Below are 72,089 nucleotides of genomic sequence, written 5' to 3' on the forward strand. Positions count from 1 at the left end.
GGCTAATCGCAATGTTATAGCGTTTGGATAACATCATCGAGATAGGATTATCCCAGTCATTCAACAAAACTTTTATTTACAGTGAAAAATATTTCTTCCCACGGCACCACTTCTTCCAATATTACCCATGAGTTTTTTGCTTTTTTTTTTTTTTTTAAATTTGCCATTAAAATTATAATGATCAGACAACAATCTCCGTATCATTTTTTATTTAAAAATATTAAAATAATTTTGTTGATTTAATATAATAAATAAAATTTATTATATAATAAATTAATAAATAAAAAGTTTTATTATTGTTATATAATAAATAAATAAATAATATATATTAATATTTTAATTGAAAATAATAATATTAAAATATATAAAAAAATAATTTGTCAATACATTTTTAAAGTAAAGTCCTTAATTGGTATTTTTATTCTAACCTCATTATGTTTGCATCAAAAAATTATATCTTTTTACTGATTTTAATTTCATCAATACAATAATTAATCTTACATTCACTTTTATTTTCAACTTCACCAAAGTTAATCTTATTGCCCATCTAAATGAATTATAAAATAAAATTTCATATGATATGAATAATATGGATTATAATTTATGATATGATACAATTAATATATATGTAAAAAAAAAAAAAAAAACATTTCTCTTTTTTTCTTTCTTTTTATTTTTTATTTTCAACCCCACTTTGATTTTACATCTTCTAAACCTTATTTCACCGAAAGCAACCAAAATACATAGATCAAATCTGGATAAAAAAATTTTCATATACGATTAAAAAAATTTAATCCAATTAAAAATCTCGATAAAAAATTCATATACAATTAAACAATATTAATGACCAGAAATATAGCGATGTTACCCAAATAGCAATTACAGCAAATACAGAAGGCATTCAAAAGAAATATTCGACAGCCACCCAGACGTCCTAACAACAAAATTCACATAAGCACACGCAAGATGATATTCATAAGAGGAATTCAATGACAAAGCAAGTAGAATCCTCTATTGAGTTTTACAAGCTCAGTTTCCAGAAAAGTAACATAAAAACTCAATTTTCATCAAACACACAATGATTTTCACTCATAATAAAAACAGGATTGTAAACAAATTGAATATGAATTGACATATATCTGTAATTTATTTATTTATTTTAAAAAATATTTGGGTTCCATTTGTATTCCATAAGAAAATTATTTTATTTGTTTGAACTTAGTTTATTTAAATAATAAAATATTTACATTTAATTTATATTCAATTTGATTAAATTAAAAGAATTCATTCATAAACTTTATAATTAAGAAGCACATAAGCCACAATTTCGATAACATATAGGTAGCCTTTATTATAATTATCATGATTTACTGGTCTCAACTGTTGTACAAACTTGTATAGAGCTTTCTTCGGTAAGCATATGATTAAGGTGTACATAATTTGATTTTTAATTGAATTAATTGATTGAACCAATTTAATTCTGTAAATCGATCGATCATCAAATTAATTTTAATCGATTAACAAAAATAATTTAAAAAAAATTTTAGTTTTTGATTAATTCAGTTTATAACTGAATTAACTAAAATTTTAATTGAAATATAACATAATCTAATTATAAAATGAAAAATATATGAAATAGATCATTTAATTTTATAATTTGTCAGATTTTTTAATATAATACTTTGATATTGAAATATTTTATTAGATAATTTTATTTAATTTATTTAAAATATGAGAAATTAAAATTTTAAAATATAATTTAATTTAAATATATTTATTATTTGATTAATTAAAAAAATTAATCAAACGGATCAAATTAAATTTAATTAATTAATTTTTAAATTTTATAAATTTAATTTAATTAATAAAAATAAAATAAAATAATTTAATTAATTTAATTTTAAATAATTTAATTCAAAATTAATCAAACTAATCCAATAAACACCCTACGTATGACTATGGCAGGGTAGTCAGCAGCTACTTTGCCATCGCGCATTCACGCTTAAAATTAATTCCCAAATTAATTCCAAAATTAATTCTGTAGAGAGCAAAATCGTTTCAAACCTCACCTGCGACCCCGCTAAAGGTGGCTTTCTCGGGTCGTTGTTGGAAATACGGCTGCAACAGAGATATTTTCTATGGCTGGCCAAAGTAAAAGTTAGCCTAACTATCAGTTTCTCTCTGGAAAAAGATTTGATGTTTTTGAAGCGAAATAACGAATAAACTGAGATAAAAAAAATAAAAAAACAGATACAGTGACGAGCGATCAAGAAGCCAACCGCCGCAATACGGAGGTATATACTTTGTCTGGCTTTCTCAGATTCCCTTTTTCTTTCGTTGCTGCTACTCGACTGTGGGCTGGTGTGATTAAATGCAGTCGGAGCTATTCTACTTATTACGGCTGATATAAGGGACATGCAACCTTGAAAGTTCCTTTACAAAGGTTCCAACGCCGAAGTAAAGAGTACACCGTGTAAAAACGGTTACGTTTTGAGATGGAATCATAATTTTTTTGGGTACTTGAAATTAAATTTTAGATTGCTGTGTGATTGAAATAGGCTTTAAATAAGCCCAAAAAAATGTACTTTTTATATTTGATATATTTTTCTCTGATTTTTTTGAGATTAGATTAGTGGACTTTTTTTTTTGTATCTATAAAATGTTGATATTCACTCAAAAAATATTGATGTTTTACATGACAACTATGTCTTTTTTATGTTAATTTAAAAAAAAATGTTGCGATGATTATGTTTGATATAATTAATAAAGTTCAATGATTTTATTAATATAAATTAAAATTTAATAATTTGAATGAAAATTTAGTTAAAATTTAATAACCAAAAAAAAAATTTGTAGAAAGAAATTAACATTGAGATTTTGGAAACTATTAAAATCAACATTTAGATTTTAATTAGAAGATATTTATGAATATATTTAAATTTAAATATTAAAAGAAAAGAAAGTCCAAGTATAGAGGACATGTTGTGATGTCATGTGACTGGACCACATCCAAAAAAGACATCTAAAATTCCAATGCCTAAATTAAATATAAGATTGAGATGGGGACAAAAAGAATATCTCTGCAAACAACCATCCAAAAAACAATTAAAAAGAAAATTAACGTGCATAAAAAATTGGTTAGTATGTATAAAATCAAATAGCCACGGTAGATTTGATGCGTTGACGGTCGCTATCTATAACTAAAATACTTCAACCGCGCCGCTTTATTAATGTACATTTCAATCATCATCAATCCCCGTTACATCATCAACCGCCTTAACAAATCATTGTAAAAGTTCAAAAGAACTACTAAAAGTTTTAAAGGTGAAAATATTAAAGAATTTACGTTATTTAGATAAATTTTTATATTTTTATTATATTTAAATAAATTTTTATTTTTTGATTTATATCAAAATATATTATTATTTCAAATAAAATATTAATTTATGTTAATAATTTATTTAAGTATAAATTAAATTTTAAATATTTATTTGAATTTGTAAAATCTTTTTAAGGTATATAAAACTTAATTTGGTGATTGGTTCATATTTTTTATTTAAAAAAATATTTTTTTTAAATAAAAAATATTTATAAAAAACATTCGCAGACAAAATCAAACTTTTTTTTTGTCTTATAATAGAAATAAAATTTGTGATGGTACGATTAGAAAAGAAAAAAGAAAGAAATAATTAAGGTGGATAAAAAGGATTTTGGGGGAAACAAATTGGAAGAAATAAAAAGGGGCTGGAGGTATTGAGTGAAGTTAGAAGAAACAAAAGGATAAAGCGTAACACTCATTAATCAAACCAGAGTCGGAGGCGAGTCTTTCTACTAGTAAGCAAATCAACCCCACGCGATGCCCACGCGCTCTTTTCTCTGTCTTCCATTCCAAGAAACAGCTTGTTCTCAACAATCACAGCTGTTGTCTGCTCACCAACTCAGCAAACTCTACCTCATTCCCCCACTCTCTTTTTTAAGCGCCGATAACCAAACACTCTCTTCGTTTCTCCATCCCTTTCCTTTTTTTTTTCCTCTCTTCTGAGTTGAGATCCACTGTTTCCCCCCAAGCTCAGTCCGCGTCAATCCAGTCAAGATTCTTCCTCACTTACATTGTAAATATTCTTCGTATTTCCTTTCGACTTCTCTCTCTCTCTCAAGACTTACTGCTATTTGTCTAAATCTTGTTTTGGGGAGCCAAGATCCGTTAACTCGTGTTTTTGTGACTCGGCTCCGGTTTAAACCGACTTCAAGATTTGGTAAAATTGCGATTTATTTCGAGATCCATGAACTCGTTTTTTAGACTCAGTCCGAGTTCAGAACAAATCGAGGATAGTGCTGGGTTGTGGTGACAATAGAATAGAGGCATCCTGTGAGAATTAGGCTTTTGAAAAAAATTTGAACTTCAGGGTTAACGAATGGCGGCTGTGCGAAGGTGGAGCGAGGGCATGTCCTCAGATAATGTTAAGGGTTTGGTTTTAGCGCTTTCTTCCAGTTTATTTATTGGGGCAAGTTTCATTGTTAAGAAAAAAGGTTTGAAGAAAGCCGGTGCCTCTGGTATCAGGGCAGGTACAACAATTTATCAAATTTATAATTTTTTATTTTCTTTCTTTTTTTTGATAATTGGATTTGGGATTTTTGTTTTATTTTTTCCTGTAGTGGAAAATAGCAACTAGGTTTAAAATAGTTCACAGTGTTTGTAGTGGGATCATGTGAAGAATAATACTTTATGAATCCTTTGCACTTGGTTTGCTTGGCATATTTGATTGATACGTCTTTTAATTTATTGATTATAAACCGTTTAAGAAATATGGCGCTATTATCCTTAATCTGTAAAATTAAGGTACAATATCTCTTTATAGGATGCAACTGGAGAAAATGATATGATTAGATCCTTCAAATTCCATATACTTGTTGGTTTTGCATGTATATTTTGTTGCAATTGAATAAATTTTGTTTCTGTTGATGACATGACTGTGACTATTGCTCAAATTGTTGTGTTGCCTTACAAAGCACATTTCTTTTTGTATCTTCTTAATTGTCTAAAGAACTCTTGGGATGCATTTGCTTTGATTTAGTGCTTGTTCACTTTTCGTTCTTTATGAGGAGTCTTCTATTGCACTTATGCATTACACGGTGCCGGAGACATTGATTTTATTGGATTTTATGCAGGAGTTGGAGGGTATTCTTACTTGCTTGAGCCACTTTGGTGGGCAGGCATGATAACAAGTAAGTTTTATGGATTCCTCATCGATCATTAACTCAATATCTTATGGATTTTTCATTCCTATTGGGAATCTCCTTCTTTATTTGCCTTTTCTCATTTTTCTTCCTACCTAAATATTATCCCTAAAAGACAATGTTCTAAAAGCTATGTTGCATCTTTTAAAAATGGGATGATCTTGTCAATGTTTTATTTTGCATCTATGGAAAGATAATCTTCTTAGTTTCATTCTATACTTACATCTTAGTGTTTAGGGGCTAATCAAACTGGGCAGTCTTTTTAAATGCAGTGAGTTGTTTGAGTTTCGTATGGTTCATGCTTCTACAAGAAAAAGTAGTTAACTCTAATTGGTAATTGGCTTTTCAACAGTGGTTGTGGGGGAAATTGCTAATTTTGCAGCCTATGCATTTGCACCAGCTATACTGGTTACTCCACTTGGTGCCCTCAGCATCATTATCAGGCATGGAAATATTTCACTGAGATTCAGGTTTGGCATTTTATTGTTGATTGCTAATTATCACTTCTCTTGCAGTGCGGCACTTGCCCATATCATTTTACGGGAAAGGTTACATACTTTTGGGATTCTTGGTTGTGTTTTGTGTGTCGTGGGCTCTACAACAATTGTTTTGCATGCTCCCCCAGAACGTCAGATTGAATCTGTAACAGAAGTTTGGGATCTTGCTACAGAGCCAGGTGGCATTTTGTTAATAATGCTTTTATCTCTGAACATTGCTTGAGGCTCCAAATTTTTGAACTGCAAAGAAAGAAAATGATCTTAATTCCTCTTTGATCCTCTTGCAGGGTTCCTCTTTTACACAGCTTTGGTATTAACAGCTGTTTTTATACTTCTATTCCACTTTGTTCCACTATATGGACAGACGCACATTATGGTTTACATTGGAGTATGCTCTCTTGTGGGTTCCATATCGGTATGCATCAGTATCAGCCTGTTGGTAACTTAATTTTGTTTGCATTCCAATTGTATTGCCTTCTTTAAGGATTGTTATTTCTAAGAGTGTTCTTTGACAGGTCATGAGTGTTAAAGCACTTGGTATAGCCTTGAAGTTAACCTTTTCTGGAATGAATCAGCTTGTATATCCACAAACATGGGCATTTACTTTAGTTGTGGTTACTTGTGTGCTTACTCAAATGAATTATTTAAACAAGGTAATGGATACTCCTTGTCCCTTTTTTTTGCTTTGGTTCCTCTCTTTTTCTCATTGTCTTTCAAGTAACTCATCAAAGAAAGGAAATCAGACAGAAATGTGGGGCATGTGAAGAGAAAAAACAATGAAATTTTATCATTTTACTTCAAAGTCTGTTTCATCTAAATTTTGAACAATTTATAGGAAGGGTATCTTGGAATTTTTCATTTTTTGAAGACCGCTAAGTTAACAAACGTGATTTTGAAATTTGACTTGATTACTACCTTTATACATGGTATAAATTCTATGCTTGTGGATATACCTGTTCATTTTGTCTCAATCATTAGGTTAAAATAGTTGAAATTTATCCATTTATGCATTTCTTACTCTGAGAATCAATGTTCCTTTACCTTCATTTTGTGTTGCCCATGTTTGCTGAATTAAGACGTCTGTTTCACCCTCTGCTTCTTGTTTTTGTCTTCATAATTGCAGGCACTTGATACTTTCAACACAGCTGTTGTTTCTCCCATATACTATGTTATGTTCACATCATTGACCATTTTGGCTAGTGTAATCATGTTTAAGGTAATTTCAAGTCATTTATGGTATCAGTTAGTTTAAAAGTTTATCAAAATTATAATGTTCAACAGATCTTACTTTATGCTCTATTCTGTCTTCCATGCAAGCCTCATCCCAATTGATTTGTCTACACAGTGCAATGAGTTGCTTGATCCTATATGTACTGTGTATGCTTTTCAAAGTGAAAGGGAATTCTATGAGTAGAAGTGCAGATTGTTTTTGTCATTCAAGATGTTGTAACTAACATTTCCAAGTTTCGATTCCTTTGTTCAATTTCATATGGTGACCCTGGTTGTGACTGTTGCAATATGAAATTAAACTTGTAGCTTGCTACTGAACCCTTTGTGCTGCTTGCTCATCTTTTTCTCTATTTTAAAATTAAAAATTTGACTTAAATTACTCTATAACGGCTTACTAGTTAGTATTTTATTATTTGGATTGACCTTGAAATTACCATATTGAAATTTAAATTTCTGTTATCAGGATTGGGACAGGCAGAATCCAACACAGATCATAACAGAAATGTGTGGATTTGTGACTATCCTTTCAGGAACTTTTCTTCTTCATAAAACCAAGGATATGGTTGATGGTATGTTCTTATGAACCTTGCATTGTGAATTTACTCTCAATCATTCATAATGACCAATTACCTCCTGTTAGCACAGGAAGCATGTTGCTGCATTACTTTGTTGAAGCTTTTATGTACCTAAGAAAATATATATCATTTTATTTTTGGCATTTGAAACATTTGATGAATTATGTTTAATCAGGTCCAAGTTTGACAACATCTTTGTCTATGCGATCATTAAAGCATGAAGAAGAGGATGGCTTTGGTGAAAGCTTCCCTCTTAAGCGGCAAGATTCATTGAGAATACCTTAATTGAAATTTGAGTTCATAGCTGCCATTCCTACAAAGCTCAATAGCTTCTGGGGAGAATCCTCGTGGATGTCAACTTGTATTTTGTGACCAACTTATTCAATCTTATTCATTTTTTGGAGGCAGTTGGAGGAGGTGAGATTTGATTTGGCTGGCTTCTTTTCCCTTTGGCACAAAGGTGAGACTATAGATTTCAGCTTTTGCCTTGTATACACCATCCCCATTTCATACAGGAAATATGGTCAATGTGATCTTGAGCACGGTGGTTATACATAGTGTTATCTTTTGCTTTGTTCTGCCAACAATTGGGTGGATTCTCACCATGCGAACTGGCGAAACTCAGAAAGGAATCAAATACATCTATGCCTATTGCATTTTTCATTTGTTTGAAATGGCAGCTGACTGCTGAAATCCTCTCTGTCTCTGTCTCTGTCTCTGTCTCTCTCTTGTCTCTCTCTCTCTCAGTTTATTGACCTCTCAAAAAGGAAAAGTATAAGAAGGGGTGGAGCATTGGTTTATCATAACTTAGTTGACAAAGGTATTTTATGTTAGTAACAAAAAAATAAAATAAAATTTTGAGATAGAATCTTACATTTGCCAAGAATGTGAGAAGTAATTATTCTATTAACCTCCATTTGCCAGAAGAAAAAAGTTAGTACAGATCATTTGTATGCGAAAAGCTACCGCTTGAATTTCAGATGCGATCGTAAGATGAAAGCCACAGCTTCAATATAAAGCTCATAGCTAATACAGCGTTGGATGCTGCTCAGCTTGCCGCTCAAACACTCATAATCCATGGTATAGTCGACCCCAATATCCAAAGGAACGAGAAAGGCTGGCCAGGAATTCACAAGCAGGAGCAAAGTCAACTAAAGGTAATGCATATGGTAATACTTCTTGAAACATCAAAATATACTATCAAATGGTGTGTTATACACCAATTTCTGCGTCTAGTGCATTATCTGCTTCCGGAAACAACCTAAAAACATCAAGAACTAAGACAATTGTTTTACGGAAGTTGTAGAAACCAAAGTGAATAAACAGACAAATTGAATGGCATTCAGTCTGAATGAATGAATGAGCATGGAAATCATGGTCCCTCTCACATTCACTTGGCCATTTGCTTTAGCAGAGCAGACACGGAAGCACAATGGGTGGAGTTATAATTGCATTTCTCGCAGCAAGATTGCAGCAGCTCAATGACTTTTCGGCACCTACATGATCATTTCAAAACATTTATCAAAACTGAGAAATCATGGATCGCCACAACATAACACACTCTGATCCATCCAATCACACATCTGATCCAAGTGGAAACACGAGAAAATCATCCTCTGCTCCAGAAACCATTTCAAAAATCTAATACAGACACGATACAGATGTTCATTCCTTATCAGTTCATTGGTAAGCCAGCACTAATGTTGTAGTAGATGACAAGCTAAACAGATGGAAACATATATCAGGACATATCTGTTTTACATAATTTATTTTTGTTCTAATCCGTAGTCTGTGAGAGGATCCACCCCTTTAATTAGAATTAATCAACAAACAAATCAAGGTTCCTTGATCAAGTTCTAAATTAGCAGTAAAAAAGAGTGAGATGGTGCAAACCCAAACATACCCAAAACTAATCATTTTCTAAATCACTCCGGAAAATCAGAGGATGCAAAACAAAAAGTACCCATCTTTACCTTTGAGGAAGGAAATTGTTCTTGGAAAGACAAGCTTGGATATCGCAAGCCTCTTTCTTGCAAGGCTCTTTGCTTGGCTGCGCCATCTCTCTGTTTCTCTTGGTTGATTTCTCCCCTAAAAAAAACACAAAAAATCTCGGCTTTGAAATTTTGAAAAAAAATATGTTGCTCTTACTTCGATTATGCTGAAGAAGAATCTTGTAGAGAAGTGGCAGCTAAACCCGGTTTCATACCTCTTCAAGTTCAACTCTTCAAATTAAACCCAATTCCAAAGCTGCCTGGGTAAGCCCATACATGGCCCAATTGGATTCAAGACTTTGGCCCTTCACTTTACGTTTGCTTATTTATTGATCAAAGCTCTTAAAGCCTAAAAAGGAAAGTCCTGTCTGTCAAAACTCTGAGTGGGAAGCCTTTGAAAGCGCTCTTCTATCTCTCTCCGATTATCAGATGGAAAACATTAAACTCTTAATTGAAATTACCAGAACGAAATTAAAGCAAGCATCGCTTTTATGGGCGGATGGTTTTAGAGAAGCCTGTTGCCTTCATAGAGTTATCGTTCTCTGCCACAGGTTTCTTCTCTCCTCAATTGCGTTGCTTTCACGCTTTGTTTTCAGCCAATTAATCACCTTTATTTTACTTTTGCCGATGACCAAAAACTGGGTTCTTGACAAAAACTTATATTTTTTATTTTATTTAAATGGGTTTTTTTTTGGCAGGTCGAGACAGCTTTTGATTAGAACCGGACAGTGTTTTCTTTTAAATGGCTTCATTTTCTTAGGAAGGTAATTCCTTTATTAGTTTAAAGCTTTCGCCGAGTTGCCTTTTCTTTGTGTGTGATTGCTGGTTGGTGCTTGGTTATTTGTAATTTTGCTTGTTTTTTGGATTATTTTGAACTTTTTTTTCGAATTATTTTAAACTTTTTTTTTCTTTTTCAGTTTGTTTGTCCTAAACTCGGTTGTTATCCCAATACTACAATGGATATTGCCTGACGAGTTCTCGCAGATCGGTTGTGAAGAAATGTCTGAATTCCATGGTGTCTTAAAATTTTACTCCTTCTTACGTGGTTTTCTAATACAACTATTTTATGTAAGTGGTTACCGTCGATATAATCTAAACCATTCCAATTTGATGGCATTCAATTAGTTATTGAATCTATATGTAGTTTTCTTTTTGGGCTGGTCCCTTCCAATGTTAATTTTATTTTTCATTTTGCTATTTGTAAAAGAGAGTTCCTTTATAGTCTTTTAGCATTCAAACGAAGTTAAGATGCTAATGTTTGCTTTAATGGAATTGCGTTGATTTGTGTTAGAGGAAAATCCAACTTAGTCTCCACACTGCTCCTGCAAATCCCCCTACCATTGCAATTTACCGTGTCATTTTAATCATTCAGTCCTTCCTCATTATGATATTCCATTAATCATGATCATACCCTGCAACCAAACTAGTGTCATTGCTACTTTCGCCATGACCACCTTCATGATTGCCATTGCTATATTTTATCCCCACCATTAAACTTGGTTCCGGAACAGCGTGCTCTGTGCTTCATTGCTACAACCAACATAATCAGCACTAGCCAATTCCTACAAATAACAGGACTTTATCACAACCATACCATTGACATTGTTGCCCTTTTTGTATGTGCTATGGCAGCTGCTGTTAATCTTGGGCCTTTTTAGTAGACTTTAGCTTTTGTCCAAGTCATTGCTGAGACAATAGCTTTTCTTGCAGCTTCATGCACAAAACATATTATATGTTGAAAGGGTTTTAGAAATGAAACCATGTTTCTTCTCTCCTGTGGTTTTGGTCTTTCTATGACAAGTTAGCTTTCCTCAAACCAAATATCTTCACCTGTTTAATTATCATCTGCAGGTATTTTGGTTCTATCCCTTGTACGTCTTCAGCTTTATTCTGAGCAATCTCTGGTACTATTCTCATCCCATCCTGCTTTTATTTGTTTCTTCATTGTGTCATATTAACCTGATTACTATAGATATTGGTTAAACGTACTTTGGCTAAACATCCTCTCCTTTAGAAGTTCATCATGCAACTGAAGACCTTTTTCTGTCCCATGATGAACTGTCAGATCCAAGTGGACCTTCTTAACCTGTAATTGTTTATATTATCAGAAGGAATTTAAAGTGAATGTTGAAGTTTCCCATTTGTTATGTGTTTCTGTTATTCATTTGTGTTGTTTGAAATCTTTTCTTTCAAATATTTATTTCTGTTTTGATATATTTCAGTTGAACTAAATAATGTCTTGGTTCAGGTACAATGACATTGCTAAGCATGGTTTTGCTGCAATGGGGAGATCTGGGCCTTCTGTGGTGGAATCCTCAAAACAAAATGATGCATTGACCTCACACAGCAAAGTGCATGCGGCAAGGCCTGCTGGCCTTGGAGGGTACTAATCGACTGTGGGCATTCTTCTTAATCAAACTATTAAACCTCATATAGATGTCTAAGCCCGGTTTCATTCTATGTTTTCCTGCAGGATCATGATTGGAATAGGGGAGCAGGTATATTCAGTGCTTCTTTTGAATTTCTTTTTCTTAGAGGTAAAATTCTTTGTCTATATTGTATTTTTTTTGTTTTTTACTTGTTAAATAGGTAGTGATAATCTTACTTTCTATTTATAGAAGCATTTATTATCAACTATTATGTTTTTAATTTCTTTTACCTTTTTCCCCTTTATGAAGTTGTCTATGCATTTTGGATAACATACGTATATCCTTTACAATTTATGTGTAGGTTTATGCCACAGGATTTATACCCTATGTTGGAAAGGCACTCAATTTCCTACTTCTTTCTTGGATGTATGCGTACTACTGTTTCGAGTATGTGGTAAAACAAGGATTTGCTGTCTAACTTTTTGCACTTGGTATAAGCTAAATAATGGCTAAGTAACTTTTGAACTTCTTAGGTACAAATGGAACTTCTCCGAATTGGGTCTGGACAAAAGGCTGGACTTCTTTGAAACTAATTGGGCTTTCTTTGCTGGTTTTGGTAATTACTTTTCACTTTAGATGATTGTCACTTGTAAAATGTGAATTTTTTTTTTATTTCACCTCTTGGCAGTTAGCTGTTATGGAAGTAAAAAGAACCTAAAAAACATTATACTTTACAAGTTGAAAAAAGCAATTAGGGAACTCTTGTTGAACGGGCAGCTATATCATGTACGAAATCACTGATGTTTTAATTGGCTTTTCAGGAAGCCCTTGTGTTCTGGCAATTTTCTTTTTCTCACCTCTCGTGAGCTATGGTGTGATGGCCATACTCTTTCCTCTGGTATGTCTTGACCCCTTTTTTTGTTCTTTTGGTGATTATAAAAATTCAAAATTTTCTTTCCTGAATACTTGATGGTCTTAACATGCCTGTCTTTCAGTTTGTTCTTACTGCAACAGGCACAGATGCAGAGCAAGTTATTTCAACTCAAAGAAGAAGATGGAGTTGTGCAGGCTTAGGGAAGCTTCCGGTATTTTATGTAGTCGATACTTTACTGTGAGCAACCGGCTTTAATTAGCTTTATTTTTTACTCAAACACTTCATTGTACCATAGAATTCATTTGCGAGTGAAATGCATTTGATTTCCACTTTCTCGTAAACATGTTAGATATAGGATATTACTTGCAATGTAAAGTACCATGACAGTTTAAATAGGAGGACTTTCATTTTGTTTAAAATTTTGATGCAATCCTGGGAGGCTTAATCTCTACTTGTCGTGACCTGTGTTTCTCTAGGATGCGGGTCTTGTCCCTCTTCTCATTGGAATCTCAAGAACAAGTTCAAGACAACAAGACACTATAACAATTTCTGGCTTATGCTCTCCCAACTTGTTGACAGTAAGTCCATTTCTACAAGCTAGACAGAAAAAAGTTCTTGGACCTATTATCTCTTTTTATCATGTTCTTGCATGTACTAAACCTTTCATTGGAGCATATGTTTCTTTCATTTCTATTATTATATTCTAAAAGTTTCATCACCTAATCATGCTTCCAACTTAGTTTCTCTCATAATTTTGTTTGTCATCTGATGAAACAGGTTGTAAAATATTTGAATGGCAGTTGTCCTAAAATTTGCACAACACTGCCATGGCTCTCAGCATTTCTTTTTTTTTTTTTTTTACTTCTGTATAATAGAAGTGTAGAAATGTTTAATATACTGGTTACTGCCCCTTTCTAAGATTATCAGAAATGTGTACAATAATTTGAATCATACTAATAAAATTTATAGTAACTCTTAATTTTATGTCTTTTATAGCAATATTTGAAAATTTTCATGTTGGAGATATATTTTGTTTTTGTTGAGGCTTTATTTTCATAAATCGACTATGAAGAAATTTGTTCTTAAACTAGGCAAATATTTTCGTTTTTTTTTTTTTTTAATCTGATAATTTTAAATAAAATATATGATTAATATGAAAAAAAATGATATGATTTAAATTTTAATAAATATTATATATAAATTTGTTTAAAGATAATAATGTATTTCCTATCGCTTTTGTCTTTTTTGGAACGGAAACCTCACTTACTGAGCTAATGATTGGGACACGTGTAATACTGAAGACCAAAATTTAATGCAAAAAATTGAAAAAAACTCCTGACCGGCCATCCATTTTTCTTTGCCATGTCCTTACTGAAAAAGGTAATCTTAACTTAAGCTTACAACATTAAAATTTGAAAATATTAGGCAAAATATGTTGCGAAATTTACGGCATAGTGGAACACTGACCAATGCCCAAATTTTCTTTTCTGTTTTTTTTTTTTTTTTTAAGTAAAGTAAAAAGAGTGGGGAATATTCTTAGTATATTGTTAGTGGTACTCTTTTTTTTTTTTTTTAATAAAAGTTTATAAAAGTCGAAGTTTGTCCGCTGTACAGCGAGATTAGCGCATTAATGGACTGGATTGACTTGAAATCTTATATATGTGACTTTTAGTTAATTTTGACCTTAAATTCTATGACTTATTTATGGGATTATTAGATTTAAAAAGGTTTTTTTTTTAAATAAAAGATGCATTTGGAGATAAAAAAATTTTAATGTTAAGATTTAAAATTTAAAATTATTACATATCAATTATTAAAAATAATTACATGTTAAACTCTGAATTAAAAAAAAAAATTTATAAACACAAAAAAAAAAATGTATGGAAAAATTTAAGTGCCAATAATAATAATAATAATAGGTCATTTTTATTTAGATATGATAATTTAATTTTTGTGTTGTGTAAAATATTAATAATTTATATATTTATATTATATTTTACACAAAAAATATATCATAATTGGTATTGATATGAAAATATAAACTTTTTTTTATTTTATTAAATTCATATATATATATTTTAAATTTTAAATCGTATTATTTTTATTTTTTTACTATTTTCCTATAATATTAACTTATTATATTTTAGATTTTCATGTCTATTTTTATTGGTACTAAGTTCACATGTGAAAGTTTCAATGAACATTTGAAATTGAAGAGTCATAAAAATTCCTAATTATTTTTAGACTTTAATGATGATTAGCAGGGACACTCACATGGTTGTCTGTCATGGGGCACATTAACTTGGCTGCACCTTTAACTTGAATGTAGTGAGATTTTCATTAATAAAGCTAAAAAATCAGAATATTTATCATATAACTTCCAATCTCAACCTTTGTTTTTAAGATTAAAATTAGAGCTTCTTTGACTGTGATGAATTCTTTCTTTTGTGTTTGATTAGAAAACAAAATTAAATCAATGTTAATTAGCGTTTAATGCGGAAACGAGCAGCCAAACTTGATGGGGTCAGAACATAAATAGCAACAAATCCTGACGAGTGGTAATGCAAAAAAAAATGATCAAAATGGTGTGGAGAAAATGATTAAGCAATGAAAACAAGAACGTCATATGAAAGAAATTGTACAAGTCAAAACAAAAGTGATTCTGGGTTTTGCAAGAAAACTGAAAAAAAAAAAAAAAAAAAAAGGAAAGTACATGGGAGAGTGGGTTTGCACTTTGCAATTTAATAGAACTCAATGGATCAAAGTCATCTTCAAAATACACAAAGGTTATTGCATCTCCTAAATCTTTCTTCAGTACAAAGCCTTAAATGTAAAAAGGTTCTCAAAATCCAAGAAAATAAATTTAATTCTTTCCTCATTTAGAAAAAAAATATAGCATCGACATTGATTAATGTTATAAAACATTCTCATTTCATTTATTTCCAGTTTTTTTGAATGTGTATTGATGTTTTAAGCAGTTTGGTGCGTTGGCAAGCAAAATCCCAAGTAAAATAAGCTTTTTTTTTCCTGGAAATCAGGGAAACCAGACAGGAGAAGTGGGGCTGCTTAGTTTAAAAAACATGAAGCATGCCTAATTTCACAGGCAGAAAATACTGATGAGGAAAGCAAGGCATGGATATGCTTTCAGTATGTAATAATAATAACACTAAATAAAAAGTAATTTTTATTATAGGCAAGTTGAAAGACAGCTTAAAAAATGGCAATGTCTCGGAAGGTAAAAGAAAAAAAAAACCAAATTGACATGCTTTCTGGATCTCTTTGAAACTTGAGAAGGAAAGGGGTAAATAGACTCTTTATGGAATTGTTTAATCTCTCTTCACAAATAAAGCTTTTCTTCAATTCTTCTCTGTCCATTTCTTTTAGATTACTTTCTGAAGAAGTTCAGGCTTATAGTTCATAGTTCATAGTTCATACTTCACACCAACAAGCTGGTTTTCCACCAATTCAATGAAAATGATAAGCTAATGCCCTTCTGTTCATTTCTATATTTTGCCGATTTGAAAGAGATAGATTCATTGAAGGAGGTAGAGAAGGAACAAGAAAACAAATCATGCAAAAACTAATAATTTATAACAAAACAATTGAGTTTTTTTTTTTTTTGTTTACCTCAATTCATTTTGTTTTCGTTATTTTGTTTTTTGTTTTTTTTTTCAAATTCCTCATACAAACAAAGCAAATGATAGCAATAATATTGTAATCAACACAAACAAATATCCTCCTATACAAACAACTCTCTCTCATTCCTGTTCCCTATGATCAGGTCCCATTCGGACAACAACTGAAATTACAAAGCCAAACTTCACCACATCAAAACCTAGCTACAAAAATTCAAAAATCAAAATCAAATGAACAAACAAAACCTAACAATGGCACCTAATAGAACCTTAATTTCTCTCCAGATGACAATCCACTAAAATGTTTCATGCACTCAGCTCATCACAAACTTCACGTTCCACATCTGCATAAACAAACCCAGAAATCTCTAGTTCCTGCTCCTATATAATCGAATGTATTTTCTTAAAGAAAAAAAAAATCAAAGGCATCAATCTTTCATATATGGGAATTAAAAGCCTACTAACCAACTTGTAAATTTAATTCTCTGGCCATCATTGAGAATTATTTGGGTCTTCATCTCCACTATCTGTACCTTGAAGCTGGTGTTGAGGATGTTCCAGTGGATTATTTTGCTCTGAATTAATATTTGAACCACCTCTAGAATAGGCATTAAGAGCAGCCAACATGCCCAAATTAGACTCAGACATTCCTAACCCAAGATGCTGAGAAGGTTGTTGCTGCATTAACATCGAACCCAATTGCAAAGGACTCGCTCGACCACCTTGGAATTCAACATTACCTGGAAGATTAAATCTTGGTACAAAATGTAATGGTGCTTGCAATGTATTCCCACTTGCTGGACTTGCTGTTCCAAAAGGCCACATCTGGGGTTGATCAGAAGGACCAGCCCCGGATGCACCTGTGGCCACTGACGGGCCACCAGCACCAGCAGTCACGGGCAGCATCCAAAACGTACTTCCCGCTCCACTGCTAGGAGCTGGTGCCACGGCCCACATGGCAGTGCCGGGCAGGATATTTGATGGCCGAAGTAGGCCCGAAGATCCAGTATCTTGTTGTGGTTTAGGCAATTGACTTAAACCACTTTTAAAAGCCTTAATAGGGGATCCGTCTCCGCTCCCACCTCCGCCGCCACTACCACTTGCACCTTGTTGCTGATTATCATCCTTAAACAAGTCCTCTCTAAAACGTTTCCTCATATAATTCTCACTTGAATTTCCACTATCTCCACCACCACCACCACCTCCTCCAGGTAAAGCCTCAGCTATTTGATCTGCTGTTAGAAGATGATGTTGCTGTTGCTGCTGCTGCTGCTGGTGAAAACCCAACAAAGCGCTATGAGAAAACCCTACTTCATAAGGGTGATGATGATGAGAAGCCAAAGCTAAAGCATTATGAAACGAGTGAGGAGCAGATTTTGAAGGTGGTGCTGAAAGCGTGGATCCACTACTTCTTAACGAAACATTAAGAGATGAAAAATTGGCTGGTATAGTACCAGTTCCAGTGGCTGCTATTATCGCTGGTTCAGCTTGTTGTAAAAGCCATTCAATTGTTTCCCCATCAGATTTATGACCTAATTCTCTTGTCAATTGAAAAACCCTAGCCGCACAAGTAGCTGGCATTCTGATACGGCGGCCGCGACCATCGACTTTGGTGTGGCGATCCTTGGTGCAGCGTTTCACTGGTGGGTTAGCTGTGGTCGTCGTTGTTGGTGTCGTAGTCGTCGTAGATGAAAGTGGCAAGTTTGGTTCATTCTTCTTTGTGGAATCGATGTTGAGAGAAGTAGATCTGGTAGCAATAGCAAGAGAAGCGTCAACGAGTTGAGGTGGGTTGGTTGTAGTGGTAGAAATTGAAGAAGAGGAAGAGGAGGAAGAAGAAGAGGAGAGAGGCGACGTTGTTGTTGTCGTAGCTGTGGAAGAAGGAGGATGAAGAAGATGGTGGTGATGGTGGGGGTGAAGGTGAGAGATGGAGCCCATATCAAAAGGGTGGCCAGAAGAAGGAGCTGAAGATCTGGTGCCATCAAAAGGGACCCCAAAGTGAGGAGAAGATGACTGTTTTTGATGCTGGAAGTGGTGGTGGTGGTGCTGCTGATGATGGTGGTGGATAGACTGATGGTGGGGTTCTGTAGAATTGTCGTTAGTGTTGTTGGTTTGCTTATTGCTTTGCAAATCTGTGAGTTCCATTTGGTGGGGTTTCCAGGTTTTGAAAGGGGTGATTTTTATTTTTATACTAAAATGTTTTTTTGATTTTTGATTTCAAAGTTGATCCATCGTCAACCCCATCTTTTCTCTTGTTCTCGGTCTCTCCAAGTCATCTTTGTTTTCGAGAGACAGAGAGAGAGAAAGTGTTAATGTTTTTTGCAGGGTCTGGACCTAAGTAGGACTAAGAGTTTGTGGGGTTCTTTTGCTTTCTGAACAACTGTTGTCTTTGCCTGAGCTAAGAGAGAGAGGAGCGCAGGCTAAGAGGCTGGCTTTAGATAGAAGCAGGTGGGGGACCTAGTGGGGGCGAAAAAATGTAGCAGAAGTCCACTCGTGGGGTCTCGTAAAGGAATGTTAAAAATCGGCCTTTGTTTTTACAAACAAAAATATACCCCCTTCCCCAGCTCAGCTATGTCCACTCCCATGAGTTTCACAATCTAGACTTCCACTTTGAAGTGTTCCATAATGTAAAACTCCCATTCTATCCTTAGTTTCATTCGACAAAGCCTGTCTACTTTGTGGACAACATTGTCTTTGTCCTTTCACCAGTTGTTTCAGACAGAGATTGATGTGCCCAGATCATTTGTCTGAATATACTTCCAAACTTTACCTCTAATCCTCTCTATATATACTCCACGATGGACAAACGAGATCTCATTTTCACCCCGTCTATCTCTGTTATTTTTTTTCACTAACTCCTGCTGATCATGTGCAGAAAAAGCACTCTTTTGCAGATCACCAGGAAAAATACAGGACACAAACTTTTTTTTGGGGGGTTTCAACTCTTTTCTTTGGCTTTTGAAATCCTGGCGTTGTTAAATTTTCTTTGTTTCCAATTAAGGTTTACAAGAGAGTGAATTATGACCAAAAAAAATTTTTTTGTGGCTTTAATAAAAGAGAAAAGGTGTTGTGGTAAATAAGAGAAGAGGCCGAAGAGGGTGTTTGAGAGAGTCCAGGGGCATGCAGATGCAGTCAGTAACTGGGCAGTTCAGGTAAGCATTAGATACAGCATCTAATGCAGTAGGACAGCTCATCCCAAACCAACCCCACAGTCTGTTATCTTTCTATTTTTTTTATTTATTTGTCTTTTTCTTTTGGATTGCTGTCAACATGGGCACCCCCCTCCTTTGATAAGCTGTCAACTTATTTTTTGTTAAAAGACCAAATGGCCTTCTTACACATATCATGGGAAGTGGGAAGAGGCCAAACTCCAACGTGTTTAATGAAAAAAAACTACTAGTTTTCTATACACACATTTCTAATACATATTAAAACATTAAATTATGAAAGGGGTTAATCCAAAAACAATAAATGGAGAAAAAATGAAGATAAGGTAAGATAGAAAACAACAATATTTTAACATGTGCTATTAGAAACTAGACCTTTGTTAAATTTGTTTCTTTCTACAATTAAACATTGTACTTGGGTATTGATAGAAGAATTTTAATTTATACTATTATTTTACAAAAATAATATCTAGTAAATATAATATTTAAATTTTAATATTTATTCTTTTATAAAAAATAACAATAGAAAAAACAAAACTTAAAATGTAAGTAGTAGTACTACTTTTTTTAGTTAAAGTTTGTCAATTTTCATATGTTGTTGCATGCGCGAATAAAATCCATGAAAAAGCTGCAATTTGAAATGCAAAAAACATCTGTCACTGCACATTTCAGATCTCTTTCAGCAAAACTAAAAAAAAATATTAATGCAAAGTGATTAAACCCTAATGTTTGTGCATGAATCATGGTGCTAGCTGGTTTTGACCATGCACCAATTAAAAGTTACACTTATATAAATTTACATGTACGTATCTTCCTTCCCCAGTTCACATATCAAACACAATAAATTATTTCTAAAGGTATACTTACCAGAATTCATAGTACTTAAAAATTAGACAAAAGAATGGAGTTTTGGGTATAATGATATGTCTTTGCCAAAGTACAGTTTTCTCTACTCATCATTAGGTTTAAAAAGCCCCTTGGAAGTGGAGGTGCCCACATCATTCTAACTTTCCTTGTATCTCAAACAAACAAAAAGTAAAACAAATAAGTATTACTACTATTATTATAATCTCACAGCACTAATCAGCCAGCCAGTACCCACATCGCCCCTCTTTTTTCCTTTAAAAAAAAAAAAAAAGTTCCAATTTGAACAGATAATCATCTTATCTATTTATTATTAATTCCTTTAATAACCATACAAATCCGACCCACATCTTTGTTCCTATCATCTTAAACAATATTTAATTCAACAAATAATTTTAAAATAGTGAAGAACCATAGATTTTTGCTTTCTCCCTCTCATTTAGAAGTTGCAAAACTTACCCATGTTATGGTTAAATTCCTCACAATTATTATTTTAATATTTGAAGTTATAGAGATTTAATTTTACTTATTAATTAAAATTTTGATATTTTATCAATAAATTATATAATTATTAATAATATTTGAATATTTAATTTAATGATAAATATATATTCTCAATTAAAATTAGAATCTAAATTTCTCTTCTTTCAAAATTAAAAAAAAATCCTTCTCTTAAGATATAAGATTTGGATTTATATCAAATTATGAATAAGGACATTTAGAACGGGGATATAGATGTGAACAAGAGTAAGGATTGTTTGCAATTAAATTTACTGTAATGCTTGACAGGCAAAGACAGTGGTCACAGTGGGAATTACTATTCATACATCATACTCTCTTTGTTTGGTGCTCCATGGAAAACGGGGTTCTTGATAAAGACCTCTCCGATCCTTTTCTTTTCTTTTTCAATTTATCTATTTTCCTCTTCAATACTATTCCAACTAACAAATTCAATTTTAAATTAATTCACAGTCCAAAATAATGGTGGTGTCACAGCGCTGTCAGAATTATTCAGCCCTTACACATTTGGACTGGTTTCTCATTAAAGGCCTCTTAATTATTCATGCACTCTTTTGTCAAATTAATTTTTACCATAGCCTATTAGCCTAGCTTCCTCAATGACATTTTTCATTTCTTTCTGTTCCCATTAACTTTACCCTTTTGTCCTTTTACTTCTTTTCCTTCTAAAAAACAGTGAAAATACAATCAAGAAACTGCCAGGCTTCACTGACTTCACAGTAAATTTAGATCCGCCTCCCCTTAAATGGACTGTAAAAGTTAAATTGCAGTAAATAAATAAGCTTTAGAGAATGATACTTGCATTTGGGTACATTGGTTTTTCACTCCATAAGTAGAAAAAAAAAAGAAAAAGAAAATTTACATGCATCATTGTCGCCATTGATAGGGCTCTTGATGTACTTTGATCAACACATGTGGATACATTTACGATGATGCAGGCAGGACCAATTTGACCGCCTTCTTGAAAGAGATCAGTCCCATCCTAATCAATAACACAATAATTTCAAAATATTGATTGTAATTTCTGAAACAATAATTCAAAATCTTGCGTTTCAACCATTTTTTTTTTCTTTTCAATTCGTCAAAAAGTTAATGCGTGCTATACAAATAGGAGTACTATATATTCATCAATTTATACATTAAAGATAATTTTTTTTATACTCAAAGTTGTTAAAATTTAAATTTTAATCATTATTTTTGGATATTAGAGTTTTTCCAATGTCACATTCAACTCTAATTAGCCAAAGCCATAGATAAATCGAGTTGAAATTGACGATAACTAAATTCCTTTTTTTCTTTATTCATTAATCATTACCCCACCCCCACCATATATATATTTATATATAAAAAGCAATCCCTTTTTCATCAACAAAAATGGAAAATTGATTTTTTTTTTAAATGAAAATCGAATACAATTACCTCAGCTTATGAACATGTATACTTCAATCGAATCCCCTCAAATTATATTATGTAGTTATAATTTATTTTTATATATAGTGGAGATAATGAGATATGTATATGTAAAAATTGATGGTGATGGAAGTAGTGTGAAATGTTGATTGATGAGAACAACACGTCATACAATTAAAAAAGGAGAAACGATGAAAGAAGGTGCTGGAAAAGCATTCTAATTAATTACCAGACCCTTTTACTTTAACAAACTTAAAGAGTAATGGAAACATGCGTAATATAAAGGCGTCAAGTGAGTTAGCTTAGCCTTTTCTAAAAGTGTTCACTTGCAGCCTCGGAGATGTTGATACAAATTGAAGACTTTAAAATTCATAACTTCAGCGTTGCTCCATCTTTTTCTTCAAAAATTATTGCTGATCACAACTTATCACTTATAATAATTTGAAAAGTTTTTTTCACCAGAGAGAATATGATAGACTTTGCTTATTAGCTAAATTGTCATGTTACAAAGCATTATGGATCGAGTGTTAAATTAAATATCAGTTTTAACAAAAAAAATCAAGATTAAATATTAATATTTTATTTAAAGAATTTGTTTTTTTTATTTTTTTATTTTAGAGAGTGAGAATTGTGTATTTGTAAGAGTAATACCTATTAGATCAAATTAAATTTGGTTTAATTTTTAAATATTATATAATATTATAAAAATTTAAAATTTTATCTGAATTTAAATTGATTTATTATACGATATAATCTGAATTAAATAAAATTTTATCAATTTGATTTGATTTATTAATTTTTAAAATTAATTTTTTTGATTTTATATATTCTCAATATAAAATTTTTATATATTTAAATAAAATTTGATATAAAATTATAATTTTTATTTTATAAAAATTTAAAAAATATATAAAAATTAATAAAAATATATAATTCAATTCGATTTTTTTTTTATCTAAAATTCAATTCGAACTTAATATATATTTAATATTTAAATTTAATTTAAATCAAATAAAAAATACAAATTAAATATTATGATTTTAAATTGATTTTAAATTTTTTTAATTTCTTTTCACTCTTATGTACTTATGTGACAATACGACTCTCAAATATACATAAATAGAGACCAACAAAATTTGTTTTCTTGCACTTTTTATTGGAACAATTTTTTAATAGAGGAAACAAATGCTCCAAATTGCAATTTTGGGGTCAGACTGAAAAAATGAAAATGCACAAACAACTATGGAAAAAATAGCTGAGGTGTGAATGATTATACAGATTTAACAACAAATTGAACGCACATGCAGGTCACGTGCGCTTTAACAGTCCCTAACTGGTTTGATAAAGTTTTGTTTGTTTCTTTTTAGGTGTAATCTTTTTCACCGTTTCTGAAATTCCACGGCGGGAATTGATAAGAAAAAGAAGAAAAAAAAAAAAAAGAGGTGTTTTCCTTATCATTCACGGCGAAAACACTGGGTCAATGACACGACGCTTTAAAGAGAGGCGTGTGAGAGAGAGCAACCAACTACGAGGGGAGCAAGGGCTTGTCCTTGGTCTGCGTCGGGGACCACCCCCCGACATATTCCCTTATCCGGAAATCCATATTTCCACGTTGATTTGAACTTAGCTTAACGAAATGCCTTCCTCAATTTCAAATATTATACAGTGTAGCATTAATTTTGAAATCAACTAATTGGCTCATTCGATTCTCATATTTAAATTCACTTGCAATAATAATATTTGAGTATATTTGAGATTAAATTATAATTATTAAAATTAAAAGTAAAATACGGGTTTATTATGAGTTTGCATTACTAGCTACTCAGCGCTAAACTAAAATAATATATTGCTCATGTTCTTTAGGCCTTGTACTTCCTATTTTAATGGACGTACAATGTAATCAATGATTTTCATTTGGAAAATCATACATTAGAATCACCCGAAAAATGATTTTCATTGATCAATCTTAGATTTAATTGGGCATAATATTGAGTGGGCTAGGAAAGATGGGCCTCAACCTAGTGTTCTTTCGGCAGATTAGGCTTAATGGGATAAGACTTATAGGTGGGCTTGATCCAAACCATCGCGGCCAATTACCACTTCGATAATCAATCGGATAATGAATGCGGGCTTGAAGGGAAAACTAAGCCATGGTCCTAGCCCAATTTAATCCTATTTGTCCTGCGGAAAAATCAGATTTATTTTAGTTTCTATTTTTAGGTCATTGGTGAACGTATGCATGGCACCAGATAAGAATTTAATTACATAGTATACTACTATTTGATTTATTCACCAAAGTGTTTTATTTTATTTTTTAAAATTTTCTTATATTCTTTAAAAACTACAACTAGTATTACTATAAAGCTTATTATTTGTGATTAAAAGAAAAAAAGTATATAAAATTCTATACTTAAATTCGTATACCTAAGGCTAAGATTGACATTGACACAATGATTTTTTTTTGGGGGGGGGGGGGGGGGGCAGAAACAAACAATGATTCTTTAATTTCATTTTTTTTTTGCATTAGAGTGATAAGATATGGAAAAATTAAAAAAAAAAAGAAAAGAAAGGAGAAGAGAGGGACCCCAGAACGAGATAATGGAGCAGCAACTCATACATCCTCGTCAGAACACTTCTTTTAAACTAGGACTTTCTTTTGGATGTTCTCCAACTTCTTCATTCTCTTTCTTTTACTTTTTCTTCTTTCAATAATATCTCCATTATAGTTTTCCCTTTTCATGCCCCCCAAAGCTCCTTTATTCTCTGCCTTCTACAATCTGCTTTTTCTTTACATATTGAAGAATATCAACGACCCACAAGAAAACCCCACTTATTCCCTTTGATGGCATTCTCATCTCCAATTGAAGCTTATTCTTTCTAAATGAACAAACAAGAAGCTAAAACAATTCAAAGCAAGTAGAAGGGAAATCAAGGAGATCAGCAGAAAGAAAAAGAGAAGGAAATGGTGGAGTTTGATTATGAACAACTTGTGATAGCGACCCAAAGTTTCTCTCCATCAAGACTGATAGGCAAAGGCAGCCATGGAGCGGTCTACCAATGCATTCTTCAAGATAACCAAGTGGTAGCCGTAAAGAGATCATCCATCAGTGGTGTTGAGACACAACTTGACAACTTGAAGAAGCTAGAAAATGAAATATTTATATTGTCATCTTTACGGGAAAGTTCTCACATCATCAGCTTTCTTGGAGCTGCCGCTCAAGACACTGCCAAGAACGACAAGCTTTTGGTGATGGAGTTGATGCCTAATGGTTCATTGCATGATTTGTTACATGTTGCAGCCACCCCACCCCCGTGGCCTAAACGTGTAGAGATCGCTATGCAAATCGCAAGGGCGGTTCAGTTCCTCCATGAAGGCAAGCCTTTGGTTATTCATAGAGATATTAAATCTGCAAATATTCTGTTTGATTCAAGCTGGACTGCTAAATTGGCTGATTTTGGACTCGCAATCTTGCCAGCAGGCTCGTTGAGTCAGGCGACTCAACCAGCCGGTACTATTGGGTACTTGGACCCTTGTTACACCGCCCCTCACAAACTAAGCACTAAAAACGACGTGTTTAGTTTAGGGGTTGTTTTCTTAGAAATTATTAGCTGTAGAAAAGTCATTGATGTCACTAAAGCACCGGCTTCAATAGTTGAATGGGCAATTCCATTAGTGGAAAAGCAAAGGGTGATGGAAATCTGCGACCCCAGAATACCATTTCCAACGTACATGAAAGGCATGATCAGGAGAATATTGAGCGTGGCATCACGTTGTTTGTCAGAGAATGAAGATTGCCGTCCTACAATTGGAGAAATTATTATGGCAATGGAGACTTGTTCCATTGAAAGAGTCAGAACCATTAGTACTGCTTGGACTAGCATCTTACATAACTTGATTCTAATCAGGCGGCGGCGAAAAATGACTAGAAAATGCGGGGCTATTCATGCAATCCACCAAGGTGATGTTAATAGCGACGTTTCGAGAGGGAAAATGTTACTAAAGGATATATTAGCAGATGTTACATTGAAATGAGTGGTGAAGCTGAGTTGACTTGGTATTTGTGAGTCGAATGAACTCGCGTAGTTGGTTGCCTTTGTCGATATATAATGCATTCCAAACAGAAGATTCCCAAAAAGTTGGTAGGCAGAGAATATAAGAACTCTTTGTTTGTTGCCCTCTTATTCATTGTCGATGTCAATACTCACTTCCTTTTTCATCTTTTTAATATATATACTTTTTGTTTTGGAGCATTGGCATTTTGCTTTTTGAATGGATCATTGGCCCCCTTTCTGTATAATAGTTATTGTTTTGCCTTGTTAAGTTTTCATTTTGACATTCTCTCAATTGTAGCTTTATCTATTCAAATTGAACAAATGAAACCATTTATATATATAAGGATAACATAACCAAAATTGAACAAATGAAACCATTTATATATATATATATATATTATATATATATAAGGATAACATAACCAAAATAAGGCAAAAACTATCAATAAATTATTAACTTATTTGGTCAAATTCAATCAAATTCTTTATAAATAATTTTATATTCAAATATTATTTATATTGATCTCTTATTAATATTATTAATTATGAATGTATCGAATGTTTTGTTTTGATCATACCTGATTACTAAATAATTGATTGACTTTGAGTTTTTATTTCAATGAAAATTTTAATTAATTACTGACAAACTATGTTTCAATAACTGAAATAGTCCTACTAGGTTGTTCTTGCTGTTCTCGAGATTCTCATGTGCGGTGATAAGTGAGGAAGGTGAGTGAAAGATACACAAATAGAAATGGTAAGTTTAAAAAACAGCAAGAAACTAGTTCTTTACCTCCATTGAAAGACATATGTTGAGGGAAATCCAATTTCTCATAGAAATATTAACGGGTTAGGTAGGACAAATTTTTCTTGTCTCGAATTTAATTTTATTTTATATCCATAATATTAGAATTCGATGCAACTTAATTTTTTAAATTATATTATATCTAAATTTGATTTAATTTAATATTATATAAAATTATATTCGATTTGATCTGATTTAAAATTAATAAAATATTATTTTTAATATAAATATAAATTTAAATAAATATAAACATATATAAATATAAATTAAATAAAAAATTAAAAATAATTTTTTATAAATATATATTAGGTCAAGTCGAAACGAATTTGTATAAAATTTGATTTTAAAAATTTTTTATTGTTACTCAATTTAAAATTAATTTAAAAAAAAATTAATTTTAAATAATTGAATCGAATCAAAATTTTTCGGTTGCGGAAGGGTTTGCCATCCCTAGTCTCTAAAGATTACAAATGTTGTAATAATAAATTAGAAATAAATGAGAAAGTGGACCAACTGGTAACTTGAAATATGAACCGGTAACGCATGGTCATTAAAATATGTTTACCACTATCAGTATGTATTGTGTTAAAAATATTATTATTAAAAAAAAAAGGAGAAATAGGTATTAAATATATTATTATTTAAAAAAAAAAAAAGGAGAAATAGACTTACGGGTTAAGCGATAAACAACCCATCGTTGACGTGGAATTGAAGAATTGGGCCATTGTAGGGGCCCTAAATTCTCGTTCTCTGAAATTTTTTGGTGCATGTGATCAGCTTCTGGGCCGTTGGGTCGATGGGTACAATAATCTATATCTTGATACTAGTCGGGCAAAAGGGGGCAAACATCTAAAAAAATGAAGCTCAGTTTTGAAATGATAATTGAGATTTGGCCATGAAGTGCTTTTCTATTATACTTGAAAAGCAACAAGATTAAGAATTGGCCAAAAAAAGAAACGAAAACAAAGGAAGTTAAACGTTATCCATTTTGTTTCCTTTCACTTTTACCACGATGGTGTTTGTGGCAGAAGGGAGGGATTGGGGGGGCATTGATACCCTGAAGAAACGTCTTTGGCTAACCTGTCACTCTTCCAGCAAGAATCAAATCCCAACTGGCGATTCTTTTGATGCCTTTGCGCCCTTGCCCTAACTTAAAAAGAGCCGTTTCACTTGCCATAAACATTATCATCACTTTTCCCTCTCTCTCTTCGGTCTTCACTTTACTCTCTCTCTTTCTCTCATGGATGACATTAATGATCAGAGCAACAATGGAGCCAATGCTGTAAGACGTCGGATCAACCGTCAAGCACTGGGTGAACAAGCTGGAGACACCTACATGGAATGCGGACGACACGTTTCTCTCTCAGCTGGTCGCTACACCGTTGATGGTTTTAGTGAGTTTCTCAAAGGTGCAGCGGGTGAAAACCCCATGCGTTGCGCCGCATGTGGCTGCTACAGCAGCTTCCATCGCAAAGTGGTTCCGACCCATTTCCGAAACGCCGAACACTACCACTTGTTCAAATACATCGGTTTCGTTCGTCCAGTGCCACAGCCTCTACAGCCACCTCTACCTCTCATGCCCCAACCAGAAATGCCCCATGAGCTCATTGCTGAAAGCAGAAGTGAAGAAGAAAGGTCAGCGACTGATGAAGAAAGTGAAGAAATATCAGAATTAGACAGTGAAATTGATGATGAGGAAGTTGAAATGATTAATGGAGGAGACATTGACAGCAAGGAATTAGACTAAGAATAAATGTAGGGTTTGGAAGAATAAATTGTAAGAATACTTGAAACTAGGGTTTCTTTAATTTGTATGCTTTAACTTAATTTCTCGTTTGATTCAAGTTTGGGTTAAATTTAAAGTTCAGAAAAGAAATATTTCTCTTAATTACCATGTCGGAAACACCATTTTCACATAAATTGAGCTTAATAATTAGTTTCAATCTTCCTTGGCTTTACGAAGAAAATTTTACTCTTGCTGCACTGGATAATTAAAATAATAGGAGGGAAATAATTACAATGTTCATTTTATTTAATTTTCAAATAAAAAAAAAAAAAACTAGTTCGAAGTGAGGATTTGATATAATTCCACTGCCTCCGTCATTGCAATTTTTTTAATGTATATATTGTTGTTTTTATTAATATTAAAAGCCAATAGGACATAAACATTTAGTTCTATCCCAAATTAAATTTATTTTTATTTGACATTGAGTCATGTTCTTAAATACATATACCTTTTACTCTCTGTTACTTTTTTTTAATTTTTTGGACATCACCTTTTGTGATTGAAGGCTAAATTCAATTCTTTGATCTGTTTTTACTTTTATTTTGAAGTTTTTATATGTTTAAAAAGCATTAAATGGGCTAGAAATGCATATATACATCTATAAGTAAAAATTAGAAGGAATTAGAAAAATAAAATTCAACGAAAAGGGCTAGGAATGCAATATAAAGACTAGATATGTTATGCACCAAGACACAAAAAAAAAAAAAAAGACTACGTATGTTAGAAAAAGTATAAAAAAAAGCAAATTAATGTCGTTATAACAAATCATTAAAAAAAAAAAATACTGATAGAAGAGATGATTCATGTAACGGCGGGAACAAATGATTAAGAAATCGACAAAAAAAAAAGATATATTAATAAGAGAAATGAGTTCTATGATGGCAAAAATATATATATATATATAATTAAGAAATTGACAAAAAAGAGATTTTATATTATAATTAATGTATCAAACAAAACACATAATAGAAATCAACAATTTACATTGATATAAATCTATAAAAAGCAGTTTTAGATTGATAGGAAATCGACAGAATTATTTCTAAATTAATGGTTGAGTTGAACAACAAAAAGAATAATATTGATAAGAAAAACACATAATTACATGCTCGTTGTGGAAGAGAATTATCGAAAATAGACAAAAGTCATTAAAACAAAGATAAGCAGTAAAAGAAATAGAAAATTACATAAACTTGGCAGGTAAAGAGTAAATAGGAAATACAGATGCAGTTTTGAATTGGATAGAGATGTAAGGGTGCATATTGTTTATATGTTATATGAGTGTAAGTATCCCGTTCCTATACATGATTTCTCTTTCTTGGGCATAAATCAAGTTAAACCCAGACAAGAGGCAAGCTTTAACTATGTAAATTGATTCTCTAATTGTAGCAGGACACGTCCTATCTCCATTACCACAAACCTGTCACTCTTCTAGCAAAGAATCTACCTCAATTAACTCAACGTTAAACAATTGCTAGAAGAGCGACAGCCGTTTCATTTGCTATAAAGATATTACTAATGCCCGATGCCGATAAGTGGCAGTCCAACTATTCAATCACTTCTCTATCGCTTTCATCATGGTAGAAACAAGAAATAGCACTGATGAGATCAACAAGAATAATGCAGCTGTTGAGGCTCGAGCCAATTCTGCCCAAGAGATCAACAGTGAAGGTGTCGATGTTGAACAAGGTGGAGCGATATACATGGAATGTAGGCGCAACTATGTTGCCTCCATTGGAGGCTACATCGTAGATGGTTGTGAGAAGTTTGTCAAGGGAGCTGGCAAAGGCGAAACCAAGGAAGCCTTGCTTTGTGCAACGTGTGGGTGCCACCGCAGCTTTCACCGGAAAGTACTGCTTCCACCGCATCTCCGAGACACCAGATACTACAATATTATGAACTACCTTTGTTCCCTACGGGCTCTAACAGTCCTTCAACATCGACCACCAACACCATGGCTGATGCGATCACCAACACTTGAAAATTATTGTGATCTAATTGAAGGTCAAGGCTCATCCTTAAGCCCAGATGAAGGTGAAGAAAAGTTTGAATCTGACAGCGGGGATGAAATTAATCAGCCCTTAGACATTGACAAGGCAATCTAGAAAGTGGAGAACTAATCAAGAGTTGGCCTTTTGTTGTTTTTCTTCTTATTCTCTGTTGTAGTTGTAGATGAACGTTATGTTTTTTTGTTAGAGCTTTTGTCTTGATGAAGTGCTTCAATAAGATGGGCGTGCTATGTGTATGCTAAAGGCTAAAACTTTGATTAAACTTCAAATCCTGTTTCTTTTCTTAATTTTTTTAAATGATCTGCAAACAAACAGACAAGACAGTGAAACAGAAAACCCAAATTTGAAACAAGATATCATATTATTTTCAAGCACGTGCATGCTCGAGCTCAAGCTCAAGCTCATTCTGATCTCATAGAATCATCAAATTATCATAATTAATTACTCATCATTCAAACTGAATGCTGACTTACGGTGCCCCAAGGCAAGTCTGGGTTAATTTAATTGAGGCGACAATCCTAATGCATGACCAGAGTCATTGAAGCCACCATTTTTTACTTTATGAAAACAAATTCTACGACAATTTATTGCATTTGAATTTTTAATTTCTCTCTTCCTCCTTGTACCTTGATATTGAATCTTGATGTTGAGGGTGCATTTTTAATTTGAGAATTTCCATGTGGGTCCATTCCCATTGAAATATTGGTGTGAGTTTGACGTGGGCTGTGGGAAATGGGAACATGAATGGCTGCTGCCTTTGAGTTTGCCTACACACTCTATTAGCCTATAAAGTTAACACTTAACGAAAATTTTTAAATTTAAAAAAAATTTAAAATAGTGGTTTTTAAAAATGAATCATTTAAAAATGTTAGCATTTTCAATTGTTTTGTTTGAATAAATATTTTTAAAGAATAATTTAATCTATTAAAATTTGATGAAATAAAAAATAATAAAAGAATAATATTATTAAAGATAAAAAAAATACATATATATAGAAATATATAATATGTGTGCCATGAGATTTGTAAAAATAGATAAATTTTATTAATAATATAAAAATAAAAATATATTAGAGTTAAATAAAATGACATTTTAATTTTTGTGGTTTTTTTTACCGTGCACCATGTGAGTAAAAAGATGAAAGATTTGGAAATTTTTGAAAAATCACATTTATGTGGAATTTCGAAAGAAAATATAAGCGTCTCATTTTTTATTTTTTTCTAAAATTTGAAATTCTCTCTTATTTTTATTTTAAATTCATTTTTAAAAATTTTGAAAACTTTATTTTATTTTGAAAATTAAATTTTATTAAGAAAGAAAGGAATTACAAGTGTGAAATATGATTGACACCCATTTTGACAAGAGAATCGGTAAAATGATTTACATTCCTCAAAGCATAGACAAAGAGATTTTTTTAACATCCGCATGCAAATTATACAAATTGTTAAAAAAGTCATTAAATTTCCATGGATTATCACACACTCTATTTAATTAAAATAAAATTTTTCTTCCAAATACTTCATCCAAACACACCCTTAAAACTTAGCAACCTTGTATATATGGCAAATGCAATTTTGATTTTGGTAATTCACGTCACCAGCTTGGCTAGCATAGCTATCAAATGGGATATATAAATAAATTAATATATATATGTTAAAAAGTATAAGAAAATTTTGTGGAGACTTCAGAGTCCAGGCAGATATTTTAATTGGGAAATAATGATGAAGTTTGGTGGGTTGATTAATTTTACATAATCAAATCCAAAACGTTTTTCTCAATTTCATGATGGTTAGATGCATGTATTAGGGGGTAAGAAAAAGATGAACAACTTCTAAATTAAATTAAAAAGGCCGGCGTAGATGTCTTTTTCATAAAAATATATGAAGACTAGCAATAATAAGTACTGTTTCTAGTCTCCATAACTTAGCTGCTAATTCAAAACCGAAAGCTAATTTTGGAACACCTAAAAGGTATGGGTTTTGTATGGTTTAGAATAATTAAACATGCCCTTACAAAATGGATATCGAAATGACGAACTTATCCAAAATTTCATGTCACTTTGCCATTTTGTTAGACCTTAACAAAATGTTGGACTGCTTTCTGTCCCTATATTATGCAACAAATTTCATTTTAACAAAAGTAATGCACACATATATATAATTTTTATATAAGGGTTTATTTGATAAGTAATGAACAATTATCGAATTATTATGGGGCTTTAGTGGGGCATGGACTGCAGCACAAATCCATTAAATTAAGTCTCTGGTTTAAAGTATATTAAAATTTGAATCATCAATTGAAATGACGGAAATACCCTATGATAAATTAGATTGATGAAGGGCTTGACCCAACACTTGGCAATTCAATCTTTTAAATTTCCGTTGAAATATGGGATTTCTCCAAAAAAAAAAAAAAAAAGAAGGGAGGATGCATGATTCCATCATCAGGTCACCATCATCAAAACTTGGCCGTTTACTTTTTCAAATGTTAGTCGGCACCAACTATATATATATATATATATATATATATATATATATATATATTGCCTCATTGAATCTGCTACAACCAGGAGCGGTTGATAATGATAACCTGAGGAGGCTTTGACCCCTTAAATTTTTGAAACCCTTTTTAGCATGTGTATATATATATATATATATATATATATTCATATTAAAATGCATTTTAATTTGTTTTCTAATAAAAATTAAGTTTATTATATTCTATATTTTATGAATTAAATTTATACATTATTATTTAAGAGATATTCAAATCATATTTATATTATTTATTTATTATATTAAACAATAATTACTTGTAAATTTTTAAAATCAATAGATTTGTCACAAATTTTAAATCACAATCAAATGAACTTAACAAAAGTTAAATCAACTTTTCAATTTTCTTAACAAGATTTAAGGTTTCAACCAAACACCAAATATGTTTTTCCTTTTTTATTTTTTAGTACAAGGAAATCGAAGTTTAGATGATTTAAGGAAAGAGAAAAGAAGATTTAGCTTACTATAACTCATTTCTTCATATATTTTTTACTTTTATTTTTACTTTAGATCTCTATAACAAAATTCTTTTTTCAACAAAATTCATATTTGAACTACTTTACAAAAGAGTAAAAAACATCATACTTCTAATATCAAATTTTCATCTTCATTCTTTTAAAGGTATATTTAGTTTTTTTTTTTTTTTTGATAAAATGTTTACTAATTGATTTAATCATACTTTTTTATTCCACTTTTAGGTTGTAAGAAAAATAAAGAAATTATGTGTAATTAGTAATTCAATAGTTAATTGTAAATCATGTTATTATTAAAAGTATAATGTTGTGATAATAATATTTTTATTTTATAATTTTATGCTTTTATCATGTTCTTTTTAATATATTGTTTGCCTATATATATATATTAATAAATATGATAAAATACACTTAAAAAAAAGATAAAATATATTATATATTATTAGTTGATCACTTCTAAATTATAAGTTAAGAACTGCCTCTATCTATAATGTTCAATACTTATCTACTCATTTCTTTTTATAAGTTTGCAAGTTTACGAAAAAGACGTACACAATCGTCTTAACTGATCTTAATCCCACATGAGAGATGTTTTTGTCACATTTGCAGGTTCATTGAACATAGTTTTTATTTCTACAAGGGGTGGCTTGGCTTCGAAACTTAATTAATTATCAAAGAGCGCACTCGGCACGTTGAGAAGATGCGGCTACCCCCACAAGATCATTCTCAATATAAATGCCACCAACTCTCTTTATTTCTCATATTTCCTTGTTGCTGTGACTTTTTTTGGGTACATGAAATCTGCTATGATATTGTATTTTCGATTTTTTTTTTTGTAGAATAATGATTTGCTTCCGCACATAGCATACTATAAATAAATAAATAAATAAATAAATAAATAATATATATTTATATGGCATATATGATATCATACATATATATACAACTGAAAATCCTACTCTATATATTTGAGACAATTTCTTGTAAGTACTATAAATAGGACTAATAAAGAATTACACTATCGTTATTTTTTTTTTTCACATTGTTGATGAAGTATGGAAACTTAAAAAGTGCAAAAATTTAAATGTTTACTACAATATTATAATTATTAGTAAAACATAAATAAACACAACCTAATTAAGAGTCTAGGATATTGACATGTAATTAAACAAGCGTAAGAGCAACTAGGTATACAAGAGAAACCAAATTAACTACTTACCCAGGAGCCCGGCTAGACATATATAATTACCTTTTTCCACTAAGAAAATTAAGGGTTTAACCTCAAATCCTACTGTAGCTCCAAACTAGGAAAGAAATCAATAATATTAAAACCCTAGAGAAAAACAAGGAAGGTTCAAACCTGCAATACCTAAAGGTTAGAGCACATCAGCCCAAACATCCTTACCAAGTACTGTGATTTTCCTCTGCACTTCAATTGTGTATTGAACTCCAGTAATAATATCCCTTTGTTCCTTGCAAAAAATGATTTTATCTCCAATTCTGAGCTTGTTATGGCGATTGAATTCCAGCCAGCCTGAAGAAAACACCGGTTTAAGGTAGCTTGTCTTTCGGATGGAGCAGCGAAAAGCCCATAGACGATGGCTTTTGTCCTTAACCTTCAAATCAAACGAATGTTTTCCTCTGAAACCTGGAAAATGCATCAAACTGTTAGTTGGGATAGCTAATCTTTTGTCTATATCGGTTTGAGTTAGTCTTTTGTTAAAGAGTTCCATTGTTTAAATGTTAAACCAAAGTTAGTATTACTAGGTATAGTCTTGCAAATTTATAATGGCTAGCTGACTCTTGAACCCCGTCTGAAGAAATTGACGAGGAACCGGTTTCTATGTGTAGAAAAATTCAATGTAGGGTCCCAACCCAATGGTAAAAAATCCGGAAACATTCATTTAATTGCCTTAGCTAGTAGTATTTTTTTTCCCTTTATTCCATAGAAACAAAATCATTGCATAACTTAAAATTCACGCGTGTATTTATATATATATATATATATATATATAGATATAACAAGCTTATTATCAAGTAACAAATCAAAAGACAAGATTTCTGGGCTTATTATGGGTTGATTATACCATGGCTAATGGATATAATAATTAGTTGAAGGATCCAACTTCCGAGTCATGTAACTTTCGTTAGTTGCTTATATAAAAGAAACATAATATACATGTATCTACCCATTCTTTAAAAGAAACAAAAATTAAAATGTGATATTTGAATCAAGTTTTTTGAATTAAAAATATATTTAATATGGAATTAAATATTCAAATATCAATAATTTGTTATTATATAAATTTTCATCTATTTGGGTATGTTCGGATCTTCGCTTCTACTACTCTTAGAATAAATATATATTTGATTAAACTGACAGTTGTTAATTGAGAATTTCAATGTCCTTGTGGGTCCAGTCCTTTGAAATATTTGGAGTGACTTTTCTTTTATAATTATCATGTGGGTTGCGGGAAATAGGAACGAGAATGGCTGCTGTCTTTAAATTTGCGTACAACCTTTATCCGCTTAGAAACTTAACAATTAGCAGCCACATATTTGTCAAATACAAATTTGATTCTGGAAAATCAGTAAATTCACATATTCTTTTTTATAAAAAAAGATGGTAACTGAGGGATAGAAAGATTAATTTGGCTGTTGATTCACTTCACAAGTTCACATAGCCAATTTTCTTAACTAAGAGGGATGTATTAGGAAAAAAAAAAATGAAAACATATAAGTTGAAGTGGTGCCATAGGTTATAATTTGACCTTTACAATTTTGAATTAGAAAGATCCATTTGAATTATTGAATCCCTTTTAAGATGTAAAGGGTGCATGCATGAATGTCCCTTTTTTCTTGGAAAAAAAGTTCTGATGTCCATCAATTCTCCATCCCTTTTTAAGATGTAAATTCTCAAATCTCCATCAAATGAACCCATCACATCCCAAGATATAGGCAGTTAGGCACCTTTGAATGTAATTAAATTGCTTAGATTAATTAAAAGTAAATAGCATATCTTTTTTCACTTTCTAACCCTAACAGGACTAACACCGTTATTTTGACATACATAGGCACATAGCATATCTTAGCCATCGATAAATCTTTTAATCTCATGTTAAAACGAAAAAAAAAAAAGTAACCAAACGTTTAAGTGATTGGTCCACATACCTTTGAGCATATTTGAATCCTCCTCCTTCCAAATCAAAGATGAGAAAATAGAAATGAAACTTCATTTATCTATTCATTTTCATTCTTTTAATTATTCTTTTTACCAAGGACTTTTTTAATTAAAAAATTATGAGAATCTAATCAGTTTTGAAATTATCTTTAATTAAGTTATTAGTTCGAATTTAGGGTGATGAAAAATTATATTCTAAACTAAGTACTTGTTAAGTGAGAGTACTTTTAATATTTCAAATAAAATTTTAAAAAAAAATGACTAATGAAATCTAACAATAATTACTGTTCAAAAAAGATAAAATGTGTTTTCGAACTTATATAAATAAATTTATTTTCTGATAAATGACGAATATTTTTCCTGCATTCTTTCCATCCTGTTTTTAATTTCCTTTTTGTTTTAATCAATTTCTTCGCTCCTAATCGGCTGGGCTTTGAGCCAACTCCTTCGTTGTTATGGCCTATAGCAACTAAGTCTACCCCTGCTCATCGAATATAAACCCACTACCATCTGATGGGCTTCTTAACCACCAAACTGAGTTCGAAAACCAGTTTGGGTTTGAAACAAAACTAAACCGAATATGAACTGTAAGGAATACGGGCCACCCCAACAATTATAGGCGACAGTGTTTGTCAAGCCCAGACGTTTTTTTTTATGATCTTTTAAAATTTTTTTAGTCAAATTTGTGAGGCTTATATATGGAATTTGTTTGTATTGATCAATGGCCTCATCACAACAAATGAAAAAAACCAAGCAAATGTAACTATACTTATTTCCTTTTGAAGTATCCTAATGCCACCCAAGATTTAAGCTTCTTGCATTATCGTTAAGCATTATGACCACAATCCATTAAAGGTTTATATGTGAATATGCTAACAGTATATAAATTTTATATACTATCAATCAATTAAATGTTGTCATTTTATTAATGAGAAATTTTAAAAATTAAGAAGCTCTCAAAAATAAATATCTTTAAATTTTAATTGTTTAGTTTAAAAAATTAATTTATTTTTAAATATCTTTAAATATCTCGGTTTAGTTCGAAAGGTTTCGTTCTAGTCTTCTGTTGTTATCGTTTCTTCTGATAAACCAGATGCACATGCTTTGAATATTTAATAATATAGTTTCTTAATTGGACTATCATTGTCGTCCTCATTTGAATTAAAAAGATAGAAAACAAAATCGAGTAAATTTATCTTATGAACTTCAAAACAGCTGGAGCGGCATCATCAGTCGCCAAAAAAACTTAAAATAATATAACAAAGATTTAGTTCATTCGTGATGAATACTTATTGGACCACTTCTTTCAAGTTTCAAAATTTTCTTTCAATTTGAAAGTGTTTTCATTGTTATAATTAAATTAAATTCCATTTTGTAAAACGGCAATATTAGTAATTAAATAATTAGTAGTTTTAGGACTTCTAAGATTACTAAGATTAATTTAGTATGGTTTCTTTTTTGTCGCTGTTTGTATCTCCTTTTGGTTAAAATATTGAGAAACTAATCTATGCCTATAAATTAAGGCTTAAACTTTTAATATATTAAAATGTTTTCTTTGACCAATGTAACTCATTTGGTCAAAAGCATATAAATAAATAAATATATATATATATATACACACACAAACTAATAATTTAAATTTTAACCAATGAAAATAAATATTAGTAAAAATTATGGATGAAAGAATTTTATTTTATTTCTAATAGATTTTCATATGTTAAATAAAAAGTTTTATTATATTTAAATGCGTATTATAATAATATTAACAGTAAAAAAGAGCTTAATAGCTACCCTGAATGTTTGTTCGTGGAGCTATTATTATATTAGTGTGTCAATTTCCTTGGTTTACAAATTAAAAAAGGTATTGTTCCGAAATTTACGAGGAAATTAGTAGTAAAATATTATGATTAAATATTAATGATTATGGTGGCTATCGGACGTCGTTGGTTGTGACAAAGGGATGATGTTACGTTTCGCGCGTCATAACCTTTGTCGCAGCCAAAAGGACTATCGACAACCTAAAAGATTCGGCCCCCCGCCCCCCCCCACTCTGTAAAGTCTTTTGCGGCGCTACCGGCCACTTCTCATTTTTAAAAACGTAATTTTAAAAACGTACGTACCTGCGTACCATTTTTTTTTATTACTTTTAAAAAGCTATAAACAAACAAATTCGTAAACTTAATACAAATGCTTAACAATAAAAATTGAAGAATTTGAGTCATAAAATATTGTAAAGCGAGTTAGGTGCTGCTTGCAATGAAAGGTCAATAATTTCTTACTATTACCTAATTAAATTAGAAAATATTAAGTTTTAAAAAGGTGTAGTTGACAATACACTACTTTTCTTCCCATTTTAACCAAAGATTTTATTTATATACGTGTATATATATGTATATATATATGTATAACTTTATAGACAATAAAATACTATCGACCTTTATATTAAAGGAAGTGGGTCATGGTTAAATTGTTTATTTTCAACCAACAAAATTAGTTATTTAGCTAATTAATTGAAGGATTTTGCGGCAATCATAATTATGATGATGAGATTAATCTATGTGGCCCCTTAGCGTTCTAATCATTATGTGGTTTCCTAATGCAACTCGATTATTGCCCACTGTTTCGTTCAATTGCTTTGAGTGAGTGAATTTGAACATAATCGCAAAAGAATTTTCTCTTAATTCATTTTTATTGAAACCCATAACTAGCCAATATGGATTATAGTAGTTTTATTGGCTATTATTTTCATATGATTTTAGGATTGAGTTTAGAGAATGTTTTATATCTAAAAACTAATTCAAGTGTTTAATCAATTATTTATGGCTTCTTATTTTAACAAGATTTTGCGTGAATAATATTATTTATATTGGATTATTTTCCAATAACTATTTTAATGGATCATACATCACATTTAAATGAATGTCATAAAATAATACCTGAAAATTTGGAATATTTCACACAATTTTTTTTTGTGGCATTCAATATTTCGTGGGGTCAGCTGAAAATTTTATCTCAATGAGTTATAAAATGTTAGGAATAAACAAGCTTTATGATTTACTCTAGTTTGGTGGTTTTCTTCATTTAATATACAAATTTATCTCATGAATGAGTTAGTAAACTGTAAATAATTTAGAAAAAAATAGTAAATTGAGTTGCCAATTTCTAGAATGAATTATAAAATTGGCACCAAATTACACTCACTCTTGTTGATGTTTCAAATTATATATCATCTTATTTTAGTCTATGATTGGAACAAGATGAAGCTATTGCTATTTTGGGTTCACAATAATGTGATGATGATTGACTATTTCACCTTTTTTTTTTGGAACACATAACTTCATTCAAATTATATGCCATGTTTATTTCTTAGTCTTTATTCCAAAGTAATTAATATCTCAATTATGACAACAAAGCAAACTTTTGTCACATAATAAAATTTTATTGGTCTAACGATTCAGGGTAGGTACAAGGCTGCATTGCATGAATTCGGATTAAAGGAACAAAGGGGATGAAAGAGAATATAGCTCAGTCTTTAATTGCTGGAAAATTAATAAAAAATGAACCAAAGAAAGCCCCTGACAGCAAAGCTACTTTATCATAAACTCGCAATTAAAATATATTATAATAAAAATACAAAAACATTTTCACAAAGCAGATAGAAAATTAATTCCATGCATATATGCTTGATCTTGTGGCTTTATTCATAATTTCGAGAGTTTTATGAAGCTTACTGCCTCACTCTAATTCTGTAGAAACTCTCACCCTCTTCTTTGGAAAGAGTGACCATAGCATTAATGCTAGATTTAACAAAACCAGTTGCCTCCTTCACTCTTGCAGTTAAACTTCCACGATCCTCCCGATCCATCCCTAACCGTCAAAACGCTTGAAGAACCAGGAAGTGCGCCGCCACCGTGATAAAACCTCAACTTTGCTTCATGGTTTCTTGCTAGAATGATTCTGAAGATCTCCGCCATTTCTGCTCCCTAGAAAGAATAGAACGCTTTCTCAAAACTTAGCCCTTTGAAGATTGTAATTTGATTGCATTTATCAAGTTCTCTGTCCGTGAAGTTTGTCCCTCCATTGGAGGGATTTATATAGAGAGTGAAGCAGCAGCTTTACTTACTCAAGCTAACAAAGAAAATATATTATATATTTAGAAAATGATATTATCGCGAGCAAAGGCTTATATCTTTCGACATTCTTCGAAGTCGAATGTTTGCCAAAATGTTTCGTGTAGATATATATTTGTCATTGTTAGTTTTTGAGTTTTGCAAGAAAACTTGATGCACAACCTTAAAGCTTTCATGCGCATCTGGCATGCTAATCCAGGTCAAGCAACAGTGGCGTCATCCAGATCGCCCAACTTTTCGTTTAATGCGCGAATTGTTGCACAGCTTTTTCATACCACTATATATATATATATATATATATATATAGTGCTTAATAATAAGTAAGTCTTTTCTCAATTGAAGATGACTAATTTTCTTTATATATATTATGAAACAAATAGTACTATATAACTTTTATTTACTTAGAAGGCAACCTCGTCAGAATAAATAAATAAACCAAGCAAATGTAATAGTAGTACTTATCTTTGAGATTTTAATTTAGGCTTTGCTTATATAGTTGAAGAATCCAAATCCAAATACAAATTCAAGATTTTTAGCTTTTTTAGCTCTTTGCGTAAGAAGTGCATCGTTAAAATTGTTTCAAAACAAAATTAAATTCATGGAATAAATTTTGAAAATTACATTGATTGTAAGGTTTTAAAAAAATAAAAAAAAAATTTCTTGCATACATTTACCGTCAAACAACATAACCGATAATCCATTGGTTAATTTGGATTGTTAGATCGCGCAAAATTTGCTCCAAATATTCGGTAAACTGAAGAAAATGCAGCTAGATAAATTTATAAGACAAGAAACAAAGGTTGAAGACTTGAACTTGTTTTGAATCAAACGTAAATGGCCAATCCAATTAAGTCTTTGCAAAAATATGGCGTTGCCTGAAAGAATTTCATCTTTCAACTCGTTTTAATTGCGTGAAATATTGCTTGATAGTCTCGATGATTGTCTTTCGACAACAAAGTACAACCGACCTTTCTAATTAAGGAAGCGGGTGGGGATTGAATTGTTTATTTTCCAAAGAACAAAACAATAATTGTTTAATGAAAGAATTTTGTAACAAGCCGACAACGACGGTTATGAGAATCTAAAGTGGCCCATGACCGATGATAAGGTTTTCTAGTGCCGCTGCCTAAAAGCATGTGTGATTTGTTGGCCTTTGAGTGAGCGATTGAGTTTGACCATAGCCACAAGAGATTTTTATTTTAAATTTTTTTTTTTCACATTTGAAATAGACAAGTCAATCGATAATTATGTTTCTTAATCTTAATTAAAATTATGTGAAAGAGTAAACATAGGGTACAAAAAATTTAAATTAACCTCGCTGAAAAAATTAATTTTTTTCTTTCGTGCTTGTGTGTTTTTTAGTGATTTATCCTTTTGGGAGAAATATTTATAGTGAGGAGAAAGGCCTTCTCTAAAATTTGTAAATTTGAGAGAAATTGTAAAGTATTTACGATTTTCTTTTTGTAAGGCCAAATCATTTAGCAAGATCAAGTTGGAAAAGCAATCTTGCACACCAAGAAAAAGGATAAGCAAATACAATGCATGCCTCAATTAATTTGGATATTGGGTTAAAAAGAACTCCATATAGATTTTCTTTCTTTTGGTTTTTAAATAATACTACAATCAAAGGTATTCCTAAAATTTGTCTAAACCAAATATGCAATATCTCTTTGATTAAATAACCCTTAACACTTCCACTAATTACCTATTATTCAATTATTATTCCCCAATTCATTAACCTATAAGACATTTGGATATTTTTGAATTGATTAATTAAGCAGCTGATGAAAGTAAGAAAACGTTGGCATTTACAAATGGCGTATTGACAAAGATTATACTTTTTTTTTTCATGCTTTTGTTACAGATTTTGAAGCAATTGGTTCTGAGTGTGAGAAATTGAGGAAAGAATCTAAGCTCAAAATAAAAAGAAAAAAAATACTAATTAAATAGTATACTAATATTTAAAAAACAAACAAAAACATTTTCTAAAACAAAAAAAAGTGAGATACAAAGCAGATGGTTTCTTACTTCGTAGCACACTTAACAAATGCCACTTGATCTTGTGGCTTTATTCATAAATCATATTAAGCTAATGAAAGAAAATAATGACAAACAATTAGTAGGAGAGTCTATAACTGAAGGGTTTCTGATCAAGCTCACTACTTCACTATAATTGTGTAACCTGTACCCTCTTTGTAGAGGCTGACCGTACAATTTCTGTATCTATAAAAAAAATCTCCGCCACCCAGAGCCTTTGATGGAGAACATGTTATCACCTTCTCTCTTGCAACTACACGTCCACGATCTCCCCGATTGATCTTTAACTATCACATCACCTGCAGAGAGTTCGTTGCCATCATATTTAAACAACAACTTTTCTTCATGGGAGCTTTCTGTTATGCCTAAAGCAATAATCACAATAACACAAAAATAATAGATAACAATCAATAATAAAAAAAATGCAAGAAAAATAAAGTACACCAAGATTTACGTAGAAATAAAAAAAATGTAAGAAAAATAAAGCACACCAAAATTTACGCAAAAAATCCTCCAATGTAGAGAAAAAAAATTACAGACTATTAGAAAAATCTTCACTATCAAATAATAGGTATACAAAGTTCTTCTCTAGCTAAAACTAGAGCTAAACAACAACTAGAGAAACAATTGGAGAAATCTCACCAAATAAATGGCTCAACAAATATACCTTGGATTTGTTCCTAGAGAGCTTCAAACCCGATCTTCACCATTTAGAATGTAGAACTCTGAATCTTAAACCTCTTGACAAGGTTCCAACTTAATCGAACTACGAATCGACTTCTGTTCAACTAACTCTCCCTTCTCTTTTTTTTCTTTGCTTTTTTTGGCTTTTCTTTTTTTTCTACTTGGTTTTCGACACTCCCTTAAAACAACCCCACCTCTTTTTTATTAAGTAGCTAGGGCTCTGTGTAAAATGAAAGATTAAGGCTCATGGCCTTTACTTGGTCTAAAACCACTTACATGGGGCTAGATCCCATTTTCCTAATAATCTCTCCCTCCAGCCCCATTAGAAGGAGATTCATCACCATAGCAGTTTCATTTGGAACTTACCTTAGCCAGGGAACTTATTCCAACCAAGTTACTGCAGAGCACAAGCTTTTCCCTGGGAAGTATCTTAGTCAACATATTTGCTACATTCTTATAAGTATAGACTTTCTTCAACAGTATCTGATGTTCTTCAATCATTGAACATAACCAATGATATCTAACATCAATGTGCTTTGTTCTAGCATGGTACATGACATTCTTACTCAATTCTAAAGCACTCTGGCTATCATAAAATACCATATACTTTTTTTGATTCAACCTCAATTCAAGAAGAAAATGTTTCATCCAAAGTATTTCTTTACATGCTTCGATTGCTGCAATATACTCAGCCTCTGTAGTTGACAAAGCAACACATTTCTGTAACTTAGATTACCAAGATACAGCTCCTCTTGTAAAAGTGAACAAATATCCTGAAGTAAATTTCTTACCATCAAGATCGCTTGTCATGTCAGCATCAGTAAACCCTTCTAGAATTAATTGTGAAACTTCATAAGTCAAGCACATTTTTGAGGTACCCCTCAAATATCTAAAAATTCATTTCACTGCTTCCCAATGAACCTTCCCTGGATTAGAAAGAAATCTGCTCACTACACCAATTGCATGAGTAATGTTAGGTCTTCTACAAATCATAAAATATATTAAAGAACTGACTGCAGAAGAATAAAGAATACTGGACATAGTTAGTTGCTCTTTCTTAGACACTGGACATGATTTCTTACTTAGATGAAAATGGTTGGTAAATGGACTGCTAATTAATTTAGCATGTTGCATGTTGAATCTACCAAGCACTCGTTCAACATATTTTTCCTATGACAACCATAGCTTTCCAACTCTCCTATCTCGGATAATGTTCATACCAAGAATTTGCTTTGTTGGACCTAAATCCTTCATATCAAAGGACTAGACAATTGTTCTTTCAACCTATAAACCATACTAGCATCTTGTCCTATAATTATCATATCATCAACATATAATAATAGGATAATGAAGTTACCATTAGAAAATTATTTAACATACACACAAGAATCCGCTGCTATTCTTTTATAGCTATGACTCACTATAAAAGAATAAAACTTCTTATACCATTGTTGCGGAGCTTGTTTTAAGCCATACAAGCTTTTCTTCAATTTACAAACTAAGTGCTATTTTTCTTTTACTTCAAAACCCTCAGGCCGATTCATATAAATGTCTTCCTATAAATCACCATGCAAAAATACAGTTTTAATATCAAGTTGCTCAAGCTCAAGATTCAAACTAGCTGCTAATCCCAGTACCACTCGAATAGAACTCATCTTTACAACTGAAGCAAAGATCTCATCAAAATCGATGTCTGATTTCTGGGAAAAACCTTTTACTACCAATCAAGCTTTGTACCTCACTAGTTTTTCATCTTCTTTTTTCAACTTGAACACCCATTTATTCTTTAATGACTTCTTCTCTTTTGAAAGTTTAACAAGATCATAAGTACCATTCTTTCGCAATGACTCTATCTCTTCTTTTATTACTTTTAATCAGTGCTCTCTATCCGTAGTAGCTTGTACATCTTAGAAGCTTTCTGGCTCCTTTTCACTGGTAACTAAAATAAAATCTGAACTTGAATACCTGATAGATGACCTGCACTCTCTAATAGATCTCCTGGGCTAAGACTCTACATCACTTGATGCCAAAAGTAGCTCTCCCTGCTCAACACTCACATGTAGAGAAGATTGCTCTCTCTACTCAAAACTAATTGCATCTGGCTCATCATCAACTGTGATTAGCTCATTCATATCCCCAAGTTCTATTTCTTGCTCATTTTCACCATTTGTGGCTCTTTCTTGTGAAATCTCTGTCGGTGTTGAAACATCACACTCAATAGTAACTCGTGTAGTCTTCTCATTTTTCTCAAGATTTGTTATAGTTTTTTTTTTTATGAAAGACTACATCTCTGCTTTTAACTATCTTTTTCTTTACTGGATCTATACCCTATAACCAAATTCTTCATCACCATATCCTACAAACACACAATATGTAGCTTTATTGTCAAGCTTTGATCTCTGCTCTTTCGGCATATGCATGAATACTTTACACCAAAAAACTTTCAAGTGAGAGTATGAAATATCTTTCTTTGTTCACATTTTTTTTAGAATGTCAAAGCCCAAAGGAACTGATGGTGACCTGTTAAGTAAGTAACAAGCTATGTTGACTGCTTTACCCCAGAATGGCTTTGGTAATTTTACCATTCTCAACATATATCTGACTTTTTTCACAATGGTGTGATTCATTCTTTCAGCTATACCATTATGCTGTGGTGTTTCAAGTTCTGTCATCTTATGCCAGATCTCATACTTTAAACAATACTCTTTAAAGCCTTTAGATGTGTATTCCTCATCATTATCAGTTTGAATACACTTCAAGGGTAACCTTGTTATCCTTTCAACCATGGTATAAAATTTTTAAAAATACTGCAGTACCTGACTTTTGTATTTCAATATATACACCTAAGTCTTACGTGAAGCATCATCAATAAAAGTAACAAAATATCTGTTACCACCTAATGACTCAACCTCAATGAGATCACATAAGTCAGAATAAATTAATTCCAATCTATTTCTTTTCTCTGAGAATTTTTACGAAAAGAAACTCTATGATGCTTACCAAATAAACAATAATCACATGAATCGAGAGACATACCTTTAGTCAAGGGAATAAGAAACTGCCTTGCCAAACCTGTAACCCTTTTTCACTCATGTGTGTCAGCCTTATGTGTTACAAGTTTGCTAAAACATCATTTTTAAAGGCATTTACCTGGTTACTGTTTAATTGTATCTATGTCTTATACATTGTGCAACATAGTTTTCCCCTTGCAACTACCATTGATCTTTTAAGAAGCTTTCATTGTCCATTCTTTTATCAGCTTTCATATCCTTCTTTATCAAAGACATTAATAACAAACAAGTTTATTATCATATCTGAAATGTGTCTGACATTTCTCAAAGTCAACATGCAGCCTATACTAGTTTGTACAATAATATCACCAACCCTAACAATCTACGACACACTCTTATTTTCCATGTTGATACAACTAAAGTCTCTTGCTTTGTAAGTTGTAAACAACTCTCTCTTAAGAACACAATGATATGTCGCTCTTGTGTCAACTATTCACTCAATGTCGAAATCACTAACATGATTACAATCACCATGTGTACAAATCAAAGTAACTGAATCACTTTCTGAATTCACTGTTGTAACATTGCCATCATCTAAACTCTTGTCTTTCTCATTTTTTCGCTCTTAGTTCAAGATTTTACAGTTTCATTTTATATGACCTGCCTTACCATAATAGAAATACTTTACTTTACCTCTAGACTTGGATCTATGTTTAGACTTACCACGACCTTTTGAGTTCTGACTTTTGTCGATGTTTCTACTCCTGTTCTCTGTGACCAGAGCTTGATTCTCATGGTCTATATCTTTTCACCTTGCTTCTTCATTAAGCATACTGTCCTTGACCATCTTCAATGTCACCTTATAATCAGGAGCTAAATTAAGAACAGTTACAACTAGAGTATTTCAACTGTCTGACAATGAACCCAAAAGAAATAATGCATTCATTTCATCATCCATCTTAAGCTCCATTGTAGTTATCCGATTAAATATATCTTAAAAATCACTCAAGTACTCTGTAACAGATCGTCAATCCCTGTATTGTAAAGTTACAAGCTTTTTAACAAGCATAACTTTATTCATACCTATTTTTCTCTCATACAATGCTGTCAATTTTTTTCAAATAATGTAAACATCTGACTCTTGCGCTGCATGATAGAATACGCTATTAACCTATTTTTTGATTGTAGCCAGCATATTTTTACTTAGCTTCTTTCAGCTTTCATCTTTCATATCTGCTGGTTTAGCTGAATCATCCAATATTGGCTCATACAAATCTTTGCAATATAGATGATCATTCATCATAGACTTCCAATTGAATAATTTGATGCTGTCAATTTTATCATGAAACCTGTATCACATTTCATGATCTTAAACAGAATTTACTTCTATCCCGGGTTGCTTCTATATCGATATCTCAAAATAACGCTTGCTCTGATGTCACTTGTTGCCATTGAAGCAAATAATCACAACAATACAAAAGCAATAGACAACAATCAATAATAAAAAAAATGCAAGAAAAATAAATCACACCAAGATTTACGTGAAAAACCCTCCAGTGTAGAGGAAAAAAATCACGGACCACCAGAAAAATCTTCACTATCAAATAATAGGTATACAAAGATCTTCTCTAGCTAAAACTAAAGCTAAACAACAACTAGAGAAACAATTAGAGAAATCTCACCAAATAAGTGACTCAACAAATACACCCTGGATTTGTTCCTAAAGAGCTTCAAACCTGATCTTCACTGTTCAGAATGTAGAACTTTGAATCATAAACCTCCTGACAATGTTCCAACTCAATCGGACTACAGATCGACTTCCGTTCAACTAACTTTCCCTTCTCATTTTTTTCTCTGTTTTTCCTGGCTTTTCTTCTTTTTCTACTTGGTTTTCGAAACTCCCTTAAAACAACCCCACCTCTTTTTTATTAAGTAGCTAGGGCTCTGTGTAAAATGAAAGATCAAGGCCCATGACCTTTACTTGGTCCAAAATCACTTACATGGGGCTGGACCCCATTTTCCTAACACTTTCAAGTTCTTTTTCGAAGATCTTCCCCATTTCTATTCTCCCAAGGAGAATATATAGAAACGCTTCTCAAACTTATTAACCCTTTTGAAGATTGTCATTTGACTGCACTTAACAAGCTCTATATCTGTCTGTGAAGTTTTTCTCTCAATCGGTGGGGTTTATATTGGTGAAGCAGCATCTTTTCTTACTCGAGCAAACAAAGAAAATGATATATTTAAAAATATGATATTGAACAAAGAATATTGAACTTTTGGTTCTAATAATTAAGCTCCAAATATTGAAAAAAGATATGAGTAATTCTAAAATACTGATGGTAATCTTGCGATTGATCTAATTTGTTTAAAAGCCTGATTTGATCACTTCAATTTTGTAGTTTGCTTTGCCATTGATGTGAATGGCGACCGTATCACCAACTTGAACGTTATTGCTTTGAAGGAATTTCACCCAGTCAGGACCTGACAAGACCCGTTTGTTTCTTGATTTAACCTTGTATTCGAAGTTCCATGGCGACCCTTGATCGTCTTTCACCTTCATTGCACCAGCATCTGCAGCCGAGGGGAATGCCTCGAATGTCTCAGTAATTGTCAGTCGCTTAGAATCATCTCTGTCAAGTCTCTTTGAGAAAGTAGCCATAGCTCTAGCATTGATAATTAAGATTGTAAATTTGAGAATTTTTGTGTGGGAGATAAGTATGTAACTGAACGGCAAGTACTCCATTGGAGGCTACATCGTAGACAGCTGTGAGAAGTTTGTCAAGCGAGCAGGCCAAGACGAAACCAAGGAAGCCTTGCTATGTGCAACGTGTGGGTGCCATCGCAGCCTTCACCGGAAAGTACGGCTTCCACCGCATCTCCGAGACACCAGATACTACAATATTATGAACTACCTCTGTTCCCCACGGCCTCTAACAGTCCTTCAACATCGACCTCCAACACCATGGCTGATACGATCACCAACACTTGCCAATTATTAAGATCTGATTGAAGGTCAAGGCTCATCCTTAAGCCCAGATGAAGGTTAAGAAAAGTTCGAATTTAAACCCAGATGAAGGTGAAGACAAGTTTGAATCTGACAGCGAGGGTGAAAGTAATCAGGCCCCAGACATTGACAAGGCTATCTAGAAAGTGGAGAACTAACATACAATATAGCATTAAACGGTCAAAGAAACTAAAAGCAGCCAAGCAACACATGACACGTACTCAGGCACATTGCAAAAGGGTACAACAACAGACGACCCTGCAACAAACAGACAAGACAGTGAAACAGAAAACCCTAACTTGAAACAAGATCTCATATTATTTTCAACCACGTGCATGCTCGAGCTCAAGCTCATTCTGATCTCATAGAATCAAATCATTATCAAATTTTCATAATTAATTAGTCATCATTTGCCTTCAAACTGAATTCTGACTTACGGTGCCCCAAGGCAAGTCTGGGTTAATTTAGTTGAGGTGAAAATCCTAATGCATGCCCAGAATCATCGAAGCCACCAGTTTTTACTTTGTGAAAACTGAAAACAAATACTAGGACAATCTCTTGCATACGAATTTTTAATTTCTTTCTTCTTTATAACTTGATATTGAATCTTGATGTTGAGGGTGCATTTTTAATTTGAGAATTTCCATGTGGGTCCATTCCCATTGAAATATTGGTGTGGGTTTTACGTGGGCTGTGGGAAATGGGAACGTGAATGGCTGCTGGCTTTGAGTTTGCCGACACACTCTATTAGCCTATAAAGTTAACGCTTAACGAAAATTTTTTAAATTTTAAAAATATTTAAAATGGTGGCCTTTTAAAATGCATCATTTTAAAATGTTAGTAATTTTAATTATTTTATTTGAATAAATATTTTTTTAAAAAATTAGTCTGTTAAAATTTGATAAAATAAAAAATAATAAAAGAATAATAATATTAAAGAAACAATACATATATATATCTATAGAAATATATAATATGTTTACCATTAGATTTGTAAAAATATATAAATTTTATTAATAATATAAAAATAACAATATATTGGAGTTAAATAAAATGATAATTTATTATTTGTTTTTATTGTGCACCATGCGAGTAAAAAGATTAAAGATTTGGAAAATTTTGAAAAACCACGTATTTATGTGGACTTTCAAAAGAAAATTTAAGCATCTCAATTTTTTATTTTATTTTTTAAAATTTGAAATTCTTTCTTTCTTTCTTTTTTTTTTTACCTTAAATTCAAATTTAAAATTTTGAAAGCTTCATTTTATTTTGAAAATTAAATTTTATTAAGAAAGAAACGAATTAAAGCAATATTATAGCCAAACCACTAAGTGTGAAGTACGATTGACACCCATTTTGACAAGAGAATCGGTAAAATGATTTACTTCCCTAGGACTATAGACAATAAAGATTTTTTTAACACCCGCATACAAATTGTTAAAAATGTACTTAAATTTCAATGGATTATCACACACTCAATTTAATTAAAATAAAAATTTTCATCTAAATATTTCATCCAAACATACCCTCAAAACTTAGCAACATTATATATGTCAAATGAAATTTTGACTGTGGGAATTCACGTCACGAGCTAGGCTAGCATAGCTATCAAATGGGGAGATATATATATATATATATATATAAATTTCTTTTGTGAATTTAGAGTCATAATTGAATCAATAGTATGATTATAAAGGTGATTACGTTTCATAGAAAAAGAAAGATTTGCCTGTCGATTCACTTCACAAAGCCAATTTTCTTAACTAAAAGGGATGTATAGTTCATTGGAAATATGATTCTCCTTAGAAAAGTAGAAAACTCACAATTAAGATGTTATGTTTATTGCTTATACTTTATATATATGTTCCGGCAGAGATTTAAGAAATTTAATTGAAAAATACAGTTAAAGTTTGGTGGGTTGATTAATTTTACACGATCAAATCCAAAACGTTTTTCACAATTTCATGATGATTAGATGCATGTATTGAGGGCAAGAAAGAGACGGACAACTTTTAAATTAAATTAGAATGATTGGTGGAGATTGCCTTTTCATAAAAAGATATTAATGGGTACCCAACACTTTATTGTCCAATCTTTACAATTTCTGTTGAAATATTGGAAATGGCTACGGATTGCTCCCAAAAAGAAAAAAAAAGGGGGGGATGAATTATTCTATTAAAACAAGCTAGTCAACTGCAATCACGTCACTATCATCAAAACTTGGTCGTTTAGTTTTTTAAATTTTAGTTGGCACCAACTCTATATAAATATACATTGCTTCGTTGAATCTTCTACAACGTTCCGTTCTTATTTTCACATTTCTTTTTACAAGTTAATGAAAAAGACGTACGTAATTGTCTTAAATTCCAAAGGAGAGATGGTTTTGTCACATTTGCACGTTCATTGAACATCAATTGTAATTTCTATAAGGGGTGGCTTGGCTTCAAACCTTAATTATCAAAGACTGCACTCGGCAATTTGAGAACATTGGGCTACCCACAAGATCATTTTCAATATAAATGCCACCAACTCTCTTTATTTCTCTTATTTTCTTGTTGCTGTGAATTTCTTGGGCATATAATGTTAAGGTTAGAGCACATCAGCCCGGAAATCCTTACCAAATAATGTGATTTTCCTCTGCACTTCAATTTTGTATTGAACGCCACTAACAATATCCCTTTCTTCCTTGCGAACAATGATTTTGTCTCCAATTCTGAGATTTTTATGGCGATTGAATTCGAGCTAGCCTGAAGAAAAGACCGGTTTAAGGTAGCTTGTCTTTCGGATGGAGCAGCGAAAAGTCCATAGACGAAGGCTTTTGTCCTTAACCTTGAAATCAAACGAAAACCTGGAAAATGCATCAAACTGTTAGTTGGGATAGCTAATCTTTTGTCTATATGGGTTTGAGTTAGTCTTTTGTTAAAGAGTTCTATTGTTTAAATGTTAAACCAAACTTACTATTACTAGGTATAGTCTTGCAAATTTATAATGGCTAGCTGACTCTTGAACCCGGTCTGAAGAAATTGACGAGGAACCGGTTTCTATGTGTAGAAAATTCAACGTAGGGTCCCAACCCAACGGTAGAAAATCCGGAAACATTCATTTAATTACTATAGCTAGTAATTTTTTTCTTTTCTTTATTCCATAGAAACAAATCTATTGTATAACTTAAAATTCACGCATACATATATATATATATATATAAGAATCTTATTATCAGGTAACAAATCAAAAGACGAGATTTCTAAGCTTATTATGGGTTGATTTTACCATGGTTAATGGATATAATAATTAGTTGAAGGTTCCAACTTCCGAGTCATGTTGCTCTCATTAGTTGCTTATATAAATGAAAGATAATATACGTGTATTTGCACTTTCTTTAAAAGAAACAAAAATTAAAATGTGATATTTGAGTCAAGTTTTCTAAATTAAAATTATATTTACTATGGAATTAAATATTCAAATATCAATAATTTGTTGTCATTATATAATTTTTCATCTATTTAGGTATGTTCGGATCTTTGCTGCTACTATCCAAGAATATATATATATATATATATCTTTGATTGAACTGATAGTTGTTAATTGAGAATTTCCATGTCTTTGTGGGTCCAGTCCATTGAAATATATGGAGTGAGTTTCTTTTTTCTTTTTTTTTTTTTAGCATTATCATGTGGGTTGCGGGAAATGGGAAGGAGAATGGCTGCTGCCTTTAAATTTGCCTACAACCTATATCCACTTAGAAACTTAAAAATTAGCAGCCACAAATAGAGAAGGTAAAAAAACCTGAAATCGATGGGTTCCGATCTAATCCAACCTTTTAGGATTGATTATTTTTTTTTTTGAAAATCGGTATCGGGTCGAGTCAGGTAAGGTGGCATGAAAAAAAATTGGGGTTGGGTGGTCGGGTTTTAGGCAAACCCGACCCTACCCGATCAGATATATATCTAAAAATAATTTTTTAATTATTTATTTAATTTTATAATTATTTATATATATTATTTTATATTTATATTAAAAATAATATTTTATTAATTTCGAGTCAAATCAAATTGGATATGATTTTATATAATATCGAGTCAGATCGAGTTTGGATATAAAAATAATAAAAAATTATCGGATCGGGTCAGGTTCGGGGCGAGCAAAAACCCGCCCCGACCCGTTGCCATCCCTAGCCACATATTAGTCAAATACAATTTTGATTCTAGCAAATCACTAAATTCACATATTCTTTTTTATAAAAAAGATGGTAACTGAGGAATAGAAAGATTAATTTGGCTGTTGATTCACGTCACAAGTTCACATAGCCAGTTTTCTTAACTAAAAAGGATGTATTAGAAAAACAAGGAAAAATACAAGTAGAAGAGATTTGGTGACATAGGTTATAAATTCGACCCTTACAGTTTCGAATTAGAAAGATCCATTTACATTATTCAATCCCCTTTAAGATGCAAGTTTGTAAAGGGTGCATGCATGAATGTCCCTTTTTTCTTGGAAAAAATGTTCTGATATGAATAAGTTTTCAAATCTCCATCAAATGAACCCATTACACGCAAGATATAGGCTCCCTAGAGTCTAATTAAATGGCTTAGTTTACTTAAAAGTAAATATCTTTTTTAAATTTCTAACCCTAACAGGACTAACACCATTATTTTGACATGCATAGGCACATAGCATATCTTAGCCACCGATAAATCTTTTAATCTCATGTTACAACAGAAAAAAAGTAACCAAATATTTAACTACAAAGTGATTGGCGCATATATCTTTGAGCATATTTGAATCCTTCTCCTTCCAAATCAGAGATGAGAAAATAGAAAAGAAACTTCATTTATCTATTCAGTTTCATTCTTTTAATTATTCTTTTTACTTAGGACTTTTTTAATCACAAAATTATAAGAATCTAATTAGTTTTGAAATTATCTTTAATTAGTTTTAAGATTCTCTTCGAAGATCATCCCCACTTCAGCTCTCCCAAAGAGAATATATAGAAACGCTTCACAAACTTATTAGCCCTTTTGAAGATTGTAACATGACTGCACTTATCAAGCTCTATATCTGTCTGTGAAGTTTTCCCTCAATCGGTGGGGTTTTTATAGGTGAAGCAGCAGCTTTTCTTACTCGAGCAAACAAAGAAAAAGATATATTTAAAAATATGATATTATCGTGAGCCGAGGCTTATATCTGCCGACATTTTTCGAAGTCTAATGTTTTCCAACATGTTTCGCAAGTTATTGGAAGAAAACTTGATTCACAGCCTTAAAAGTTTCCATGCATATCTGGCATGATCATGAACTAGGTCAAATTAACAACAGAGAGGTCATTAAAATTGGTTGACAATTTCGCAACTTATCGTTGTTTGCCTTAATTAAAGTTGCGCATGCAGCTTTTAGTTTTGAACTGACAAGCACAAAAAGAAATCCCAGACATAAGTATTTCAATTTTGTTATTAAAAATAACAGATTTTTATAACGTGTTTTACAAGACTATAACACATGCATGTGCTAAAATTAATAATAAATGGCTTGTCCCTTTCTCCTAAACTGATTAGTTAGGATCAGTATCTTCATTTTATACGCGAGATGCAGAGACCATTTTCTTTCTAAACGTGAATCACTCGCTCGCTCGCTTGCTTGAGAGATCATTAGTTTGACAAAAGCCATTGAATTGTTTTCTTTTTTTTTTTTTTTTGGTTAAGAGGTGGAACGTTTCGATTGTTCCAGCTGGCAATTTCATTTGTTATCCAGAACCTGTCTAAAATTTAACAAAGGCTATGAAAGTGCAACCACTTTCCTTTATTATTATTATTATTTTTTTCTTGTTTGCAATTTGTTTGATTTCTTTTCAGATGAATTTGTTCATTCTTGTTCTTCTGTGTTTTAGTTGAATGTTTACAATTTTCAACCAACAAAATTAGTTGTCTAATTTACCGTATAAGAGAATCCGAGTGGCCATTTGCTGCTGGCCCGCAACCACTGATTTTGCTGGCTCTTTCACACGATCGCAATTGGAATGAGTATATAGCCACAATATATTTTGTTTTATTCTGTAATTTGTTTTAATTGATGGATCCACAATTTCATTTCTTTATCTTAATTCAGATATAGCTGCCGAAGAAAAAGAAATATTTTACTTTTGAAAATTAACAGTCAAAATAACACATATATGACTTGTGAGAAAATGATTATTTAGAAGGAAAGATTGAATTAAATTTCGAGTTCAATTTATGAGTATTTTGATTCAAGTATAGTTATTAAAGAAAAAGATACATTTTACTTTTGAAAATTAATAGTCAAATTAATACACATATACTCGTGAGAAAATGACTGTTTATGGAGGGGAGATTGCATTAAATTTAGAGTTCAATTTATATGTATCTTAATTCACATATAATTAAAAAAAAAGAATAAATTTTACTTTTGAAAATTAAGAGTGAGAATAACGCATATATATACTTGTGAGAAAATGACGATTTATGGAAGGGAGCATATTAATTTGTTGATAAGGTGGTTAATTAATTTATGGAGGGGAGCATATTTAGTTTATATATTAGACTTTCTAAGTCAGCATATTCAGAAAACATAGAAGAATCTCATATTTATATTCAGCAAACATATATTTTAATAAGCCTTCAACCCCTATATATTGTAACCATAATAATAAAAAAAAAAGAAAGAAAAAAACCCTATCGCTATCACAACATAAAACAAAGATTAATTTAGCCCTTGATTCACTTCACAAGTTCAAATAGCCAAATTTCTTAACTGAAAAGGATGTATTAGAAAGAAATGAAAACATACAAGTTGAAGTGATGCCATAGATTATAAATTTGACCCTTAAAATTTTGAATTAGAAGGATCCATTTGCATTATTCAATCCCTTAAAAGGGTGCATATATGAATGCCCCCATTTTTCTTGCAAAAAAAGTTCTGGCATGAATTAAGTCTCAAATCTCCATCAAATGCACCCATCACATCCCATGATAGAGGCAGTTAGGCACTTTGAATCTAATTAAATTGGTTAGATTAATTAAAAGTAAATGGCATATCTTTTTTCAATTTCTAAGCCTAACAGGATTAACACCGTTATTTTGACATACATAGGCACATAGCATATCTTGGCCATTGATAAATCTTTTAATCTCATGTTTAAACGAAAAAAAAAAGGTAACCAAACATTTAACAACCAAGTGGTGCATATATCTTGAGCATAGTTGAATCCTCCTCTTTCGAAATCAACGATGAGAAAATAGAAATGAAACTTCATTTATCCGTTCATTTTCATTCTTTTAATTATTCTTTTTACCGCGGACTTTTTTACTACAAAATTATGAGAATCAATTAGTTTTAAAATTATCTTTAATTAAGCAAATATTATGAGAATCTAATTAGTTTTGAAATTATCTTTAATTAAGTTATTATTTCAAATTTAGGGTGATAAAAATTTATATTCTAAACTAAGTACTTGTTAAATGAGAGTACTTTTAATATTTCAAATACAATTAAAAAATGACTAATGAAATCTTAACAATAATTATTTTTAAAAAAAGATTAAATATGTTTTCGAACTTATATGAATAAATTTATTTTCCCATAGATGACAAATATTTTTTTTTCTGCATTGTTTCCATCCTGCTTTTCATTTCCTTTTTGTTTTAATCACTTTCTTTATTCTTAAAACTTTTTTTTAATCGGCTGGGCTCGAGCGTACTCCTTCGATGTTATTGCCTATAGCTGCTAACCCCACCAAACTCATCAAATATAAAGTATAAACCCACTACCATTGGATGGGCTTCTTATCCCAGCAACTGAGTTAGAAAACCAATTTGGGTTTGGAAAAAAACTAAACCGAATACTGTGAGTCATACGGGCCACCCCAACAATTATAGGCAACAGTGTTTGTCAAGCCCAGAAGTTTTTTATAGTCTTTTTTTAACAGTATTCTTTAGCCTATTCAATCCCAGAAGTGCTTGGATTGAATTTCAATTTTATTAAAATCCAACTCTTAAAAGAGGACATGTAAAAATAGTCAACCTAGACTTCCCAACAAATGCTTGAGTCAAGAAGTTTCGTATTTGAACTTCTGTTTTTTTTTCTTTAGCCAAAATCATTCAATCAACTGACAACAAAGTACAACCAACCTTTTTATTAAAGGAAGTGGGTCTCGATTTAATAATTTTCAACCAACAAAACCAGTTGTGTTGAATCTAAGTGGAAGATTTTGCGACAATAACGCTGTGCGGTTTCGGGAATCTATATGGCCCTTTGCCGCTTTCACTCGATCGCAATTGGAGTGGGTGAATTTATCATAACCCACGGAATAGCCTTTTATTTCTTTAATTTTGTTCTAATTGATAGATCCACAATTATATTTTTTAATCTTCACGAAACATAAATGAAGAAATAATAAAGATAACGTTACTAAAAATGTTTAATTTCATTATGAGAAATAAATGTCTACAAATTTAACTGTTTTTCTTTCTTTAAATTGTTTGTGTTTTTATTTTTATTTTTGTGTTTTTTTAATTGAAAGCAATTAGATCTAAGTGTGAACAACTAAAAAAAATTAAGCTCATAATCCAACAAAATGTAAGCAAGCAATTTAAAAAAAGGAAATGCACGGCAGTCATGTTCTGAACATTAAAGCAAAAGGGAATTATAGCCTTCCCCTTTAACTACATAGTGAAATTGTAGCCATCCTCTTTAACAATCGTTATTGCTGATCTTCAGTTTATGCATACCAATTTAATTTACACATTTAAGAACAACATACTCGTAAATGATGCATAAAATAGGCAACACACATATTCTGAAAAGCTATAAGTTAACAGAATTACAGAAATACACTGAAAATACAAAAAAAAAAAAAAAAGAGATAGCTAGGTTGGATAGATAGGGCTGGCTAACAATTCTATTTACGTTGAATTGAAATCACTAGCCCAGCAGTATTATTCTTATAATTACTCAAACATATATATGTGTAAAGGACAGTGTTTTTAATCACTGTTTCACTACGATTTTATAGCTGGCGTCAGACCCTTCATATTTGTTAAGGGTAATGGTAGCACCCTCTCTATAGGGGCCAATAAATTGCCGCCATATATCACCTCGAATGATCGGAATTTCTCTACCCAAAACCTCGTACTTGAACTTCACCACATTACCTGTGCGTCCATCCTTAACGTCCAAAACAGCATCGCGAGGGGGAAGGAGATTTTTCCCACGGCTAATCTTCAATCCATTCTCCTTATCCATTCTCGTAAGCTTCTTCTCAAGGATTCGTTCCATGGCTGCAACTTGCAAGCTAAAATGTTTAGACAAAAAGAAATAGTTTGAGAGGTTTGAGCACTAATATTTTCTTTGGTGGAGAAGGTACATGAACAATGAGCAAGGCCTTGTCTCTATATTTATAGCAATAGCAGAGATAATCATAGAGCTCTGAGCTCGAGTGATCATCATTCTCAGATTTCACTTGTCGAATGGTTTCACGCAACACTACTCTTTTTTGTTGTTTATTAGTTATTATTGAGGCACAAAAGAAAATCCAAAACTTAATCACTCTCTTAACTAATTATTATCGCAAAAAACAGTTGTTTTGATATGCTTTTTCAGTTTATTCAAAATAAAAATGGAATGGTGGCATTAAGATTTAAGAATTAGGGTTTATTTTTCAACTCATTTTCATTCGAAACGTGGGGTGATACGTTCGATTACTGAGTGTAGTAACCCGATTTGTGTGTCTCATGCTAAAATTTATTTTGCTTGTCTCTAGAAGCCTTGCGGGACTGGGTGATCATAGGCACGATTGCTTCTCGCTTTCTTGAGATAGAGTTTTGAGGTTGAACGTTTGACAATATACAGCCTTTAGGAATTAAAATTTGCTTGCCAACCAAGTAACCCACAACAAGTGTTTTTTTTTCGCCTTCAGCCAAAGATCACTCGCTTGCCCGCGCGAGTTAAAATTTCACTACTTTTTTTAGGCCAGAGTCCTAGAGACCAATTGAGTCAACTAATCACTTGGATTGCCACAGGTGTGTCGTGTTGATATTGGATTGAATATCAATGAACTAGAGATATTGGATCGAACAAATATTTTTCACACAATGGAAGAATTTATTAAACAAGCTTAAAATTTTCGCTTAAGCAATCCTTTTCTAAATATGTTAATAATCACGCAAAACAAAAAAAGAAAAAAATTATGAAACCTCATCCTTAAGCATGAAGTTTTATGACCAATATTTTTTGTTTTTTGCTAAGTCAAAGAAATTAATTAGAGATAAGGTTACCCCAACATCAGGCTTACACGGACCCAACAAACAGAGAAAAACAGGGAAGCCCTGCTTTAGTCATAACAAAACATAAAAAAAAGCCATAAATACAAAAATCAGAAAAGATCCGGTTATTGATACTTTTTATCCAATAGCTTCCTCGAAGTTAAAATTACTTGATAGTTGATGCTTTCAATTTTGAACCCTCAATTAATTGAAAATATCTAGCATAAAAGTATAATATACAAACTCTTGATTCAAATTTTTGTTGGTAATTAAGAGGTCAATGATATAAATTATGAAGCACAGCAACATAATCTTAATACATTTTGATCTTGGCTGAAAAATAAATATATCCTACAATTAACACATATGATAAAAAAATTTATAAAAAAAAAAAAACCAAAATCCAATTCACAAATAATAGTAATATTAAATGCTACAATAGTCTAGTACATAGAGAATAATTTAAGAAAATACAAATAGCAACAAATAACAACACCCTATTATACACATCTTTCCTAACAAATTATTCATGCTATATAGCTTAACTAAGACAGTAATTCTACCAATAATGATGTAATTTGTTGATAGAATATTAGATTTTTAATTTTAATAATTAAAATTTAATTTCTAACAACTTCAACTTCAAATATAGGAAAACATCAAGCAATTCTTAAAGGCTGATGATACTCTTGCAATTGATCTGAATTGTTTAAAAGCCTCGTTTGATCGCTTCAATTTTGCAGTCAGCTTCAAAATCATCTACGTCAAGCGTCTCTGACAAAATAGCCATAGCTCTTGCTTTGATAAATAAGGTTGAAAATTCGACAAGTTTTTGGTACAAATGATACAGAAGAGCAAATCCTCAATTTATATAGGCAGAACTGATACATTTTTTAGTCGAATAAAAAATAAACTAACATTGTTTTCTCAAGCAACATTCTCCCTATTTGTCAGACAATATTTGTTTAGTTTGAAAGGTTTCGTGCTAGTCTTCTGTTGCATCGGTTTGTATCTCCTTTTGGTTAAAATACTGAGAAACTGATCAATGCCTATAAATTAAAGTTTAAACTTTTAATATAATAAAATGTTTTCTTTGACCAATTCAACTCATTTGTCAAAAGCATATAGATATAAACATACATATATACATGAATTAATAGTTTAAATTTAAACTAATAAAAATAAATATTAGTACAAATTATAGATGACAATTTTTTATTTCATTTTTAATAAATTTTTATTTATATTATAAAAAGCTTTATTATATTTAAATTAGTTTTTATAATATTAATAATATAGAAAGAGCTCGATAGCTACTCTGACAATTTGACCATAGAGCTATTCTTATATTATTACTTGTCAATTTCCTTGGTTTACAAACTAAAAAATGTATTGTCTGAATTTTATGAGAAAATTGAAAGAAAAAGAATATGATTAAATATTAATGATTATAGTGGGGTAGGGCTATCTGACGTCGTTGGTTGTGATAAAGGGATGATGTTATGTATCGCGCGTCATAACTTTTGTCTCTGCCAAAAGGCCTATCGACAACCTAAAAGATTCGCGCCCCCCCCCCCCCCCCCACCCCCGCCCCTCACCCGCTCTGTAAAGTCTTTTGCGGCGCTACCGGGCATACTGCATTTTTTAAAACGTACGTACCTCCGTACGTTTTTTTAATTACTTTTAAAAAGCTATAAACAAACAAATACTTAAAATTAATACAAAATGCTTAATAATAACAATTGAAGATTTTGAGTCACAAAGTATTGTAAAGCGAGTTCGGTGCTGCTTGTAATGAAAGGCCAATAATTTCTTACTATTACATAATTAAATTAGAAAATATCAAGTTTAAAAAAGGTGTAGTTGCCGATACATATTACCGACCTTTTATTAAATGAAGTGGGTCAGGATCGAATTGTTTATTTTCAACTAACAAAATTAATTATTTAGTTAATTAATTAAAAGATTTGCGAAAATGACAGTTACGGTAATGACATTAATATTCTAAGTGGCCCCCTTAGCGCTTTGACCATTATGTGGTTTCCTAGTGCAACCACTGGCTTTACTCGCTCTTTCACTCAATCGCTTTGAGTGAGTGAGTTTGAACATAGCCACAAAAGAATTTTATCTGAATTGATTTTTTGTTTAAATCCATAGCTAGCTAATATGGATTGTATTAGTTTTATTGTTTTATTGACTATATTATTTCTATATGATTTTAGGATTGAGTTTAGAGAATATATTATATTTAAAATCAATACAAATATTTGATCAATCATTTATCTTTTATTAAACAAGATTTTCTATGAACAATATTATTTATATTGGATTATTCTAAAAAAACTGACAGTGATGATTTTTATTTTTTCTCAATAACTATATTAATGGACCATGCATGACATTTAAATGAATGTCATAAAATAATACATTAAAAATTGTAATATTCCAAACATTTTTTTTTGTTGTGATTCAATATTTCATGGGATCAGTCGAAAAATTTATCTCAATGAATTACAAAATGATATGAATAAACAAGCTTTATGATTTACTCTAGCTCGGTGATTTTCTTCATTTGATATACAAATTTATCTCATGAATTGATTTATAAACTGTAAATAATTTGGAAAAAGTAGTCAATTGAGTTGCCAATAAATTAGTAGAACGAATTATAAAATTGACACCAAATTACACTCACTCTTGTTGATGTTTCAAATTATATGTCATCTTATTTTAGTCTATGATTGGAACAAGATGAAGCTGTGATGATGATTGACTATTTCACCTTTTTTTTGGAACACATAACTTCATTCAAAGTATATACTAAGATTTATTTCTTAGCCTTTGTTCCAAAGTAATTAATATTTCAATTATGATAACAAATCAAACTTTTGTCACATAATACATTTTTATTAGTCTAACGATGCAGGAAAGGTACTTTATATATAGTGGACATGACTGCATGCGTGAATTCGGATTAAAGGAACAAATGGAGTGAAAGAAAATATTACTCAATCATTAATTGGCTGGAAAATTAATTTAAAAAAAAAAAAAGAAAACCCCTGACAGCAAAGCTACTTTATCATAAACTCGCAAGTAAAATATATTATAATAAAAATACAAAAACACTTTCACAAAGCAGATAGAAACTTAATTCCATGAATATATACTCGATCTTGCGGCTTTATTTATAATTTCTGGAGTTTTATGAAGCTCACTGCCTCACTCTAATTCTGTAGAAACTCTCACCCTCTTCTTTCGAAAGAGTGACCCTAGCATTAATCCTGGATTTAACAAAACCCTTCCACTCAAAACCGCTGATGGAGAACCAGTTGCCTCCTTCACTCTTGCAGTTAAACTTCCAAGATCCTCCCGATCCATCTCTAACTCTCAATTCGCTTAAATCATCTGCAGGGAGTTCGTTGCCATTACAATAAAACAACAACCTTTTTTTTTGTGGGTGCTTTTTGTTAGAAAAAATAAATAAGAGAAGAAAATTAATATAAAATAATTTTGGTTTTAGGGTATGAAAAACACTTTCTTAAAAGCAATTATATTTTTAGGATACAACAAAATCTCAAACTCTCCAATCAGAAGTAGTGAAAATTATTATATTGAAAGATTTATTTATAATGAATGAATCGACATAAATTTATATTCAAATTATTATGACCTTCTGTATAATCATGACTTTTATGAATAATAATCGATTTATATTCAAATAGTTATGATAATTGTTTCTTTTCAAATATAATTATTTAAAATATGTATAAAATTAATACAAAAATTAATTTTATTCATCAATTATTAAATCTTTTTATCTAATGTGAGATACACTATATTTTAAACCACCAACAATCCCCCACTAGTTTAGAATGTTGGTGCTTAATTTTTAACTTTTCACACAAATAAATATTATGAATATAATAAGATATCTCTTAATTTGAACCTTTAATTAGCATATATATCTTAGAATTTTAACAAAGTTGATTGTATCCGCAAATTAGACTTTAACTCCTAGTATTAGAATTAAAGATATAACATATATAATAATTATTTATTTTTCTATCAGAAGTTTATAATCGCTTTTAGCACTATTATGGTTATGTGCTTATCCTATTCATAAACATTTATAAGAGATCTCAATTTTTCGTGTTAAAATAGCACCACTTCTATATTTATGTGGGTATAGTTTCTATTATTTCTCTATTGCTTTAGACATTTGAAACTCCATTAAGAGTATAAAAACTCATCATTTCCATACAATGGATCAAATTAGTTTTTAAAATTTAAATGGATTTTACTAATGCTTAACAGACACATAACAATAATTTATTTTTACCTAATAAACTTTGTATTTAGAGGTTACTAGTTCAAAGTTGGGTTTCCATTATTGGTGTCTAATAGTCAAGGTTTAAATCCATTCTACTTGTAGTACTACTAACCAAATATCTTGAAATTCAATTTTCTTTTATGGTAATTACCCCTATTTTAGATTGGATCTCTAATAGAAATCACTTTAGGCTAATATATCCAAACCTTTTTATTTTATATATCATTTATATGGTCTAGATATTATTGCCTCATTCTTATCATTTTAAGAAATAGTTGGTTTTAGTTGTAGCCACAACTCTATAATCATAAATTTCAACCATTCTATTTTCATACTTTTATACATATTTAATACAATTATAATTCTAATGCAATTGCATAAAATCAATGAATAAACCAAACCATTTTTGTCCTTTTAAGATTTTTAAGGACCTTTTTATAATTTTACTTTAATAAGTGTACTAAACCTATTAGTTTATATAATTTGCTCATAAAATTATACTAAAATCTTATAGTATTATTGTGGTAATTTTTATTTCTTTCGATTCTTATCACCCCCATCATATGCAAGTATGTATTCTTTTATTAAAGAATATCTCATTCAATTATCAAGATATCATATATAATTAATCAAGTTGCCATTTTCATTTATCCTTTTACTATTTGGTTTTTTTTTTTTTTAGTAAGAGGCCTCTAAATCCTCCATTAGTGAAAAATAACTAGCAAATATTCTATATCTTAATATTTATTTTTTTATAAAAGTTTCAAAACTTTTATATTTTAACTCCATATAAGAATTTACATCAATAAGCATATTTCAAATATAATCATGCTTTTATAGTATTTTTTAAGACTTTTTATGTCAATTCATAAATACTTATATGAATCTATTTCATCATGGACACTATTTTTTTTTTACCATGAACAAAACCATTTCCATCACCCAAATGGATTAAATAGCATTCCTTTTGCTATTATAAAAGTTTTCATATTCACAATATCTTTGAATCACTCAGTTTCAAAAGTAAATATACTTTAAAATTTTCACTATATTTCAAAACTTTTAATAAAACCATAAATGATAAATCATCTGTACAATCTATGAATCAAACCATATACATAATAACAAATTACTACATTGCTATCAAGATTTTAGCATCAATTTTAGCTTATGACTATTCTAAGCCAACCATAAGAATCCATATCATACCTATAAATTATGTAGATTTAGCTATTGAAATTATCTCATTTATAGTGATGGCTTTCAGTAAAACCCAACTATCGCCAATGTTATCATAAGTTTCCAATGCATATATTAATTGTCCAACAGCCAATTTCAAGTTCATGACTAGTGAAACCTCTAAACTTGATTTTAAAGTTTTATAAGAATTTTATTTCTCCACCATTGTGCAACCTATAGATATCTCTATTATTTACCACTTTTAATTAGTCATAACATTTTTGAATATACAATAAATTCTAACTTTATTCATAGGATCAATATGTCTATGTATAATAAGAGTTTATAGTATATTTAACTCAAATTTAAAATACTTTCACAATCATTTTGTGATCAATATGTTCATATCTAGATTATCTAATCAACATAAGTCATGAAACATGAATCCAGAGAATCATTTTCATAAAATAGTATAAACAATAATTACAATATGAGTTTCACTAATATTTCAAGCAAAAACTCATAACGGTTAAATCATTGATTGGCTAACTCCAAAGCTTATGACTTTCACAAACCAATATTATTATCTAAGCTTATATGTTAATATGGTGTATAACCAGCCATATTCTTGCCATTGTTATAAAACTATTGAAAACCTCATAAACTTGTGCACTTTTCATTTTAATAGCTTGTAAAAGGTCATTTTTCTAGGTACAAGAAGTAAAAATATCTTCATTGTCTTTAACCAATAATGTATTAATTAAATGATGACATTCTATTACCATAATCCATATCTTTCTTACATGTATAAGAAAAAAATTTCATCCCATTCATTTCATTGTTGTAATATATGACAAACTATATCAATGTTCTCCATGCCATCATAAAATAGAATTAAATATATACATGTACTAGTACTTTTGGAACATTTAATTTGCATGTTCTTTTCTAATTTATAAATATGGCTAATTATGTTGGAAGATTTACCATACTTGGGCCCCACGAAAACATATCAAAGAACTCATACATACATATTGGATACCACTTAAGTCCAAAAGTTTAAGCTATTGGATTTTTGGGTCCTTTATGTATATGTAAGACATCTTATTCAGTTTTTTTATTGATGTGAGATTCTTTACTCACATATGAACTATCCTAACAATCTCTTCAATTCACTTTTGAGTTTTATCAAGTCCTACATTGGCTTCCTTGTGTGAATAAATTTTATCAACACCTCTGTTGGAATAAGCAACCTCATATTTCTAGTGTGCTTTTAGCTAGGCCATTACACTCAACCTTGCCACCTAGGTTGTCTTAAGCCCCCTTAAACTTGTACTTCAAGTTGACTCAATACATCACCCACTTAGTTATTTTGCTTTTGCACACTTGTTGTATCGAAGTAAAACATTTTTTACTCTGATACTAGTGTTTAAACACAATATAGTTGATGGATGTAGCCAACCTTCTATCTATCAATAATCTCCCTTCCAACAACACTATTGGATTTGAACCCGTAACCTTAGCTCTAATACCACTTATTGGGAGATTTATTATACTTAAGTTTTTTAGCTCAAATGGTGTCCAATATGTATATATGAGCTTTCTGGTGTGCTCCCGTGAGCTCCAAGTATGACAAATCTCTCAATAAATTAGACATTGATGAGTATTCTTCAAAATGCTAGTAACCAACAAATGCTTCAATATTTTTTAATGACATGCCTTTTATTTTAATCAATATCCCATATGTGCAAAGCAACAATGCTTTTGTGACACCATTAATTAACTATTTTATAGCTATTTATGATTTTTTACTTTGTGATTGTTCATAAGAAAATTTTATTTTATAAAATCACTTCTAGTATAATACACCTAATAGGCAAAATACATGTCATATTGCCCATATTTCTAATAATAACAATTATTTGATTTATTATTTACCAATTAATCCATGAAACACTATATCTTAATAATTTTTTTACATACATCAATTTTATTTTAATTGGTTTTCATGAAAATTGAACACTAATCAAAATTTGAACCAATAATAAATTTAAAAAAAATATATATCAACCTTTGATTTATAAACAACCAATAAAAATAAAATCATACAAATAGCTTGACTCAACTTATTATCTCGATTTTGGTGCCATGACTTAAATATAAAATTAATTTTGTAGCCAAATCTTATTCTCTAGATTTATTCTCCACTTATATCTAATTTTTCATGGTAAATTTCTTTACCCATTTTCGATTGTTTTTATAGAAACTATCGGATAATTTACATATTCTATATATAACCAAGACATGATAATTAAACAATTGACTATTCCATTAGAATCAAATTTAATCCATTACTTGATAATAAGTGATAATTCTTTTGGTTGTAGATTAATTCATGTCTTTCTCTTTTATGTTTTTATGTTATTTTCCATCCCAGTCTTTATAAGTATCGATTTTTTAAATAGATATAATACAATTTATTAAACCCAATTGTGGAGCCAATTTTAGTACATGCATAAACTTATGCTATGTAATCAATATTTTGTATATTGTGTTTTAACTTTACACACTAATTAAATTAATTGTTAACATGATTATCTCTTTCAATCAATCTTTTTACCAGCAATTATACAAAAATAAAATATGTACCTCTAATGAAGATCTTTTGAAAATTAACATTTTGGTCCATGAAAACACTAATATTTTGACACCTTAAGCCTATTTTAATATTGATCTCTAAATCATGTCAATTTTTTTCTTTGTATCTTCTTTATGCGAAATATAAATTTCTCATAGTTGCTTTTAAATTGTTAAAAAGAATAAATAAGAGAAGAAAAATAATAAAAAAGAATTTTGGTTGAGGCTTCAAAAATATTTTATTAAAGATAATTATACCTTTAGAATATAACAAAGCCATAAACTCTCCAATCAAAATTAGTGAAAATTATTTTACAAAAAGATTATTTATAATGAATAAACAGACATAAAATTTTATTTAAATGTTATAATTTTTTGTATAATCATGACATTTATAAATAATAATTTATTTATATTCAAATAGTTATAACCATTTATCATATGATAATTATTTCTATTCAAATATAATTATTTAAAATATATATAAAATTAATGCAAAAGTTAATTTTATTCATCAATAATTAATTCTTTTTATTCAATATAAGATACACCACATTCTAAACTACCACCACTTTCAAGATTCTCTTCAAAGATCTTCCCCATTTCAGCTCTACCAAAGAGAATATATAGGAACGCTCCACAAACTTGTTAGCTAGTCCTTTTGGAGATTGTAATTTGACTGCACTTATCAAGCTCTATATCTGTCCGTGAAGTTTTTCTCTCAATCAGTGGGGTTTATATAGATGAAGCAGCAGCTTTTATTACTCGAGCAAACAAAGAAAAAAATATATTTAAAAATATAATATTATCGCGAGCCAAGGCTTATATCTTCCGACATTTTTCGAAGTCGAATGTTTTCCAACATGTTTCGCAAGTTATCGGAAGAAAACTTGATTCACAGCCTTAAAAGTTTCCATGCATATCTGGCATGATCGTAAACTAGGTCAAATTAACAACAAGAGAGTTCATCAAATTTGGTTGACGATTTCGCAACTTATAGTTGTTTTGCCTCAATTAAAGTTGCGCATGCAGCTTTTAGTTTTAAACTGACAAGCACATGAAAAAGAAAAATCCCTGACATAAGTTCAATTTTGTTATTAAAAATAAGGAGATTTTTCAACGTGTTTTATAAGACTATAATACATGCATGTGCTAATATTAACCATAAATGGCTTGTTGTTTTCTTCTAAACTGATTAGCTAGCCCACAACCACGTGCTTTGCTTGATCTTTCACTCAATCGCAATTGGAGTGAGTGAGAGTGATAGTGAGTTTGACTATAGTCACAATAGCATTATATTTCTTAAATTTTGTTCTAATTGATGGATCCACGATTTCATTTCTTAATCTTAATGAAACATAAATGTGGAAGAATGGCTACAATTTCTTTTGCTCGTGTGTGCCTTGCACGTGAGCATACGCACGATTGCTTCTCGTTATCTTGAGAGAGAGAGAGAGAGAGAGAGAGTTTGAGCTTGAGCGTTTGACTATATACAGCCTTTACAAATTAAAATTTGCTAGCCAACCAAGTAACCCACATGTTTTTGTTTTGCGCCACCTCATAACAACTTGTTTTATACAAGTTAAAATTTCACTATTTTTTGGGGTCAGAGACGAGTCAGCTAACCAGTTTGAATATCAATGAACAAATATATATTTGTGTCTCAATGGAGCAATTTATTACAGACATTAACTTACAAAATTTTGCTCGAGTTATAAGACTTCAAGCTTTAAAATTAAACATTAATTTTTAGATATGGCTTAACCGTTCATTTTTTTCTAAACATGTTAATAATCACACAAAACGAAAAGAAAAAAAAAATTATGAAACCTCATTCCTATGCACATGATGTTTTATGACCCATAAACATTTTTTTTTTTACTAAGTCAAAGAATTTAATTAGAAACAAGGCCAGTACTTAAGATTAAGCCACAACAGGCTTACAGAGACCTAAGAAACAAAGAAAAAAAGGGGAGCCCTGCTTTGGTCATAACAAAACATAAAAAATGCCATCTATACAAATATCAGTAAAGATCCAAACCCCCCAAAAAACATCAACTCAACTAACCCAAATGCACACATGGTAAGACATAGAAACCTACCTTAAAATACTTTAACCAAACCAAACACTGTATTGGATTTTTTTTTTCTGTTTTTAACCAAAGAAATCTTGAATTTTTTTCTTTTTATTTTCCTAACTTATTGATCTCGTACTTTGAAATGATTAGCATCAACTAGACCTGAATATTTGTGCAATAGCTTCCTCAAAAATAAAATTACTTGATACTTTCAATTTTGAAGCCTGAATTAGTTGAAAATATATAGCATAAGAGTATAATATATAAACTCTTGATTCAAATTCTTGTTTTTAATTATGAGCTCAATGATATAAATTATAAAGCACAAAAATATAATCTTAATACATTTTGATCTTGGCCAAACAATAAATTATCATACAAGCAACATATCTGATAAAAAATTTAAAAAAAAAACGAAAAGAATTCACAAATAATAATAATAATATTATTAATATTAATATTAAATGCTATAATAGTCTAGTACATAGAGAATGAGTTAAGAAAATACAAATAGCAACACCCAATTAGACACATCTTTGCTAACAAATTATTCAAGCTATAGCTTATCTAAGATAGAGCAATTATGCTGACAATTATGACAATTATGAAAAAAGATATCAGTAACTCTAAAATGGTGATGACAATCTTGCAATTGATCTAATTTGTTGAAGAACCTCATCTCACTTCAATTTTGTAGTATGTTCCGTCAATTTTGTGAATATTGACTGTATCACCCACATTAACGCTATTGCTTTCAAGGAATTTCACCCAGTCAGGACCTGAAAAGACCCGTTTGGTGTTTGATTTAACCTTGTAGTTGAAATTCCATGACGACCCGTGATCATCTTTCACCTGCATTCTACCAGCAACTGCAGCGGAGGGGAATGGCTCTGATGTCACAGTAAATGTCTGTCCCTTAAGATAACCTGCTTCAAGTCTGAAAGTAGCCATAGCTCTAGCTTTGATAATTAAGGTGGTAAATTTGAGAATTTTTGTGTGGGAGATAAGTAGATAACTGAACGGCAAGAACTCCATTTTTATAGACACAAACTGATACACTTACTGGTAAAAAATTACGAAGGTTATTTTCTTAAGCAACATTCTCTCTATTTGTCAGGCAATATCGGTTTTTTTCGAAAGGTTTCGTGCTAGTATTCTGTTGTTATGGTTTCTTCTTATAAACCAAATGCACGTCTACATTCAATTCTATAGTTTATCAATTGGACAGTCATTTTCATCTTTTAGGTTTAAATTGCGCGAGATTGTTTTATAGTGTTTGAAAGTGGTAAGTGGATAAGCGAAAGAAAATCACAGAAAAATGTGCTTCTTTAAAAACAAAACATGTTTGAAGTTATGTTTAAGACGAATCTAGTTGTTCACGTGTTTTTTATTCAATTTCACTTTTTATTTGGAAATTAAAATGTTGATTAGAGTCTTAGACCCGAGCAACCATCCTCGTGTGAATTAGAAAACAATGAACTTTAAAACAGCTGGA

The 72,089-nt window shown here is 31.1% G+C and overlaps 6 protein-coding genes across 14 annotated transcripts; 4 read left to right on the plus strand and 2 right to left on the minus strand.

The window, feature by feature from the left end:
* The first annotated feature begins 3,665 nt into the window (after positions 1–3,665).
* On the plus strand, positions 3,666–8,203 carry LOC111308598 (putative magnesium transporter NIPA4). Of its 3 annotated transcripts, XM_022907051.2 has the most exons (9): positions 3,666–4,566; positions 5,170–5,226; positions 5,591–5,681; positions 5,754–5,914; positions 6,023–6,150; positions 6,251–6,388; positions 6,859–6,951; positions 7,429–7,534; positions 7,716–8,203. In XM_022907051.2, exons 1-9 carry the CDS (start codon positions 4,416–4,418, stop codon positions 7,823–7,825), a joined length of 1,035 nt encoding a protein of 344 aa, XP_022762786.2. In that variant the 5' UTR covers positions 3,666–4,415; the 3' UTR covers positions 7,826–8,203. The 3 variants fall into 3 exon arrangements, with proteins under 3 accessions (XP_022762786.2, XP_022762785.2, XP_022762787.2); XM_022907050.2 differs by having other exon boundaries at positions 4,003–4,566; positions 5,591–5,914; XM_022907052.2 differs by lacking the exon at positions 6,251–6,388 and having other exon boundaries at positions 4,274–4,566; positions 5,591–5,914.
* A 212-nt stretch (positions 8,204–8,415) lies between these two features.
* On the minus strand, positions 8,416–9,882 carry LOC111308600 (Cox19 family protein (CHCH motif)). 3 transcript variants are annotated; one of them, XM_022907059.2, is made up of 3 exons: positions 9,514–9,738; positions 8,929–9,036; positions 8,416–8,657 (listed from the first exon to the last, which is right to left on the minus strand). In XM_022907059.2, the coding sequence occupies exons 1-2, from the start codon at positions 9,597–9,599 to the stop codon at positions 8,931–8,933; spliced, it is 192 nt and encodes a 63-aa protein (XP_022762794.2). In that variant the 5' UTR covers positions 9,600–9,738; the 3' UTR covers positions 8,416–8,657; positions 8,929–8,930. The 3 variants fall into 3 exon arrangements, with proteins under 3 accessions (XP_022762794.2, XP_089600521.1, XP_022762792.2); XM_022907057.2 differs by lacking the exon at positions 8,416–8,657 and adding an exon at positions 9,747–9,882 and having other exon boundaries at positions 8,693–9,036; positions 9,514–9,628; XM_089744395.1 differs by having other exon boundaries at positions 8,416–9,036; positions 9,514–9,733.
* Positions 9,852–13,758, plus strand: LOC111308599 (etoposide-induced protein). Of its 5 annotated transcripts, none has more exons than XM_022907055.2 (12): positions 9,859–10,082; positions 10,230–10,295; positions 10,449–10,599; positions 11,383–11,435; positions 11,780–11,914; positions 12,005–12,029; positions 12,262–12,347; positions 12,434–12,516; positions 12,722–12,798; positions 12,896–12,985; positions 13,251–13,352; positions 13,552–13,758. In XM_022907055.2, exons 1-12 carry the CDS (start codon positions 9,961–9,963, stop codon positions 13,690–13,692), a joined length of 1,131 nt encoding a protein of 376 aa, XP_022762790.2. In that variant the 5' UTR covers positions 9,859–9,960; the 3' UTR covers positions 13,693–13,758. The 5 variants fall into 5 exon arrangements, with proteins under 5 accessions (XP_022762791.2, XP_022762790.2, XP_022762788.2 ...); XM_022907053.2 differs by having other exon boundaries at positions 9,863–10,082; positions 12,005–12,068; XM_089744377.1 differs by having other exon boundaries at positions 9,868–10,082; positions 12,896–13,011.
* Positions 13,759–16,346: 2,588 nt separating this feature from the next.
* On the minus strand, positions 16,347–18,814 carry LOC111308601 (transcription factor TCP8-like). The gene is made up of 2 exons (XM_022907060.2): positions 16,875–18,814; positions 16,347–16,753 (listed from the first exon to the last, which is right to left on the minus strand). The coding sequence occupies exon 1, from the start codon at positions 18,549–18,551 to the stop codon at positions 16,902–16,904; it is 1,650 nt and encodes a 549-aa protein (XP_022762795.1). The 5' UTR covers positions 18,552–18,814; the 3' UTR covers positions 16,347–16,753; positions 16,875–16,901.
* Positions 18,815–24,936: 6,122 nt separating this feature from the next.
* Positions 24,937–26,664, plus strand: LOC111308169 (serine/threonine-protein kinase-like protein At5g23170). Its single transcript, XM_022906484.2, has one exon. It carries the CDS (start codon positions 25,329–25,331, stop codon positions 26,397–26,399), a length of 1,071 nt encoding a protein of 356 aa, XP_022762219.1. The 5' UTR covers positions 24,937–25,328; the 3' UTR covers positions 26,400–26,664.
* Positions 26,665–30,132: 3,468 nt separating this feature from the next.
* Positions 30,133–31,399, plus strand: LOC111308491 (uncharacterized). The gene has a single exon (XM_089742300.1). It carries the CDS (start codon positions 30,588–30,590, stop codon positions 31,113–31,115), a length of 528 nt encoding a protein of 175 aa, XP_089598426.1. The 5' UTR covers positions 30,133–30,587; the 3' UTR covers positions 31,116–31,399.
* Positions 31,400–72,089: the final 40,690 nt, after the last annotated feature.

This window comes from Durio zibethinus, chromosome 2, assembly GCF_047325235.1.
Source record: "Durio zibethinus cultivar Kanyao isolate XHJ-2024 chromosome 2, ASM4732523v1, whole genome shotgun sequence".
In the NCBI taxonomy this organism is placed as follows: domain Eukaryota; kingdom Viridiplantae; phylum Streptophyta; class Magnoliopsida; order Malvales; family Malvaceae; genus Durio; species Durio zibethinus.

What these genes read in the sequence shown, in the direction of transcription:
- LOC111308491 (XM_089742300.1), top strand. Translation starts at nt 30,588, where the DNA reads ATGGTAGAAACAAGAAATAGCACTGATGAGATCAACAAGAATAATGCA.
- LOC111308600 (XM_022907059.2), bottom strand. Translation starts at nt 9,599, where the DNA reads ATGGCGCAGCCAAGCAAAGAGCCTTGCAAGAAAGAGGCTTGCGATATC. An exon ending in AACAATTTCCTTCCTCAAAG is followed by an intron (nt 9,037 to 9,513) that starts GTAAAGATGGGT and finishes ATGATCATGTAG; the next exon opens with GTGCCGAAAAGTCATTGAGC.
- LOC111308169 (XM_022906484.2), top strand. Translation starts at nt 25,329, where the DNA reads ATGGTGGAGTTTGATTATGAACAACTTGTGATAGCGACCCAAAGTTTC.
- LOC111308599 (XM_022907053.2), top strand. Translation starts at nt 9,961, where the DNA reads ATGGAAAACATTAAACTCTTAATTGAAATTACCAGAACGAAATTAAAG. An exon ending in GGCTTCATTTTCTTAGGAAG is followed by an intron (nt 10,296 to 10,448) that starts GTAATTCCTTTA and finishes TTTCTTTTTCAG; the next exon opens with TTTGTTTGTCCTAAACTCGG. An exon ending in TGAATTTCTTTTTCTTAGAG is followed by an intron (nt 12,069 to 12,261) that starts GTAAAATTCTTT and finishes ATTTATGTGTAG; the next exon opens with GTTTATGCCACAGGATTTAT.
- LOC111308598 (XM_022907050.2), top strand. Translation starts at nt 4,416, where the DNA reads ATGGCGGCTGTGCGAAGGTGGAGCGAGGGCATGTCCTCAGATAATGTT. An exon ending in GTGGGCAGGCATGATAACAA is followed by an intron (nt 5,227 to 5,590) that starts GTAAGTTTTATG and finishes GCTTTTCAACAG; the next exon opens with TGGTTGTGGGGGAAATTGCT. An exon ending in CTAGTGTAATCATGTTTAAG is followed by an intron (nt 6,952 to 7,428) that starts GTAATTTCAAGT and finishes TTCTGTTATCAG; the next exon opens with GATTGGGACAGGCAGAATCC.
- LOC111308601 (XM_022907060.2), bottom strand. Translation starts at nt 18,551, where the DNA reads ATGGAACTCACAGATTTGCAAAGCAATAAGCAAACCAACAACACTAAC.